Source organism: Protopterus annectens, chromosome 1.part0, assembly GCF_019279795.1.
Source record: "Protopterus annectens isolate FY-2018-M chromosome 1.part0, PAN1.0, whole genome shotgun sequence".
Lineage (NCBI taxonomy): Eukaryota > Metazoa > Chordata > Ceratodontiformes > Protopteridae > Protopterus > Protopterus annectens.
This window is the reverse complement of record NC_056725.1, coordinates 821897704-821969792: the sequence shown is the minus strand read 5'-3', so window position 1 is coordinate 821969792 and position 72089 is coordinate 821897704.

The following is a 72089-nucleotide window of genomic DNA, read 5'->3' as shown; positions in this document are numbered from 1 at the left end:
GGGATCTGCGGGAGGGGACACCCAGGAAGTAGATGGGCCCATGCCAAAAGCCTCCAAGAACACGGACTCGTCAGTAGAAGGTTTGGGGGTGGACCAACCTCCCTGTTGGCGAAGGATTTCCATGATGTCTCCAAAGGAGACATCCTCGGGAGGTGACCTGGGGGAACCTTCCCCATCATCCAAATCCGTGTCCTCGGTGAAGGACTCGGGGGAGTCCAAGTGCCTCCTCTTATACATATGCTTGCAAGGCACATCTCCAGTGGGGCTCTCCGGGGGCAACTCGCAAGCCACTTGTTCCTCAGGGGGAACCATCTGGGGCTCCTCGAGCACAGGCTGTCCCTCTGGTAAAATTATGGGATTCGTAGATAGAGCCGAGGGGGTCATGGCGGAGTATGAGGGGATAGTCAAGGGTCTCGATCCAGTGGAGAGAACCCTTCCTACCACATCGAACACAGAGGGAGAATGAACCTCCTGGGGAACCAATAAGGAAGCCAGTCTCCCTGGATCCAACGTGAGAATCGGAGCTGGGCCCGAAGTGGACTGAGCTCCGAGGGAGGGAACTTGGCCTGACAAAGCCAAAGCCGATGAAAAAAGTTCTGCTCCCTTAAATCTGACACCCAAGCTCCGGCTCTGAGAGACACTCAGATCTGAACTGGTCAGATCCAACATGCTCTAGGCAGCTGTCAGCATTGAGTAAGCAGGTAGCATCTGCGCTGACCCCCTGACTAAGGCCATACTCAGATCAGAGTACTCCAAACCCGGTGGACAGATCGGAGAAGGAGAAACTGGTGTAAAAAAAGGAAGCGAGCTCCCCCCAAAAGAGGGAGAGGGGGCTGGCAAGACTCCCCCCCACCTGGATCTGAGTACAAATGAATCTCCTCATCATTTTATCCATGTCAACTTCCGATAAGCTCCACATGGGCCTCAATGAGGCCAAGGACTCCGACCTTGTGGGAACGTGTCTCCTCCAGCTCCAGGGAGAATCTTGGAGATCGGAGCCGAGGGGAGTCACAGATCCTATGCTGATTTTTGGTGGGAGAAGGGAGGTCTGGGGACCTCTTACGTTTGTCAGGTCTGTGAGATTTTGGCTCTCTCCTTCCCTCTGCCCCCCTATTCTCAGAGCAAACTTGGTCTATCACCGAAAAGGTGAACTCATGACTGGGGTTATCCTTGATGTGCTTTGCCAAGGCGTTTTCCATCTTCTCCTTCTTCATTGCGTACAGGTGCTCATACAGCCATTCCTGTAACTTCCTGTCCGTCTTGCCTATATAAAATACAGGACAAGACAAGCATTGGGCCAAATAGACTACCTGATTGCTTGCATAATTGTATCTCCCTTTGATCAAAAACTTCTTGTCCCTTATCAAGAAAAATGTGCCTGCTTTAACAAATCTGCAATATTTGCACGTTACATTTGAACATCCCAGATCTTGAAGGCATGTTCTTAACTTTCATTTCCACGATGTCCTTGATATTTGGACCTCTCCTGAAGGTGACTTTAGGCTGAGGATTCAACCCAGGGGTCCCCAGGGGATCTGCCAATAACAAACACCAGATCTTCTTGATGATTGACACAATGTCCTTAGCATCCAAATTGTAGGAGATGATAAGATTACAGTGGTACATAGCACTACTATGATCGACCCATGGATGTATGACAGACTCTGACTTGGGATACCCCAAAATGGGTTGGAAATGACTATAAGACCTCTTTGATTTGACTTCCATACATAGGTCAACAATGAGCTCCTCTGGATACCCTCTACACAAAAAGAGATTTGATATGAACCTACACTCGTCATGAAAATCACTTTCTTTAGAAACCATTCTGGCCGCCCTGACCAGTTGTCCCTTGACTATGGATCTCTACTGGTGAGCAGGACGGTCACTGTTAAAATGTAAATAAGAGATGGAAAAAGTAGAAGAGAAGATGAAAAGTAAAAGTTGAAGAGAAGATGAAATTGAACACATCCAAGTCAATCACCCCACTAATGAACATATCCTCGTAGTAAGAACGGACCCAGGTCATGCTTCCATTGAATTAATTTTTCGATACTTCTCGATATGTATCAGAGGAAAGAATGGCTAATATCCTCTCATTGTAGTCCTCTACATCCATGGCGACCAATTTCATCTTCTCTTCAACACCAAGAATCCCGGTGTTGTTTGGGAATCCCAAGATCCATATGAATATCCAGGATCCACCAATGCACCAATTAGTGAGTGCTAAAGGGAGTATTACTTATGCAGCGGCCAAAGTGGTGGATTCAATCCTTAAAAAATATGTGACTAGTGAACTTCATATTTCAAGAGATTCTTGGTCATTTTTGACGAAGGCTGGTTCCCTATAGTGGAGATAGTCATTTCTTAACCATCGATGTTATTTATTTATATTCATCTATTCCTCATGGTGTGGCAGTTGAATGGATTCAATTAGAAATTACTTCCAAACAAGCACCTACAGATGAGATCTCGATGGTTAGTGAGCTTCTGGATATCATCCTAACATGTAACTTTTTTTCATTCAACAACCGATGGTTTCACCAATTGGTGGGAGTCCCGATGGGGTCGCCTTGTGGGGTCAGTGTGGCCAACTTGGTGATGGCCCATTGGGAGAAGGAATTTGTTTTTTCTAACACCATCATCCAAGAAAAGGTGACATTATATACACGCTTTCTGGATGACATTTGTATTATCCTCAAGGGTGACCAAGAGGCGGCATATTGTTTGGTTGACAGTTTCAACAGGTCAACTGAATTTTTAAAATTTACCTCATCTTTTGAAACAGAAAGGATAGCCTACTTGGATGTGGAACATTTCAAGGATAAAGGTAGGTGCTGTTTCCTAGGCAGAATTCATCGAAAGCCTACATTTTCCAGCTCTTATTTACATTTTGACAGTGACCATCCTGCCCACCAAAAGAGATCCATAGTCAAGGGCCAACTGGTCAGGGCGGCCAGAATGGTTTCTAAAGAAAGTGATTTTCATGACGAGTGTAGGTTCATATCAAATCTCTTTTTGCGTAGAGGGTATCCAGAGAAGCTCATTGTTGACCTATGTATGGAAGTCTAATCAAAGAGGTCTAATGGTCATTTCCAACCCATTTTGGGGTATCCCAAGTCAGAGTCTGTCAAACATCCACGGGTCGATCATAGTAGTGCTATGTACCACTGTAATCTTATCATCTCCTACAATTTGGATGCTAAGGACATTGTGTCAATCATCAAGAAGAACTGGTGTTTGTTATTGGCAGATCCTCTGGGGACCCCTGGGTTGAATCCTCAGCCTAAAGTCACCTTCAGGAGAGGTCCAAATATCAAGGACATCGTGGAAAAGAAAGTTAAGAACATACCTCCAGGATCTGGGATGTTCAAATGTAACATGTGCAAATATTGCAGATCCGTTAAAGCAGGCACATTTTTCTTGATAAGGGACAAGAAGTTTTTGATCAAAGGGCGATACAATTGTGCAAGCAATCAGGTAGTCTATTTGGTCCAATGCTCGTCTTGTCCTGTATTTTATATAGGCAAGATGAACAGGAAGTTACAGGAACGGCTGTATGAATACCTGTACGCAATGAAGAAGGAGAAGATGGAAAACGTCTTGGCAAAGCACATCAAGGATAACCCTGGTCATGAGTTCACCTTTTCGGTGATAGACCAAGTTTGCTCTGAGAATGGGGGGGCCCGGAATCTCTGAGATCAAAATTCAGAGAATTAATGTGGCAGTTAAAACTGGAGGCTTATCACTACCCTGGCCTCAATTACATGCTATCAATTAGTAGTGTTCTCAAACTGAGAAGTTTAGAGAGGTGGGCATATCCTATTATTGTAGTACTGGACATTATCCTTCATGGTAGCGTATGTTCCCTTGAGGCTCTGGCAGCTAAATAAGCTTGTTATAACAAGTGATAATAAGTTAAAGTAATTCAGTTGCATTTTTATTGTATTTTTAAGCCTTTGATAGAGTGTGCATTCAAATGTTTGTATTTTGTAATAATGTAGTTTAAAATATTTTTTGTGATTTTTTAATATATCAATTTATAATGCATACACATGTATATAATACGTTTTTCCATATTTTCCATATATATGGTTGGTAGAGGTAATCTATCATAAATTGTAATTTCAGATTCTAGGCAGTGATCATTGTCATTTTAAAGTTATGTTTGGTGAGAGCAGTACCTTTAAATTAGATGGAAGGGGCAGAGGGGCGTGTTGATCACATGTTCAGTTTTAATGTATTTATGTAAGGCATTGTAATGGAGTGAGTTTTCTGTTTTAAATTCTGAAGAAGTTGATGCAGAGCGCCGACGAAAAGCTACACTGAGTTGTTTGGCTTAATAAATTATTTTTCGTTTACTGGCGTTCAGCGTGACTATTTTGGTACATTTGTTACAGTGTATTTGGATTTTTAGAGCTGTTATTTACCACTGAATCGGAGGTGTGAGCGTTGGCAAGTTTTGCTCAGTTTGTCGTTTTTGTCTTGGTGGTGCAACAGTATTTTGGACAGGGAACACAGAAATGTTCTACTTCTTTTATTACACCTGCCCAATCAATATGTTTAACCCTAATGTCTTAGTTTTCTCCATCTCCAGGTAACCCCCTAATACATAACTACGAGCTGCTTCATTACTAGAATCCTATAAAGTTTTGGCACGAAAAATGGTGTAGAATTTTCTCTTTATCTTTATTTATTCTATATAAAAGATAATCTTTTAACTGAAAATAGTATAACTGGTTCCTGATGTCTGAACCACCAGCAGGCACATGCAGCGTATATGGAGGGCCTGCAGTAGCGCATCATTTTCTTGGCTTGTGAACATCTCTGATGCCATACCTGTACTTGTAGAAATGTAGACAAACATGTCATTAACTAGGTGTATATGTTCAGCTGCACCATCCATTTGTTACTGCCCATTGCCTTCTTCCATCCCCCATTTTATCCCTCTAGATATCACCAGCAGTTACCATAATTCACTGCCCATACACCATATTTGGTACTGTAGCTCTGCAGGTATGTAGGGCCATGGCAATCCCCCATCCTGTATGCCACAGTATTTTAAGCAATATCCTAAGGCCACTGAATCCCCTCACAAGTATTTGCCACTGGCCCTGCATGTGACATGTGTGGGTGTCTGGATTTTTCTGCAACTACATTCCACTGCATGTGTTGGTGTGTGCGTATGTGTGTTTTGTGTTATTGTCATTGTATATGCTATATCTGAGGTGGAATACCAGTATGTGGCTATCACTTATTATATATGTCAGTTACACAAACAACTACACACTGACCTTCTCTCTCTCTCTATCTCCCTAACAAACACAACAGACATTGTAGGAGTGCATCAGCTACATCACCGACCACTTATCTTTCTTGTTTCTCTCTCTCTAATGTTCCACAACAATGCACTTTTACAATAGTTCCAATATGTACCATTTACATGTTAAAAGGCAGTCTTGTGCAAGGCAGCAATAGTGCTTTATATAGTAAAACAGACCACTTGGCATGGTTGGAATGCTAAAGTGGCCAGACAACACCAAGATCTGTAAATCATTTGCTCTGCACACTGTGCTAGCCATACATACAAGACATCCATGTACTGTTTAACATGAGGCATGTTTATTTATTTATTTATTTATTTTTCTTTTGTTGACCAGGAGAGTCTCACTAGGCTAGTAGCCTCTTTTCAGGGGAAACCCAAGGTAGTATTTATACTTCTAGAGGAAATTTGGCCAGGGCATCAGAGAACTTCCCCTACTCATTAGGAGAATGCTTGTTCCTAACTTAATGCAGTGTCAGCTGGAACAGCAGCACTCAAGGAGATCCAAGACAGTAGATAGCAGAGATGCAAACACCAGTGAAGTGTCAGAGGCTCTACAGAATTCTAAGGAGCTGCTTCAGCAAAACATGTTTGTTTCATCAGAATCAAATGTTCAAAACAATAATGGATGTTTTATTACAACCCTCCATTCAGAATGGTTGTGGAATGATATTTTGAGTGAGCTGTTGCTGCAGAGTGAGCCACAGAGTGGAAAAGATGTTTCATGGGGTGAAATTATGGACAAAATCAAATCAGAGGAATCAGAAGCCATTTTAAAAGAAAATTGCCAGAAAAAGAAATCATGTGCCAAGACTGTAAAGGAATCTGCAGGGAAAGTATGAACAGATGAACAAAGGAAGGGAAATGTCAACAATCAAAGGAAATTAATGGTAAGAATTCAGAACAATGAAGAAAAAGAAATGGGCAGGTATGATATTTGGGGTAATTTAATGGTCCCACTGGAAGTGAGGGCTAATGGGGTAAGAGCTTTTTATTCTTATTCATAAAGAGGACATTATGTGACATTTTTGTTGAGACTGGTTCTATTCTGGGAAGTTTTTCTGGGAAGGAGTATATAAAGAAAAAGAACTGTAATTCATGGAACTCTTGTGTGGTTAAAGCATTTCACAGAGAAACAAAAAAGAAAATACATGTTCAATTTCAAACTGAAGTTGAAAAAGAGACGTTAAACATTTAAGCAAACTTTGTAAAGAAGTTAAATACATTAGCAAAGTGTATGATAAACAAAATATTATGGACTGGTGGATGGCAATGTCGTATTATACTGAAAAAAATGTTCAAATCTCTAATAAGAGAGGTTGGCATAATGGTTAAGGTGTTTACCTTACAAACACAAGGTCTAGGGTTTGATTCTCAGATGGGGTAAATGGCTAGGCTTAAAATGGCCCAAAAAGGCAGTTAGCCTAATACTAACCTATGAACCTATGATTGTCTGATTGGGACATGCAGGTATGCCTCTTTTGGTAGGGTGACCTAATGGTTAAGGTGTTTGCCTTCCAAACACAAGGTGCAGGGTTTGAGTCTTACAAGGGGTAATTGGCTAGGCTTACAATGGCTCACAAGGGCAGTTAGCCTAGTACTAACCTATGAACAAATAGGGGTATTGTAAAATATTGGGGGCAACCTGTTTTTTTTTTCTGTAGGAAAGATGATCATTTGATAAGTAACCATGACAAGAGGAAATGTTATATTTGTGGGGACACAGGTCACAATTCAGAAAAGTGTGACCTGGAATGTTACAAATGTTACCAAATTGAGCATTCATAGATGGATTGTAATCTAGAGAAAAACAATGAAGAAGAAAAAAACAATTGTATGGATAGTGTATGGAGAAAAGAAACAGTCCCGATAAAAGATAAAGAAGTAGAGAAGCAAGATCAAGGTAAAAATAAAGAGAAGGATAAAGAGAAAAATGAAAGAGTAGATATTATAGAAGAAGATTCTGAAAAAGGTGATGAGGAAAACATAAATTGGAAAGCACTGAAATGTAAAAAATATATATTGGCAAAAGAGTAAGATACAGAAAAAAGTTTAAAGGGATAACTAATAAAAGAAAAAAAGAAAGGAAATGGAAGATAGAAATGAGATAAATACTTCACATTTACATAATTTCTGGTAAGTTACAACATAGATATAATGTCAATTTTAGAGATCTTTCAGTAAATGCAAATAGTATTCAAAATACAAGTAGAATAATAAGCATCCTAAATTAGTGTAGTAAGTGCGATGTCAATTTAATGATAGTGGAAGATGTAAGACTTTTGACACAAGAAGAGAGATTACAAACAAAGAAACTTTAGGGAGGAGATATAATATAGAACCTAGGAAAAGAACTATGTGGTATAGTTATACTTTGTTGGAGTCAGTAAAAATATTCAATATAACATTAATAATGATGGAAAGATTAACTATTCTAGATCACAGACAGCATAATCAGGTATATAGAATTATAGCATTGTATGCCTATGTTACAAGTAAAGAAAGGGAAATTTTATTACATGAAATTCTGGATTATGTGGTAATTGATATGAATATAATATTAACAAAAGATTTCTATTGTGATTTGAGACAAAAAGAAGAAGAGAGGAATGATGTTAAGATCACTTTTGAAATTATAAAATGTAGCATTTTAAGAACTGGAATAATAATTTGTGGACATAATATAGTTGAGGTGTATATAAGACTGAAATAGATTACTTTATTATATAACAAGGCTTGAATATAGCTAAGGGAGAGACATGCGTAACAGGCTTTTCAGATCAGTCCGCCATATGGACAAAGATTCAGGAAAATAAGGAGCATATCAGATTGGGAAAAGGAATAAAAAGAATAAATGAGAAATTATAGGATAAAAATGGAAAGAAAATAAGTATGCATTTATGGAAGGATCACATTTCTGTTAGAGTGTGATATAAAAACTGGTCTGAGTGGTGGCTAGTTTTTAAAGAAAATTATAAAAAAAAATTTTTCAGAATGGCAGTCAGATATAAGAAAAGCAGAAAAAATTATAAGGCAATATATATAGCTGCTTTAAAGGATTTAGAAAGGAATGATAAATAATATTATGTGAGAGAATGGAGAATTTATAAAAAGAATCAAGAAAAAAATTAAAGAATTATTATTTAAGCAAATATTGCTTATAGCATAAAAGAGAAGCGATACCAGCTTGTTTCAGTGGCAAAGGCAAAGAGAATACTAGTATAATGTGAGAAATGAAAGATGATAGAGGAGAGGTAAGAAGATCATCTCAGGAACAAATTATGAATATCACAATATATTATGTAAGGAAAATGTTTTAAAATAGCAAGAAAGCACAAAAAGTGACATGTTAAAATTAACAGAACAAGAAAATAAAGAATATGAAAGCAAGATTTCCTTATATGAATTAAATACTTGGACAAATTAATTTACAGTCAGTTTCAGGACCAGATGTAATAGGTTAACAATTTTATAAGAGCTTTATGGATTGGCAGTAAAAAAAACACTTCTTAAAAGTTAGAGATGAATGGTTAAATGAAGATTTTATGTATAAAGATTTATGCAGTTGTATACTTACTGTATATTTGTAAGGAAAAAGGAAGATAAAAATAAAACTGAAAATTGGAGACCTATAGTATTGAATAATGCAGATTATAAGAGTTTAATGAAAATAATTCAGAACAGAAAGGAAAGAAAAATGAAACACATTATGAAAGCTAGTATATATAGTTTAAAGGGAAAAGAATGTCATGCATTATTATTAATAGTAATGTAAATTGTGGATGATACTATAAACTTGACTGATGAAACCAAACTCATAACAGAGATTTAAATAAAGCATTTAATATTGTACAACATGAACTGCTGTGGACAACTGTGGAAGAGTATAACATTAGTGAGAAAATTAAGAATGTATTTTTTTCTGCATATAATACAAATAAAGTAAGAATTTCAGTTAATGGATAATTAAGCAAAGAAATAGATATAAAGAATGGCATACATCAGGGTTGTCCTATAAGTAGCATATTATTTGCATTAGTTATGAATGTATTAGAAATGTAAATATGCATATGAAAGGAGCTAATTATTTTATTATTGGAGGGATAAAAATTCCAGTTATGTTTACTTATACAGATGATATTATATTGATTTTGAAACGCAAAGTCTGGATGGAAGAATTTCTATGTTATGTACATCAATGTTTACGCATAATAGGCATGATTGTAAATAAAGAAAAAAAGTAAAGGACTGGGTGATATAGTAAAGATAGGAGGAGTATCTTTTTTGGTGAAACAAATCTCTGTGTTAGGAATAAGATTTGGGGGATAAAAAAATGTAAGTGAGGAAAAATGGATTAGGATAATAGATGAAATAAGGGAATTTTGTTGTTTTTGGAAATTATACAAGTAATCATTTAACAAAAAGGTTTATTTGCTTAAATGATTTATTCAGTGATCTAGTATGGTTTGGCGTTCTACAGCCCCTTGGCATGGCTTGGCAGCATTTTTTTTTACTTTTCCTTAATTCATTTATAATGGGAAAGACTGCATATTTGGCTATTGTCTATATGTTGCCAATAATCTATGAAAAAGAAATACCACAAGTATTTTTTTTCTTTTATATGGGGTTCAATATTGAATCCAGTGAAGAGAGGAGTCTTATATATGCATAAGGAAGATGGAGGTTTAGGATTAGTGAATCAAATTGCTTATGCTGCTTCTTTGAATTTGTATAAAGTTTTGCTTTGGATAACTGATAAAAATTAAAAGTTAGTAGCAAATTTGCTAAAGTATGAATATAAGTAGCATTGAGATATGCTAAAAATTTCAAAAGAGGAAAATAATGCTTAAAAGAAATGAGATGTTACCAAGAAAAAAAATCTTTTGCAGAAAATAAAAAATTGCTGAACTAGAAAATGAGAGGAAAGTGTGGTATATTATGATGGGATTCGTACTAATCCCCAAATAAACTTTTCACCGAATTACTGATGACTGGGCATACTTACACGAAAATGCTTTTCACCGAAGCAGCATTTTTGCATAAGTATGCCTGTTGCAGAGGTCGTACTATGGTGCAGATAAGGGAAAATTCCCTTTTCCCTACTGTAGTATGATCTAGGAGTGAGAATATTAAAGTAGGGGGGTGTGGGGGGCACAGGGGGGGCTTGGCCCCCAGCATAAACGTTAATGTAATGTTTTTTTTTTTTATTTAACACAGTTTAGCGAAAGCGCTTTCACTAAATTGTGTTCGGTGATATTGGATTCGCTAGATCCATTATGATACAATATTATTATGTTAATCCTTGGGCTGAGCTAAAGAATGAAAACGTTAAAGTACAAAAAGTATGTATAATCAGCAAATAGAATGTCAAGATTTTTTATGGAGATTGGTGATTAATAAATTACCAGCAAAAAGAAATATGCCCTATAAAAAATCTGTGAAATAGTCTGTATATATTGTGGTAATGAAGAAACTACAAAACATGTTTTCTTACAATGTATAAGAGTTGAAAGATTGTGGAACAATTATGTGAAGAAAAGTGATAGTATGGTTTGGGTGAAGTGTATGTTGAATGAGGTAGCAATATTTTCTGAGGAGTGAGGGATGTTAGGAGGAGGGGTAATGACTTTACCTGGGTGGAGGATGGAGTTTATGGAGGACCAGAATTGTTTGGGGCTGTGTTGTGAGGAGTCTAGGGCAGACTGGTAGTATTGGAATTTGTCCCATTTTATTAGCTTTTTGTAGAGTTATAGAGTATATAGTAGAGTGTATAGCTTTTTATAGAGTTCATCTGCCTTCTTAGGGGCTGCAGGTTGGCTTTCAGGCATGTTGCAGGTTGTAGTAAAAATATCCAATAAAGCTGATACAACAGCAGGAACAGCAGTAGGCAGAGGAAAATTCCAGTTGTAATAAATCATAATGTTTTTTCAAAGAAACTTGAACGTCATTTTATTCCCGCTGAAAACACAGATACATTCCAGAAATGGTTTCAGAATATGAAAATTCTCCATAGTAAAAATCAGAAGAAATACTCTCCTAAGAATCAGAATCTGTTGCCCAAGGAGAAATAACTAAATTTGTTACCTCCAATTCTATTCTGTGGTCACCACACTGGAAATCTTCAGAAACAGAAGAGTTTATTTTTCTCTTACCAGTAAAACTAGAATGTGAAAACTTAAGAAGGTAAACTAAGCCCTGAGTTAAAACTGATACATTTTCTCAATATAGGGTAAGAGAGACAGGAGAAGATACATTTTTAACTTTCTGCTTCTTTCTATAAGGAAGATCTGTAGAAGCAGCCCTCCTCATCTTAGGGACATCACCCCCAGAAACAGGTATCTTAGTCCAGACAGACAGAGAAGCATTCTCTGCTCATTCCTCCAAAACAGACAACAGTATTTCTCCCTTGTCCACAGAGAACACTCCAAAAGATGCAGAGGACATCTCTAATCACTGGTCCATGATGGCTGAAGGGACTACACCAGACAAAACCAGGGTAAAAAGATGAATGGTCTGAGAAACCTGAAATGGCCACTGCAAGGTCACCCATCTGTGGCTGAGGCAAAGAAGCAACCTGCTGAAGTGCCCTAGAGTGTATAGAGTGTAATTTTCTTTTTTGTGTCCAGAGGAAATAAGAACCAAGGAACCAGTATGTTTTTTCAATTGTTAAATAGAGAAGGAAGCCTGAAACATGGTTGGCAATGTCAGTAATAGTCAGTAAAAGGCAAGAACCAAAAAGTAGTGCTTTCACAAAAAATACACACTGGCAAGCACAAAACACAGTTTCCCCGTTCACAAAAACAATTTCTAAAATTGTTATTAATAAAAGTGAATAATAAACTTGTTAAAAACAAAATTTTACACTTAAAATTTAAAACACGCTAGTTTAACTGACAAGAATGTCTTTTAACAGTCCCAAAAATAAAAGCAATACAATCTTAAGCAATAATTAAACAGTTCTTTCACAAAAGTAGTTTTTCTCAGAAAAAAGAAATGTGCCAAGTTTTTCCCTGAAGGAAACTTATCTGCCAATGGAGGAACACTAGCTAATCATCAATCCTCAAAAGCTTGCAAGAGGAGTGCTCTCCAGTGGCAGGAAAGTTCTGAAAGGCTTGGCACCCAGACTGCTGATTTTCTCTTTCTTGTCTATTAGAGTGATCAATGATCTGGACAAGTGTCCCTAAATCTTTGGAAGCTAACTTGCCATTGTATCCTGCGCAGATTACAACCAATCTAGCTTCGGCTAATGCAGCATTGATCTAATAATGAATATCTACCACTATTCAGACAGTCTATAACAAAGCCTATTTTTCTATGGTTTGGGAAACATTGCACCCAAATTGCTAACAAGGACCCACCTGCCCCACATGACATCCAGTACATCAACAAGAAGGGCTTCTACTCCATCGACTGCCAGGTGGTGTGTAGTACACAGTGTACTTGCACCATTCAGGCAGTTTGCATGATTTCTGCATCTAGTACACGTGACCTGAAAAGAGATTTCATGTCATGTGCCATTCCACAGGGTCATGCACTTGGTAGGTCCATATATTGCCACCTAGGGAGTCCTCGATATGCTGATTCTATGAACATGCATAGCAGGCTGCTCATAATTGTGTCCATTGTTTGGCATTTTAGGTGATGCTGAATATGCCTTGGAACCTTGACTGATGACCATGGTGGAGACTGCATGTAACACCACACTGTTACAGAAACAGAACATGACTGAATATATATTCAGTGCAGTGTGCCGCAAATACCTGCAGCAAGATATCTGTGGTCTTTCCTTCTGATATAATACAGTGGTATGAAAGAAAGTGTAACATAAGGACACTATAGCACCACCAGATATACCTGTGGCAGCAGTGGCAGAGTCATTCAGGGAATCAGCTGCAGTGGTACTCCATGTGAGGCAGAGTTGGATGCAATATGTCATTGCACTGGCAAAGAGATAGTATCTGGTCCACAGCTATGGGCTGTGACACAAACAACAAAGAATACAACTAATGCATGTAATAATATACTCAGGCTATGCATTATAGTGCATTAACGCATCAGGCATTATCATACTCACACAAGTCAGAAGGGTAAACAGAGCACAGTCAGCAATGCTAACAAAGGTGGATGGATCATGAGTGGCAGAAGAGGTAGCCACACACACACACACACACACACACACACACACACACACACACACACACACACACACACACAGCTAGAAGGTTGGGGGAGTCAGGAATCTCATCCAACCACAATGGAGTGGAGCTTCAATGAAAGCAATGTGTCCCTGCAATATCAAGACAGGGGGCATCCTGTCCAAGGGATGGCACATCACTTTCAAAGCATGTATAGGAACACCTCTGTAGACTTCATGTAACATTCTAGTATTGCATTGGTGTCCACAGCCCCATGAATGGGAACAGGTATGTGTTGCTTATGCTACTGCTACCATGCAGTGTGGTGATATTAAACTGCACTGCAAGACCTGAGAGGCTTGCCTGCTGGGACATGCAATTGTTGGCTCCAGAAGAGTGATGGCCACCACCATGGGAGTGTCCACACCCAAGGTCAGAGGCATCCATGGGCAGTGCAGACAATGAGGCTGCCTATGAAATGGCTTTTTACATTTATTTAAGCCTGGAAAAGTACATCTGTCCCTTAGCATGGCCATGGGGCCATGATGGCCAGTTGTCTGCATTCTCACGGCTGCACCAATGACTGTACTTGGATATAATATATCATAATTGGCATATATTGGGGTCTGATGATAGGGTAAGTGCAATAGTAGTAGAGAAACCTTGTTTTATTTATAAAAATCGAAAAACATTGAAGCAGATACTCTGCTATACAGATGGATTAGAACATAGATCCATTATGAACTATGGGACTAGGAGATGTAATACATGCTCGTTTTGTCAGTATATAGAAACTAACACCAGGTTTGTCCATCCATTGAGTGGGAAATCCTTCAAGTTTAAGGTCTCAGGTGACTGTGAGAGTAGGAATGTGATATATTTAGCCCACTGTGCCTGCTGCAGTGTGTTTTATGTTGGTAAGACCAACAGACAGTTAAGGGAAATAATTTGTGACCACCTTTACTGTTTTAGGAGAAAACAGGAACATAGTGCACTGGCTAAACACGTTACAACAAGGGGAGAATCACTATTTTTACTTTTCTGTTATTGACACTGTCATTGAAACCATTAGGATGGGAGATTTAAATAACAGAACTGAACAAAAGGAGTTGAGATGGATTTTTATGTTAGCAGCCCATAAGCTACCTGGGCTGAATGATTACGTATCTCTGAAATCCGTGTTGAAGGGCAGGAAGATTAGGAAGAACGCTATTTAATTTTGTGATTTATAGATAGGGTTATACCAGCATTTTTATAGTTAGACAATGTTTAGACAACATATAATATAATATAGTATCCATTATATGTTTTTTCTTTATTTATACATAACAGTATTTTTGAATATTAGGAAGAAAGCTGTTTCATTAGTGATTTACAGATAGGGTAGTATTAGTATGTTAGATAGTATAGCAGGTTATTTATTTTTATTTTTATATATATATATATATATATAGTATTTTTATGTATGTTCTTTGTATGTTTCTTTTACATTATATTATATGCTCTTTTTTTATATATTGCCTTGAATGAAATGTTGTGCTTTTTGAGTGTATTTGCATTTTGAATGTACTTGTTCTTTTAACTCATTTAATTAATTAATTGGTCATAGTCATGTGACACCGGATTCAAGGCTTTAAAAGTTTGGGATGACTTTTTTTGTAATATTAGGTCTGAGGAAGCAACCAGGGCTGGTTGCGAAAGCGTTTACCTACAATAAAGAGCATTGGGTTTATACTGGATTTTACAGTGTTTTTTTGCACCTTTAGTGTGGTTTTAGCAGTATTAGGAGTTTACATTTATTTCTAAATATATATTCGGTGCAGTGTGCCACAAATACTTGAGCTACCAATGCTCTTAAAAGATGTATCTGCCCCAACTCCCTATATGCCATGTCACTCTGCATGTGATGCATGATGCTGCAAAGTCCCCGAAGAGGCTCCACATCTTCATTTAGATGATGCAGCATATTAAGCATCTTTGAAATGGTGTGAGTAGTGACAATCTGTGCCTGGATCACTGCTTTGCACATCCTCTAATTTGGTGCCAATGGTGACACCAAAGTCTGGAACTAAGTGGAGGCATAGTGGTGATGGCCATATGATACTTGTCTCCTGTACTAGGAAAACTTACCTGAGAGACACTGCAATCCTCTGATACCATCTGTAATAGTTTCACCTGTGTAGCTCAGGTGGGGCTATCATGAAAAGTATGTCCTGCACTGAAAATAGGGAATGTTTGAAGTTCATCTTGCAACTTCACCATTATCTCAGCTGTGAATAATGTCAGTGTACCTACAACTGTTAGTATATTTGACAGTGCCATATGCCATGTGTATGCTGCCATCGTTGTCAGCCACCAGTGACCCACTCAAATCAGGCATGTTCCAACCTGTCAATACCTACAGACAATATACCTGTGGCAATGCTAAATTACAGGTGTGACTTCCACCAATAAGTGGCACACAGAATGCAACATACCAATCACATACACAGCCTATGACCACATAAATACGCAACTTTTGGTGTAGCTTGCCATTGTTACAGCTCATAAGTCCTTGGGTGATGGATATGAATATTTGTTTGTCAGAGTAAACCATTCACAGCTACAAGTCAATGTCCTACAGTATGATGCAGCTGCAGTCATTCCAGCAGTCATCACCAGCACTCTTCCCAAATCCAAGCCACCGCAAGGTATGAGGGTTCCCTCACCTTCCCTAGTGAGGGATAACAGGAATTTTTCTACCTACCCTTCATGTACATGCTATGTGTAGACAGGGCCTGTAATAGCACTTCTGTATAGTGACCTTTTCCAGATATTCACATTCCTTTGATCCCATAACAAAATGTATACACCTGCAGGTTACACATGTAAGTCAGTGTGTGTTCGTATGACTTCCTATGTCAGTTGACCACAATACTGCTCCTTTCTCCCTTTTAGTGGCCACAACCCTGTATGCTACTATGGTGTCACCATTTAAACAAATTGTCATAGTGTGACTGCAGTGGGCATGTTAGCCATGCTTGCTATCCATTGGACTTGTGCAGATAGCACAGTCTGTGACCAGAGTACTGGAGGCCACATATTCTCCTATAGCATGTCATGCAGTCCTTGTGAACCCTACACAGTAGGACAGGCACTAACCTGACTGTTCTTCCTGTGCCCTGTCTGGTTAAGCACCCCCTAGCAAGATTACAACATATTCTGCCATGTCCCCTATACCTCATCAGGTTGAGTCTCCCAAGCAGGGTTACAACCTATCCTGTTCTGCTCCCTCTGCCTTGGCAGTTTGATCTTCCCTAACATGTCAGTCCCCTGTCATGCCCAGTGTTGTGTTACCCCACACACCTCAATGTTCATTTAGTCCTTGTTGCCTTCATGCACCCTTGTGTAGTCATTCTAATCCCAGTAGTTGTGTACTCTGTTAGTTTGACTATAAGGCAGTATACTCTGTTAGCCACTATATTCTGACTTCCTAAGATGCTTGCCATAACATAGTCTTCAAAAATATGCATTCATGTTTTTTTTTTTACTATGCAAAAACAGGTCTTGCAATACGGTAATTATTTCAATGAGGTGATTTAGCATATTCATCTGTGAACCATGGCTATAGAAATGATGTATTATCAGCCATAGTTGGCAGTATGATGCTTGTGTCTGCCCATTACTGCTCTGGGATGCCACGTGTAGTGTGTGTTTGTATATGCACATGCATCACTGAAATGCAGGCATTGCTACCTGTCTAGGCTGGTGTTAATTAGCAGACTGCCACCATGTTGCCAAATGATGTGCATTATATAGTGTCCAGTATTTGCAGTTGTGCACACCAGGCTACGATTTTTCTTTTTTATTGGTTTAGCCCTGTAGAGTACACATAACTTCCTCAGGCACTGAGTTCAACAGGGCTCCCACATGGTGCAGCTATGAGTGTAAGATCTTCCTACAGCTGCTGCACAGGAACTATAAGGGGCACCTAATAGGGGAGTATTAGGGTTCTTTTTATAAATCTGAATGCCAGGCACTAGCTTGTCAGGGCATTGAGTGATGCTACTGGTATCCTCTACTCTGATGAGCAGTACAGGCACAACTATATTTATTTTTTTTTTTATTTTATTTTGGAAACAGGGATATTTTTACAAATATTGCTCTTACAAACTTAGAAAGGTGATAGAACAACAGATTTTGCATTACCATGAATTTTCTGAAGAGTATGACGCCTGAACCTCAAATGTCTGTCATTATTTTCTGACTTCAGCACTTAATGATTTGCCAGAAAAAAAACACACAACTGCATGAGAAACAGACCCAAAACATGAGGCAAAAATCTGGACATTCTGCAAAAATCTTGACAGTTGAGAGGTATGATTAGGCCATCACCTAATTGGTTGTAATTGCTTTCTGCTGTCAGGATTATGCTAGGATGATTACTGTTTGTTTTATGTTTTTCCAGCAGCAGAAGAGATGCAGGCAAACAGAACAGCCTCCCCAAGAAGGTGCAACAAGCTATCTAGGGGGGATTTTAAGTACATTCCATTCATGTTCACATCATACTCTTTTAATGTAGTGTTAATACACATGCACTAATCTCTTGAATTTGTTTCTTTCTCTCTTCCTCTCTCTTTTTTGTCTCTTCTTTATATTTGGGTTGTTAACTTTTTCCTTTTATTTTCTTTTTAAACAGGATCAACTGTGGAGCAGGCTGTAATAAGACAGCAGCCCTCACACTCTGCACTGGCTACCACACCTACCACTGGGACCATAGCAAACCCAGGCCTGCCTCTGTGGGAGGTGACCCGGAGGGTTCACAAGTGGTCTCTATGGTGAAGGCTCATCTGTGACTGGAGGGGATGGGCCCTCCTAAATTACCAGTAGGGAGTTCAGCAGCTGGGGAGAACCAATGTAGATTGTCAGCTTACTACTCACATTGGTACCCTAGAGCATCTCCTTGTGTGGTTGATTGATTCACATGGACATCCCCTTTCACTCTGCACTAGTGACTGCTCCAGCCCATAATGTCAGCTAGGAGGGTGACTGACACTGGGGAGGGATATCCTCTGTGTTGATAAGGCATGCTCTCATTGCCCCACTATCCACTTTCACTGTGTTCCACATTCATTGCTTATAATGCAATCCTCTCCACCACCAGTTGCCCACCCTCTGTCATTCTGCATCTATCCAGTCTTGCCCCCCCCCCTTGAATGTCACAAAGTCTCCTATCAGTCTTTGTCTGTGTTGTATATTTCTCTGTCTGTCTGTCTCTGCTTCCTTCCCTATACCCTCAGTTCTTCACAAACATTTCCTTTGTTATCTTACCCTCTACCCTTATTCCTAAAATTAACAGTGGTCACCTGTACCCCAAAAGGTATACCCTTCTTCCCCAGCACATACCTATCTTCTTTTCCTGCTGTCTTTCTATCTGTTCCTCTGCTTGCTGTTCCCCATTTCTGCCTGCACTATTGTTCTATCTCCTCCTCATGTATATAATGAAATGACTCAGGACTTCGCTATGGTGCCCTCTTATGGGCTGCCTTTAGTGCTGATACAGCTATGCAGTATTTCCGTGCACATATGAACATGCATAGCATTGGGAAACCACCTTTCTGATGCTTTGCCGCAGGTCACATGATCAAACAGTATGGTCGTTGTCAGGCTAGGATATTGCCTTCATTGCAGCTACAAATTTTCATTATACATCCCTGTCATGAGCATAAAGGCACTATGCCACCAGTCATGCATATTTCATCAGCCAAGGGCCATATCACACTAACTTCACTATGCTACTTATCACTGTATTGTGGTGTTCTGCTTTTTTTTTTTCTGCATACCCCCATGACTGTAAAGAGGCATAGCCATTTGCCAAGTAGCTAAAATTGGTAAATTAGTCACTTGTAAGGTTTCAGAATGCATCCAGGGAATCTGCCAGACCTGACAATGGGTTTAGAAAGTGTCAGTTATACTTTTGGGCCATTTTAGAGTATTTCAGCAGGCCTTCTATGAACTGAGACATGAACAGTGCCCCTACAATGTCATGGACATATCTGTTCTTAGAGGTCATAGTTTTTGTAGGACAGAGAGTAGTACAAATAAAAATATAGGAAATAACTGTATCAAGATTTAAATAAGGCACAGGTTTCAGAATGGGGAAAACAGAAAATGTTCACAACAGGAATGCAATATACATTTAGCAAAAATAAATAAATAAATAATACCATATAAATGAAATATATAAAGCATTAAAGAAATAAATTTACACTATGAAAAAGTAGAAATACTTACATCTTTACAAAAGCATACATGCTTATGGGGCATACAGGGGCAGGCAAAAATGTAGTCCTGAAATCAAATAAAAGGAAGAAAATTAAAAAAAAGTAGAAATCACTAAACGCCTTATAATAACTTGTCACAAAGAGACTTCAGCATATCAGGAACATTCTTGTAATAGTTTATAACATTAAAATGAGTATACTTTAATATGGGCATTCCTGTAGCAACAAGGAACTACTGTAACCTCTAGGAATAGTATAAAAAAACAGACCTGGAGGGGTACTGGTGAACATGGGGAATAAGACAGAAGGAAGCAAGAAGAACATTTGAATGGTGAAAAAATATGGATATATTATTGGACATTATTGTTATTGGTTGATGGTTTCCTTTCGTAAATGAATTACGGATATGTAGCTTTAACGGTACAAAATATATTTGTTCTTACTGGCACCTTTTCCAATGAGAAATAGCAATGGAAGACTTGGGGTTTAATATACAAAATATTACAACTACATTATGTAGAAGCATTGACGTGACCCTGCTGCACTGTTTATTTTAACAGTTAATAACTATATTTAAACCATGAACAGTTGTGGAAGCTGATGATCTTGAAGTTCTAAACCACCAAATGGACACTTACCAGTGAAACAGTGATGCAGACTTAAACTGCCAGTCATCATTTTTCCTGATTAGTATTCATGTTGGGCAGCTGTAAGCCTGGATCCTGCCATGACTGCCAGTCTACATTATACTAGCACAGATCCAAATTAGGCTACAAGAACTGTGATCAGAAGTCAGGTTAATGTAATGGCCATTAGATTTAAAATGTGGCCCATAATTTTACAGACCAAACATTGAGGCAAACTAGAAGTCCAAGAGAGGAGCTACATATCAACACCCTGAGGAAAGGACCAATGTTCACTTACTGCTTGAGTGGGGAGGCAGACATCTGTGAGATATTAGTCACAGACCAATTGATCTTCTCAAGCAATTTGAACAGTATTTTGACTATAAGACTCATGGTATTAAGAGAGGATGAAAGCCTTGGACTCCTAGTTCTTATCATCTTTGCTCAAGAATCCGGGACAAAGAGAAAAATAATGGGGGATAAGGCACTGATTCAGGGGCAATTTTTAAATACTACTCTAATTGAGATAAAAAAGTTAATGCAACAAAAGGTATTGCATAAATATGCATTTTATGAATGGTAAGAAAAATAAAACTCTAATGTCTGGTATTACTGAATGACCATAATCCTCAAAGATTTGCCAGAAAATCAAAAATTTTACATGGGACAGGGAAAAACTATGAAGCAAAGTGAAGGATATTCTGCAAAATTAGAGACAGATGAACGGTATGCTAATTACCAATGGTCACCAACAGTCTGAGACAGTCAGCTCCTGGATAAACGGTGGATCTAAAACATAAATAAATAAATGAATTAATTAATTTATCAGAAGTGTTGAGACCGAAGTTTTCCTAGTCAAGTCTGTGTATGCTGACAAGATGCAAACTGAATGCACCACCTGTTCCCTATAATGACACTTTTTGTTACTGTTGATCAGGTAAACCCACTGGACAAACTTCCCCTTTAAAGGGATGAACCAGAAGTACTGCCTTAAAAGTCTGTGACATCTCATCAGTATGAGGCCTTGTGAAATATAAAGCAGTAATAACATTATTCTCAGTTATTATACTGTTGTATAAAACAGCTGCTAGTAATTATAACAAATGAGTTATCAGCGTGGGTTAACCTCAGGAGAAACTATTACTCAAATGGTTAAGGAATCTCAAAAGTTGATTAATTCTTTAGGAAAGAATATATTTGAGTTTATGGATCTATTTTTTATTCAGCAATAAATAAAAAATCTGTCTTCTCATATCCAAGATGTCTTAAACAACCCATAATGGTTTCATGTGAAACATCAGTATGCTAATACAAGACTGCCTTATTGTATATCCAGCATTTCCGACAGTGGTTTAGAGAACATTGACAGTTCCTTCTCTCCTACCTCCTCAAAACTCAGGCAGCCCTAAAAACATATACAGATCATGACCGTTATTAACACCTGCCAGATGCTTTGAGCGTGATGTAGAAGGGCATATACAGTCAGACGGTGTTCTAAACCATTGCTTCAGTTATCTGTTTTTACCATAGTGGAAGAAACTACAGCTCTATAATTAAAATTACCATAACAGTAGATGTTAAAATGATAACTGCTGCAATAGCCTTAGCTATGCGGGTTATATCCTGTCAAGGATATAATAGCCATAGAGCTTCTAAAGCCAAAGGGCACCTTACATGCACCCAAACCCTGATCAGGCAGCTAAAGTTCGGCTGATTAAAAGACAGGTTTGGGTGAAAGGCCCTTCAGAGCTTTCATTCCAACAGAAAGAGGGAAACTGAGCCCTGAAAGAACAATACTAGAATAGCAGAAAATAAGTATTCACACCCTGGCATAAACAACACACCATAAACAAGGGGAATGGAGGAAGGGAGAGTGGCTACTGCAGCAGTGATCATTTGAACATCTACCCTTAAATTTACTTACACAACTGTACTATCCTCATCATATTAGCTATATTGTTATATTACCATATGTCGCTTTCGTGTTAAGACACGAATAAACAAGTCTTCGTGGGTTCTGTTCAAGCAGCTTTCATACAAACACATTACTGCTGTTGACTATTGACTGTAACTTAAGTGACTTATATACAATTAATGACTATTATCATGCATGCTCACTCCCTAGCTGCTCCTACAAAATGGCACTAAGGTTGTGCACGTGTGCGGGTTATATGCGTGCACGTACAGCCACACATGCTTCTTAAAGATACAAGTACACACACTTTACACTCTGATCTGCATCCTCCCTCTTTAAGAAATAGACCATGCAATTGTTATGAGACTGTTTGGCATGGAGAAATCACAGGTGATCCATAAACATATAGGTATGTACAATCAACTCCACTTTGCTACAAATTTCACACTTGGTTTAGACACTCCTCCATATTGTGTGACATAAAACTGGGAATTAGATTTAATAACTGAGACAGTTTCTGCAAAATGGTTGACCTGTGGAATGTTCGAATCACTTTCTGGAACAGAATCAGATTTTTTAACACATTCTGGTCTGGAAACAGTGTCTGACCCATTCTTTGATTTAGAGCTTGCATCACAGAAACAATGTTGTGATTGCAACACTTATGATGATTCTGATACAGGAAGAAGATGTCTGCAATTCCTCCTAAACTCCACACCCTCGGAATCTAGCAAGTAAGATCTCGGCTCGGCATAGATGCCTGTAATCTGTCCTGTTTGATCAAATCCTTTTGTTGTCTGGATTCGTATCATCTCTCCTTCCCTCAATGGGTGAAGTAATCTGTTCAATCTGTCATAACGAGATTTCTGGTTATTACGCTTCTTAAACAATTAACCCAGCCACTGGCGATGCACAAGCCAGTGCATTTCTTTGTGCTAGTCCCAAACCCGGATAAATGGGGAGGGTTGCGTCAGGAAGGGCATCCGGTGTAAAACTTTGCCAAATCATTTCATGCAGTCACCAGTAAATATTTCCATACCGGATCCGTCGAGGCCCGGGTTAACATTGACCGCCACCAGTACTGTTAGCCAACAGGGTGCTGGCGGAAATTGGGCTACTGTTAGCCGAAGGAGAAGAGGCAGAGGGCATGGCCGAAGGCAGGAAGAGAGGAGAAATGCTAGGACTGTGGTAGTGAGGGTCGAAACTTTGAATGTTGGCAGTATGATTGGTATAGGGAGAGAGCTAGCTGATATGATGGACAGAAGGAAGGTTGGTATATTGTGTGTGCAAGAGACTAGATGGAAGGGGAATAAGGCTAGGTGTATTGGAGGTGGGTTCAAATTGTTTTATCATGGTGTGGATGGGAGGAAAAATGGCGTAGGAGTTATTCTGAAGGAACAGTATGCTAAGAGTGTTTTGGAGGTGAAAAGAGTGTTGGACAGAGTGATGTTTATGAAGCTAGAAATTGATGGTGTAATGATGAATGTTGTTAGTGCCTATGCTCCACAAGTTGGGTGTGCAATGGATGAGAAAGAAAAAATTTGGAGTGAATTGGATGAATTGGTGATGACTGTACCCAAGGGTGAGAGAGTGGTGATTGAAGCAGATTTCAATGGGCATGTTGGTGAAGGGAACAGAGGGGATGAAGAAGTGATGGGTAGGTATGGTGTTAAACAAAGGAATGCAGAAGGTCAGATGGTAGGGGATTTTGCGAAAAGGATGGACATGGCTGCGGTGAATATGTATTTTAACAAGAGGGAGGAGCATAGGGTGACATACAAGAGTGGAGGAAGATGCACACAGGTTGATTATATCTTATGTAGGAGGGCCAGTCTGAAGGAGATTGGGGACTGTAAAGTGGTGACCGGAGAAAGTGTAGTTAGGCAGCATAGGATGGTGGTTTGTAGGATGACGTTGGTGATCAAGAAGAGGAGGAGTGTGAGGGCAGCACCAAGGATCAAATGGTGGAAATTGAAAAAGGGTAATTGTGAGGTGGAGTTCAGGGACGAGTTAAGACAGGAACTGGGTGGCAGTGGAGAGTTACCAAATAGCTGGGTAACTACAGCAGAGCTAGTAAGGAAGACTGCTAGAAAGGTGCTTGGTATCACATCGGGACAGAGGAAGGACAACAAGGAGACATGGTGGTGGAATGAGGAAGTACAGGAGAGTATACAGGCAAAGTGGTTGGCAAAGAAGAAGTGGGATTGTCAGAGAGATGAAGAAAGTAGACAGGAGTATAAGGAGATGAGGTGCATGGCAAAGAGAGAGGTGGCGAAGGCTAATGATAAGGCATATGAAGAGTTGTATGAAAGGTTGGACACTAAGGAGGGGGAAAAGGACCTGTACCGATTGGCTAGACAGAGGGACCGAGCTAGGAAAGATGTGCAGCAGGTAAAGGTGATAAAGGATAATGAGGGAAACATACTCACAAGCGAGGAGAGTGTGTTGAGGAGATGGAAAGAGTACTTTGCGGGGTTGATGAATGAAGAGAATGAGAGGGAGAGAAGGTTGGATGATGTGGGGATAGTGAATCATAAAGTACAATGGATTAGCAATGAGGAAGTTAGGATAGCTATGAAGAGAATGAAGAATGAAAAGGCTGTTCGCCCAGATGACATACCTGTGGAACCATGGAGGTGCTTAGGTGAAATGGCAGTGAAGTTTTTAACCAGATTGTTTAATGAAATAAGGGTGATGTGCAGAGCTGTAGTAACTACAGAGGGATTAAACTGATCAGTCACAGCATGAAGTTATGGAAAAGAGTAGTGGAAGCTAGGTTAAGAAGGGACGTGATGATTAGTGATCAGCAGTATGGTTTCGTGCCAGGAAAGAGTGCTACAGATGCGATGTTTGCTCTGAGAGTGTTGATGGAGAAGTACAGAGAATGTCAGAAGGAGTTGCATTGTGTTTTTGTAGACTTAGAGAAAACATATGGCAGGGTGCCTAGAGAGGAGTTGTGGTATTGTATGAGGAAGTCAGGAGTGTCAGAGAAGTATGTAAGAGTGGTACAGGATATGTACGAGGGTAGTGTGACAGCAGTGAGGTCTGCAGTGGGAGTGACGGATGCATTTAAGGTGGAGGTGAGGTTACATCAAGGATCAGCTCTGAGCCCTTTCTTATTTGCAATGGTGATGGACAGGTTGGCAAACGAGATCAGACAGGAGTCCCCGTGGACTATGATGTTTGCAGATGACATTGTGATCTGTAGAGAGAGTAGGGAACAGGTGGAGGAGACCCTGGAGAGATGGAGATATGCTCTAGAGAGAAGAGGAATGAAGGTCAGCAGGACTAAGACAGAATATATGTGTGTGAATGAGAGGGAGGATAGAAGAATGGTGAGGATGCAAGGAGTAGAGGTGGCGAAGGTGGATGAGTTTAAATACTTGGGGTCAGTAGTTCAGAGTAACGGTGAGTGTGAAAGAGAGGTAAAGAAGAGAGTACAGGCAGGATGGAGTGGGTGGAGAAGAGTGTCAGGAGTGATGTGTGACAGACGAGTACCTGTAAGAATGAAATGGAACGTCTACAAGAGGGTAGTGAGACCAGCTATGTTATATGGGTTGGAGACAGTGGCACTGACAAAAAGGCAGGAGTTTGAGCTGGATGTGGCAGAGTTAAAGATGTTAAGATTTGCTCTGGGTGTGACGAGGTTGGACAGGATTAGGAATAAGTATATTAGAGGGTCAGCCCAGGTTGGAAGGTTTGGAGACAAAGCCAGAGAAGCAAGATTACGTTGGTTTGGACATGTGATGAGGAGGGATGCTGAGTATATTGGGAAAAAGATGCTAAGGATGAAGCTATCAGGTAACAGGAAAAGAGGAAGGCCTAAGATAAGGTTTATGGATGTGGTAAGAGAGGACATGCAGGTGGTTGGTGTGACAGAGCAAGATGCAGAGAACAGGAAGAAATGGAAACAGGTGACCCACCGTGGCAACCCCTAACGGGAACAGCCGAAAGAAGATGATGATGATGCTTCTTAAACAATTGAGCCTTGATGGTTTTAGTGTTTTTTGACTTAGGCTGCAACAAACTTGAAGAAATACTGTAGGTAGCATAGTCCTAGTTTGTCTGGAAAGTAGTCTTTGAGCAGGTGAGCCAAGAATATCATCAAGGGGTATGTTTCTGAGATTAAGCAAATTCAAGAACACATCTGTATTGTCACACTTTGATTTTTCATGTAATTGCTTTGCACTCTGCACTGCTCTTTCAGCTAGACCATTGGACTGAGAATATTCAGGACTACTAGTGACATGTACAAAGTCCCATTCTTTTGCAAATTTCTGAAATACCTGGCTAGTGAATTGAGTACCGTTGTCAGAAAAAAGTTTGTGTGGGCTCCCATGAACTGAGAAATGATGTTTCAACTTAGTAATAACAGTAGTTGAGTTTAAGTTTGGTAGTAGATCAATATCAAAGCAATTTGAATAAGAGTCTACCAAAACTAAGTGTTGATTATTCCACTCAAAGATATCAGTTGCTACAGTAGACTGAGGTAGTTAAGGAATTGGACTTAGCTGAAGCGGTTCTCTTTGCAAATGCAATCTGGTACTATTGCATAATGAACAAGAAGAAATAACTCTATCAATGTCTTTCAATAATGAAGGCCAAAATACTAATTCTTGTGCTCTTCTCTTAGTGGATGAGGATCCCGGGTGACCACGATGCAAAATCTGGATGTATTCTTGTTGTACGGAAGAGGAGCAACCATTTTAAGACCTTTAAAAATAATGCCATCTTCATCAGCAATTCATCTCTGTAAGGAAAATACGTTTGCACATCAGGTGATACACTAAATTGCTTTGATGGCCGTCCGATATTAATACAGTGATTGAGCTTCTGTGAAACTGGATCAGTCTGAATGAGATCTCTTAACTCATCAAGTCTAGTGGTGGAAAAATTACACACTGCCATCACATCAAAGTCAAACGTTTATGCATCAAGCTGTTCTGTTGCATTTCTAGGAGATTTGGATAAAGTATCAGCCAGATAGAGCATTTTGCCTTTGGTGTAGACCAACTTTAAGATTGTACTTTTGCAATTTGAGCATCATTCTTTGTAATCTCTCTGGAGTGGAAAGCATAGGCTTCTTTAGAATAGTAACTAAAGGTTGATGATCACTTCCAATCTGAATAGCTCGCCCATAAATATAATCGTGAAACTTGGACCACACAAATACTATAGCCAAAAGCTCTTTTTCAATTTGAGCATACTGCATCTCAGTTTGCATCAGTGTTCTAGATGCATAGGCTACTAGTCCGCTCTCTTAAAGTATAACTGCACCTAGACAATATTTTGAAGTATCACAGGAAAGAATAAATGGTTTGTTCACATCACAGTATCTTAAAAGAGGTGGGGGTGGCAATTTTCTGCTTAAGGTATTCAAATGCCTTCTGATGATGTTCCAACCATGACCATGCAACATTTTGCATGTTAGCTTGCTTAAAGATGCTGTTAACTCACTGAAGTCTGGTATAAATTTGTCTAAATAGTTGACCATTCACAGAAAAATGCTGTAAACTTTGTGCATTGTCTAGCGCTGACATTTCTAGAAGAGTTTCTTATTTGGTCAGGTCTGGTCTCAAGCCTGTACTTGTAAACAAATAACCAATGTAGGTCACTTCTGGAAGTCTGAATTTGCACTTTAGAGGATTGAGCTTCAACTTTACTTCACATGCTCTGTCCAGAACTTTCTTGAGGTTTCTGTCATGCTCTGCTTCACCATTGCCTCCAACCAATAGACTGTCTACTATTATGGCAGAAGGATAACCCTAAAAAATGTGTTCCATTGCACATTGAACACTTCAATTGCAGAATTTATTCCAAATGGCATTCCTAGGAATCTGTAGCTGCCAAACCAAGTACCAAAAGTAGTTAGAAATGAAGATCTGCGATCCAGCATCACTTGCCAAAATGAACTGTTTGCATACAAAACAGAAAATACAATGGCGTTCGGTATTAGAGCTGCAATTTCTTAAGCTGTGCACATTGGATGATACAGTCTTTTTAATGCTTTGGTCCAATCTCTTGAGTCAATGCATATTCTGATTTCATCAAAGCCTTTTTTGTGAGCGGCTACCATGGACAACACCCATTCCATTGGCTCTGTGACTGGACAAATCACACCTTGCTGCACCATTTTATCCAACTGAACTTTAACTTTATCTTGCATCTCTACTGGAACTTTTCTTGCTGGTCTGACTACTGGAGTGACCTCTGGGTCTAACTTCATGGAATACACGAGTGGAAGTTTGCCCAATTTGTCATTGAAAACATCAGCAAGAGAAAATGGTTTTGGAGAAATTGGAACTCGGAAATGCACTTATGTGATAAACTTCTTTGGCAAAAGAAAAAAGATTCATTCTTAAACTATCTTTGAGACCCAATAAAGATTGCACTGGTGTTCGGACTACATAGAATAACAAGTTGTAACAGTTCTCAGCCAAATAACATGAAAGTATCACTGAACCTTCGGTTTGAATTTCTTCGCCTCCATAAGCAACAAGTTTCGCACTGTTGGTTACATTGAGTTGTTTGTTAGTTCTCACTCTTGCAAATGTATCTGCTGATATAACATTACACTTTGACCCAGTGTCTACTTTGAGCTCTGTGGATTTTCCATTGATCCGGACAGTACAAAACACTTCACTTCTTGTTAATAAGTTTACTGCATCAACTCTCTTACCAAGCACTGACACACCATCTACATAGAAAGCCGACTGCTTCGGCTCTACTTGATCAACTTGCTTTTTTGTGCGACCTTTCTTTACAACTGTGTAAGGCTTACTTGATTTGCAAAACTTTTGGAAATTATTCCATTTTTTACACTTGTGACATTGCTGACCATATGCTAAGCACTCCTCTCTTTTAGATTCAAGATTCGCATCACAACTGCAACAATTAAAAATAAAGCTAGATTTGGGTTTTGCTGATTCATGCTTGTGTTGCACTGAGCTGGCATAAGCTCCTTTCTTAGAACTTTCTGGAAAGCTGCATCCCTTCTTTGGAAACCCTGTAGCTGCCATATCATAGGTCTGCTCTTGTTTGCCACGTGTTGCAGACTATCCACATATGCTCTGGAACCAACTGAGCCCATACTCTTGTCACTCGTAAGCATACTTGTGTGTTTTTCTATCACCTCATGGATTTGACAAACCTCTATTGCTTTGATCAACCTTAAATCACTGACATGAAGTAAAATCTTTCTCACAGCAGCACTGTTAATACCACATACAAGCCTGTCCTTTATCAGCTCATCTTTTAAATCACCAAACCAACATGTCTTGGCTCTGTTTCTCAAGTCAGTTATATAATCTGCAAATGTTTCCCCTGGTTTCTGAGCTCTTGTGTAAAACAAATGCCTCTCTAATGTAATATTCATCTGGGGTTTACACATTTCTCTGAACTTGTGCTTCAAACACTCGGGATCTTCCCTTGACTCAGTTTGTACAACAATATGGCGGTCTGCACTTTCTCCTTCCTATACTGCTGGTGCATACACAAATGAACACTCTCTTTCTATGGTCTCTGACCCAGCTAGGTTTAGCAAAATTAATTCCCTTCTGCATGCATCTCTAGCTGCATAAGCTGCTTGTATGAAAATATCGTACTCTTGCTCAAATATTCTCTAGTTCTCTGCAATACTCTGATCAAATACAAGTGGTAGGGGGTTTCAAAATCCGTTTGCCAAATTAGCACATACCAGCGAAGGGTTTTGCAAATAAGCATAAACATACACACAGGCACATATGCTAGAATTAATGCCAGTAATTGTTCAATGCCTTTGGCTCTGAAATTATACCTTTCATTGTGCTTATCAGAATTATGTGAATAAACAAACTCATAGTACTTTCGAATAACTGGACTTTGCGAAATAAACTTCTCGGGCTTTTCAATACTTTACTGGACTTTGTGAAATGCCTTCTCGGGCATTTCAATGCTTTTGGAATTTTATCAGTAAAGGCAAAAATGCTACAATCATTTACCATCGTTTGCTAAAGTCATCATTTTAAGAAACATTTGAGAACTTTTACAATGTGACTGAGTAATTCACGAACATTGTAATACTCTTGTAATATCGTCTTTTGTAAGAAAACACCTCTTATCAACGTAAGAAACATGTCAAGCAACTACACAATGCAAATAAATCGAACATCTGTTGCCCAAAACTCAATAATTCTTCGAAGTAATTGTACTTTGAGAATAACTGCATAAAGCACATTGAAAAGTCCCCAAAATGGCGATACCTTGCTAGGCAACTCTTTACATTACATGAAGCACTCTGTAATGGTGGCACTTTGTGAACAGACACACCCAGCACAAGAAACTTTTCGAAAGAGCTATACTTTGGATTACACAAAACAGTTGCACTTTGCACACAATAAACTCTATGAAATACATGCACAGTAATAAGCACACACTGTAAATATCGGGCAAGCAATACTTTGAGATACTTCAAACAACTCTAGTTACACCCTTAATACAATACAACGTCATTGTTATGCCCAAATACAGCACTTTGCCAAAACATACCTTTCTCAATGTGCTCTTTATTTTCTTTATTGTAAATGATTTTGCTTGTTTAAGACCTTTTAATGCTCAACATACTTTCCTTGCGCTCATTTTACTCTAAGCATGCCCAACTGTGCGTTGAACACATTCGTTTTGCTTTAAACATGCTCGTTTTTTTCTTTAAACATACTCATTTTGCTTTACAGTCAATCGTTCTATCAAATTTATTTATTTATTGCAGTCTGTTTTACCAGGATGGTCCATTGGGCCATGAGGAGTCCATTTTCAATGGAGTCCTGTGAAGAAAAGCTCCATTAATACAAAGGAATCAATTACAAAAATTACAAACATAACAGTAGTTACAGAGTTTACAAAATACTTGATAAGGCATTAGACAAAAAACATAGTATCAATTATAGCAATTAGCTAGTGTTAGATGGAGAAAGTACCTGAAAAATTCTCATTGCAATCAAGTTAATAGTATAACGATAACTAGTTCCATCAGAAAATTCTAGGCTAAGGACGCTGTAAAAAGATAAAGAGGAATGGTAATAATGGATATTATGTTGGATGGGAGCAAGAGCATTCCCATTGTGAGATTAGGTGTGAGTGAAGTAAAGTTTTAAAGATAGACAGACTGTTAGTGGTACAGAGAAGGGGTGGGAGAGAATTCCAATGGCGTGCTAGACAAAAGGAAAGAAGATGTTTGCTTGGAGGGCGGGCAGGTTTATGTAGTTTGATTACATTTTGGAAGTTAGAACATAGGCATCTGTTAGGAAGGTGCATTTGGAAGGTAGAGGCAAGGGAGGGGCAGAGGGAGGGGCTGAAGATAAGCTTGTGTGCTTGGATGAGTTGAACATAGGTAAGATAATTGGGCAAAATACTTTTATCTTACACATTTTCTTTAGTTAACAAACTTTTCATGTTTTCTGCTTGCCCAATATTGCAGTTTGTGCCCTTGTAATGCCCCTTTATTGTATTTCGTATCAAGTATATAGTTTCTGTTATTTCTCATTACCTTTGATTCTTTCTTGCTGTGGTTGTGCACTTTTCTCTTGGTTCTAGCTTCACTGTCATCTTTACATCTCATGGTTCTGAATATTCTTCTCTCTTCCATCCTGCTTCTGACACCATGTCGCATTCGTGTTAGGACACAAATAAACAAGTCTTTGTGGGTCCTGTTCATACAGCTTTATTATAGACAAATACATTACTATTGCTGACTATAGAGTGTAACTTAAGTAACTCATATACAATCAATGACTATGATCATTCATGCTCACTCTCTAGCTGCTCCTACAAAATGGCACTAAGGTTGTGCACGTGTGCGGGTTATATACATGCACATACAGCCTCACGTGCTTCTTAAAGATATAAGCACACACACTTTACACTCTGATGTACACCAAAGATTACTACACTGGGGAGGTGGAAGGAGAAGAGTCCTGGAGAACGGTCCAAGCAAAGCCTTGTCTAGACCTAGAGAAGGAATCAAGTTTATAGTGCTTTGCTGTAAAAGTATGTACAAAAGGACAAAGCTGCTGCTTCTTGAATACTTCTGGAATCAGCCCTTTCTAAAAAGCCATAGAGGAACCCAAGGTAAAGTGGGCATTAACCCTGTCTGGAATAGTGGTGAGTGTAACAAAAGGTAATAGTTAATAGGTATTATACCATGCGAACATCGCAAACCCGACAAACGTGCATGCTGACTGGCTAATCCAACCAGCGTGCACATAGTAAATCCTACAAGAAACAACGCAAAACGTCCGGTCGCTAAATATCATGCGGCGACAGCAAATAAACAGTAAAGTAAAGTAAATCTAATACCCAAAACACACAACAATTTAACGAAAACACAGAAAACTAACCAATTTCCATACTACACTCCTCATTCCCTCACCTCGAACACTAAAAAAATAAAAAGTCATGCAGTCGCAAATACATCACACACACACTACATAACCACCACTTATAACACAATAAAACCAAGCATTCTCATAAAACCATTCACTTACCTATATTCCCTACAATACCTATACACAGACAACTCCAAAATTGTACATACTAAAACACACCACACATCCCTCGAAAGTCAAAAACACACACCATACCGAACGTCCACATCATCATACATCTAATAAAAGCGCATACAACACCACCATCTAGTGACCAAATAGTAAAAGTACATATTTTAAAAAATTAATACAAATTAAAACTACACCACATTTCAACATACCTATAACTACTAAAACATAACTACACGTTATAAACTTCTACACTGCTTAAACTATATTATACCAAGCACCACCTAGCCTTTCCTAACATTTCCTGAAAACTAAAAAATAACATGTATTTAAATTAAAACAGAAATAAACAATAAACACAAACTGAAAGTGTGGACTATTTTATCTCACAAAAAGTGGAAGAATACAAAAAAAAGCAAGCAAAAACATAAATAACAACAATACAAACATAATACAAAACAAACTAACACCATGGTATAATAGCAATAACCCACTTCTGGTGGGTAATGCTGGATTTACCCACGGTTGTCTTTGTTTGGTCCCTCGGGCTTCGCCCTCGGGACCAAACCACGCCAACCGTGAGTAAATCCAGCATTACCCACACCCAGGCGTGGGTTATTGCTATAATAGCCTTAGACATGAGACTTACAAATAGTCTGTTTTGACAAAGATTATCCCTTATTCTTACCTTCAGAAGAAATGAACAATTGATCCAAATATCTGAAAGATTTAGTTCTGTCAAGATAGTACCTGAGGTGTCTGTAGACATCCAAGGTATGGAGTATCCTTTCTCCTTCATTTTATGGTTCAGGAAAGAAAATGGTGAGATGGATAGTTTGGCTTATAGTAAACTCAGATACCACTTTAGGGATAAAAGAAGTATTAGTTCTCAAATAAACTCTGTATCTGTGGAAAATGTGATGAGGCTGACTCACCATAAGAGCTTGCAACTTAGATTCCCTTCTTGCAGAGGTCAGAGTAATCAGGTTTTTTGGGGGCCTCTTATGCAAAACCTTTTCAAAAACATTGGGACATGAGAATACCTTGAAAGAGGAAGATCTATGTGCAGTCATGCTGAAATAGATGATAACTGAACCTAGATGGAAGAGTAAGAAAAGCCACAGGATAGTAGATGAAAGTTTTCTACTTAACATAATATTAGATCCATGTTGTTTGATTTTCATCCGTTTCAAATTTATGGGTAGTCGAATCCGACTGGATGTTACTTTGGCACCATCTTCAGATCCAGAGGTCTGACTCCTCCCCTACCCATAATTCCTTAGGCTCTGCCTTAGATGTTCAGATCAAGTTTGCCCCCCCATCTTTGTGAAATATGTGCACATTACCTATAGGTCCCATTTTAAGAACCAACCCCTTAATTCAGATAGGTCAAAATTTTTGATGAAAGTGGGTACAGTCTGACATGTCTGTGCACTGACAGAAATAAAAACTACTTAATCATCTTAAAGCCATGGGTGACAATTTGGAAGGTGGCAGGAGAGACAGAATTTGAATGGGATTAAAGTAAGACAGCACTGATCTAACGCTAAAGTAAGTACATAATTTTTGTATCCAATGTTGTCTATTTTCATTTGTTTAAAACCTAAGGGACAGAATCCCAAGTTGTCAGTCTGGGTGGTATTAAAGAAGTACATTCCTGCGTATGGTGGACCCAAAGGAGGAATGTGCTCTGGATTTTACATCCAGTTTATAGTGAGACACATACGTGTGTACCATAGACCAAGTGGCCACAGCACATATGTCATCAATGGACAGAACTCTGTGAAAGGCTGTCAAAGCAGAAACTGCCTTAGCTGAATGAGCATTTTTGGTTTACCTGGTAAGGGTACAGTCTTCTTATTATAGAAAAAAGAGATACAATCTGATAGCAATTTGGATAAAGTAACCTTAATAACAGACTTCCCCAACTTTGGTTTAGAAAATGAAATGAAAAATTGATGGTCTCTTCTGAATTGTTTTGTTCTATGAAATGTAGAATCTGAGCTGCCTGTGGACATCTAACCTATGCAACAAGCATTCTCCTTTCTTTGAATATCTGGGGAAAAACACAGGCAAGTTTATGGATTTGTTTAGATTTACTTCAGATTCCACCTTAGGAATAAAGGACATGTTTGTTCTAAGAAAAACTACATTATCGATATATTTGCAAAATCTTATTAAAAACAGTTTGGCTCCACAAAGGGGATGATAAGTTGTTCTAGTGATATCCAGGTAACCTCAGATACTGGAACCAAAATAGATTATATTGAATAAGAACTATGCAAACTGAAGCCAAACAAAGCACTGGGAGAAGAAGGAATAAATAATAACGACTTGAGAGCACTTCAGCAAGAAATTATAGTACCATTATATCTGTTATTTACTAGGTCATATAAATATGGGGAGATTCCTCAAGACTGGAGACATACGCTTATTAAATCTGTTTTTAAGGAAAGAGAAGAGTAGGAGAAACCCACAGTCATACAGACCATTAAGTGTACTTTCATGTTGTGAAAAATAGTGGAGAAGGTAATATTGGGTATGTTATTCTCAGAACTGGATAGGTTGGGACTTGAAACCGTATATCAACATGCATATGTTGAAAATAGCTCTATTACCACCTGTAACATGATGTTCTATAACAATATAATAATAGCTATGAATGAAAAATTATGCCGTGATGTAATTTACATAGATTTAACTTCAGCATTTTACAGGGTCATACACAAAACACTGATCAGTAAATTAGAACAACTAGGTACTGATTTACTCTTCTCAGTAATCAAGTTCCTTTTCTTAATAGCAACTTACCTTGTCCTTCCATACTATTACTTACATCTTCAGGATCTCATTAAGGAGACTATTACTAATATATTGTACAATTTCAGCTCCTACTTTTTCTTTATGACTACTTGTATACTAATATATTGTAGAATTCAGCTGCCATCTTTTTCTTTATGATATATTGCAACTACATTTTGTATTGTACTAATTGTATCTGTATATTTTGCACTATGTTATGAACAAATGACCTATTTGATTATTCTCTGTACTACACCTGCAATGTTCATTGTATACATTCATTTTTGTATATGTGATTTTGTTTGTTTTCTCGGAGCTTATCTCCCTGGGCCTCTACTGAAAATGGAAATATATCCAGTTAGACTAGCCCGGTCAACAACTATAAAATAAAAAAATAAAAATAAATAAATAAGATGGATAGCTTCATGGCTTACTAATAGGATATGGCAAGTATCATACAGAAATTGGACAGGTGAAATCATTGGTTACAGTGAGGGTGTCCCACAGGGCTCTGTCCTAGGCCCTTACTTTTTTAAGACTGTATCTTTCAGATCTATCTTTTTCATCTGAGGGGTTCTACAGTCTGTATGCAGATGACCTGAAATTGGGTAAACTGATTACATGTGTTACAGATAAGGCATGTCTGCAAAAGAACTTGAATAAATTAATCATTAGGCATAGGAGAATAATATGCCAATAAATACATCAAAAACTAAACACATGAGATTAGGAAGACATAAATTGAAAGGTGAATATTTAATATAGCACACAGTGATAGAAACTAGATTCATTTAAGGACCTGGGTATATAAGTAGATCTAGCTTTGAGTTTTTCTAATCATATCAACCAATTGGTTAATGATAGATACAAAATTATAGATTCTATAAAAAGATTTATAAAGTCTAGAAAATCAGAAATGATGAAGTCATTGTTTGTTAGTTACATTAGGCCCAAACTTGAATATGAAATAACAACATGGAAACCTTATAAAAAAACAAGCATGCAGAAACTGAAAAGAGTACAGTGGAAATATACCAAGGGCATCCATGGATGTGAAAATTTAAGTTATTATGAAAGACTAAAATATCTGAACTTGTACAGTGTCTCTTACAGATATCTAAGAGGAGATCGTATTCAGGTATATAGGACATTTAGAAACAATTACGTCTGGGAATATTTGGGGTTATCAAACAGTAGAAGAGAATCATCAGAGAACTCATGTAGAAGATTCTATAGGAATGAGAAGTGTATAATTGTTTCTCTGAGAGAGCAGCTGATGCATGGAACAGATTTCCAAACTACATTAAAGCAAGCACTAGTTTAGATGTTTTTAAGAAGCGCCTGGGAAAAACTGTTATGGTATATTGGCAGGCTAGAAGGGCATTAATGCCTATGCTTAAAATATTTGTATGTATGTATGTTGTGACGTCCCTACACTGGCCCAGTAATCAAGGAGCCTCAATCCTCACCAGTGGCAACAGTGAGGGACATACACATTGGGAGGATTACAAGTATACAAATAGTAAAGTACAATTTCCCTTAAGAGCACACAGATCACAATCAGCCAGGGGCTGTTTCTCCCTCTTTCTCCAGATCCCCAATAAGACTCCCCACTAGCACAGCTATAGGGTTGAAATCTCAGTTGAGTGGCCAAGCCAAAACCTCCAGCACCCTCTCTGTCCAAAGAGTGCTTTGGGTCCCTGCCCAAGTAGCTAATACACACACACACACACACACACACACACACACACACACACACACACACACACACACACACTTTGAGATTTGATTATACACAAACACAGACCTGGGAAAGGCTGGTACAGGTATACTAGCTATGCCCCATTCTGCCCAGACTATAAGGTAGTACCAGATGCCACCAGCCACTACTTATCAACTACTTTTAAGGCCCTTACCAAAGGGTACCCGATCTTACTGTGTAATGTTACTATTAATCCAAATGGTACGTGTGACCAAGACTTTGAAGGCTATTTGGGAGTGGTCTGTACAGTGTCACCAAATACATATGCAAGTACTCTAAGAGCTTAAATATCTCTAAGCAAACCAGCCACAATTAAAATGTTTAAATATATTTAATAATAAATAATAAAAGAACAAGACAAAATGCAAACAACACAGTAACTACAGAGTTTAGACTCACAGGAAATATTTTAAAACAACACTGCAGGACAGTCTCAAATAAATACAGAGAATATCTAAACTAATCATACTATATTCCTATCTATCTCTAAAAGAGATAATATGCCTAAATGTTACTTACAGAGCAATACTCAGGCAGAAGTACTGAGTGAATGTTTCTAGGTCCAAGACAAGATACAAAATGCACAGACTTTCTCTCTGATAAGTTCTTAAATTAATATTCAACACTGCTGGGTTAGCTCAGATGACATCACTCTTTGTTACCTCCCTTCATAGTATAATTTTTAACATCTCTGTGTGAGAAGTACATATCTCTCAGAAGTTTGCAGTACATTGAAGTTGTAAAATAATTAAACACTTTTACATTTGAAACCAAGTAATTATTTTTGTTTCAAGACAAAAGAAAAACCTCTAGCCCTAGACATTGTGTCTGCTTTACTGAGAGATAACACAATCGTAAAAACACTTTAGTTTCAACTTATTTACTTGAAATTTTGCAAGTTAACTCTGTATGTCCCAGCTTCTACTAGTAAAACATGCATTTGCACAGGTATATAGTTTATATACATTTCTGTTCTTTTCCAGTAGGGTACACTGTGGACACATCTGTGAAGTTCAGTACATAACATACAGTTCTGTATCAGTAGTTTAATATACACATAACATATATTTCTAATATATTTGGTAACCCAAGCAATGGCATCATACTGGTATTCACAAATGACATATAACTATTTACAAAATTCCAGATAGCTGGACTGGCAGTGTTACACATGTATGTATGTATCCTTGTGGAATGCTAGGTATAGAGGCTCACATTTAAGAGCCTGTAACTCTTGAGATTCATCTGGCTGATGTCACTGCCACTAGGAAAATTGTTTTCCAAGTAAGAAATTTTAGATCTGCTGTGGCTGCAGGTTAAAATGGAAACTGTGTCAGAGCTTGTAGCATAATGGTGATGTCTCATGGAGGGGCTGGGTGTCTAATGGGAGGTCTTAGTAAAAAAGGTGACTTTCAGGAAAGCTTTGGAAATTTTCAGTGAAGCTATTGGAATGTCTTTGCAGCCAACATGGAAAATTTGAAATTGCTGCCAAATGGTGGCAAAGCTGAACCTTTTATCTAAGAGATCAGATAAACACTCTAATATGGGTCGAACAGGTACTAAAAAAGGGTCTAGATCTTTAGAGAAAGCCTAAACAGAAACTCTCTTCCATTTACTCTGGTAATTTTTCTAGTGGACTGCTTCTGAGAAGCAGTAAGAATAGTAACTACAGCGGGGAAAATCATGGTGTTTCTGGCTATGCTTAAAATTGGAAGAACCATGCAGTTAACTTCATGGACTTCTGATCTGGAGAAGGCAGTCTAAATGGATGGATCAGTAGGTTTGGATAATGATCCAACATCCAAGGGGAATGTACAAATAGAGGACATAGGTAGAGGATCATCCTGGCCTAGCACTGTCTTATTTTCTCTATGAATTTGTTCATTACGGGCAAAGCAGGGAAAGCATATAGGAGCCCTGGGGGCCAAGTGTAGACCAGTGCGTCCCTTGGTGACTGTCCCTGTGGAGGGATCAGGGCAAAATACCTGCTGCATTTGTTGTTTAGACAGAATGCAAAAAGGTCAGAGCAAAGTTGGCCCCAGTGTTTGAATATTAAACATGTCACTAGAAGATTAAGGGACCACTTGTGAGGTATCAGGACCATTCTGTGCAATTTGTTTGCCAGTACACTGGGTAATCCTGAGATCTGCATTACTATCAGAAAGCACCATGAAGACATTGCCCATTGCCAAACTCTCATGGCTTCTTGACTTAGAGATTAGAATGTGTTCCCCTTTGCTTGTTGATGTACCATACCACCGCCATATTGTCCATGTGTATGGAAATCAAACCCTTGAGGAGACCTAAAATGTCTGTTATGCTAAGAGGACTGCCCTCAAATGCAAGACATTGATGTGAAAATTAATCTCTGTGATGACCACGTATCTTGGACCATTCTCTGTTTGATGTGCTCCCCCCACCCTAGAAGGGAGGCATCCACAGTCATTATTGCAATCAGTGATTCTGACTGGAAAGGGTGACCCTCTGTTACAGTTGGGGACATTGGCCACCAAGTGATGTGTTGTTTGCAGACCTGAGTAATTCAGATCTTTGAATGTAAATGGTGAATGGACTGATTTCACTGTATTGCTAAAGTCCATTGCAGTACTCTAACATAGAATCTGGCTAGAGGGACCATTAGAATTGTGGACACAATGAGGCCTAAAAGATGCAGAACTAAACTCTCTGGTGGTGACGGGTGATGTAGTACTTGTAAGGCTGTGAGGTGAAGTGACAGAACTCTGGGCTGCAGGCTGGCATGAAGATGACATCCTGTAAAGTTTATGTTCTATGTTGGAGTAAGTCGACATTTTGGTAAATTTACAGTCACTCTTAAGTCCATTAACAATGGAGTACCTGGCCCAGGTGTCAAAGCAGTTAGGAGCCAATTGTTGAGGTCTGGGAAAGCATGGATCCCCAGTAGATGCAGGTGTGCTACTACCACTGCTATGATAATGATGAAAACCTTGGGGCTGTAGTCCCTGGAATTAGTAATGCTTGGCTCCCAGCTGGAAGTGGAGAAATCTGCTAGAGTGTTTTGCTATTTTGACATGATAGTAGGTGTCCTGGAGATCTGTGGAGCACATTTAATTGTACTTCCTCAGAAGAGGTAAAATGGACTGAACTGTGACCATCAGGAAATTTGCCTGTTTCACAAACTGGTTTAGGTGACTGAGATCCTAAATGGGTCTGAAGTCCTCCATTTTTTTGTACTAAAAAGAAGCCTGAATAGACTCTGAAGTCTAACTGATTGTGGGGACCAGCTGGATGACTTTTTTTCTAGCACCTTTGAAATTTATATGGCTGCTAAGTTCCACTGACTTAGAAGAACATCAGGGACTTTATTCTTTTCAGAGGTGGAAGGGAAAAGGAAACTGATTAGCACCTAAGAATCTGAAGTTATTCTGTGCCAGACATGAAACTGCATAGATAGGTGCCCCCAGCATGCAACAGTCAGGTTCCTTCAGAAAAAAGACCAAAAAAGCACTGGTTATGTGGTCTGCCTCTGCCTCTAGAGCATCATCTGTTAGCACTGCTTTTCCCTCTGCCACAGGAAGGTCTATTACCTTGGGAGTTGTAGTAGAAACCCCTGTGATTTATGCAGCTAAGTCCTCTTCCCTGACCTCTGTTTCCTACAGAAAGATCTTTGCAGGCTAGAGAAGTGGACTCCCACTGCAGAGAGAGTCTTACCATCCTGTTGACTCCTGGGAGTGTATCTTTACTCTTAGGTACAAATAATACCATCATAAGGGGCATTTACAAAGGATGACTTAAAGCCTTTTGCAAACTCACAAAGATGCATTCAGGCATGGTGCTGCATGGTAATGCCAGTTCCTGCTGCTCTGACCATGCCATCAGGTGTGTTAGACAGTGAACACATGGTTGTATTTGAGGAGGATTGCAGATTGGAAACCTGAGAGTCCACTGTTTTCTGAACATCCACAGGCAATACCCCCAAGAGGGACTTGGTGATCTCTTTGGTGATGTCTTTCTGGAACCTGATTAAATGTGCCAAATAATTCAGCGATCAAAGGGTGAGAGCCACTGATGCATAGACCTGCTTCCCAAATTTGTCCATCCCCTTAGACTCTCTGTTAGGAAGATAAACAGATGAACTCTCTTCTGATAATTCTTTTCCAGTGGCTGCTGCTGCCACCATAGCATCTACAGGTAGACCCTTACTCCACTGTTTCCTGTCTTTACTCACAGAAAGATGCAATCTGCTTTTTTGGGGACGGGCTCCAACACATCAGGATGCTTCCATGACCACTGAGCCATAAGATCAATAAGGGTGTCAATGGGTGGTACCACCCAGGATATTGCTGGTCTTCCAAGAACACTGACTCATCAGGTGAAGGCCTTGTGATGACCAACCCCCTCTCTGTTTCATCAATTCGAGAATATCACCAAAGGTGATGTCTTCAGACAGGGAGTGAGGGGAACCCTCCCCTTCTTCTAAGTCTGTGTCTTCAGTGAATGCCTTTAAGTTATTCCGTTTGCATGTCCACTTTCTATGAACACCTTCTGGGGGAGGAGCAGAAGGTTCAGAACTGGATGGAGTACTGACAATGCAGATCTTCTCAGAAGTCCTGGGGACTGGCTGTTCCTGTTCGACAAGATGATGAGGAGAGGAAGCAGACCACAGCTAGGGTTTTGGTGGAGCCATACTGGTTGGACAAACCTTCTCTGTGGAACTTGCCAAGACCCTTTCAAAGGCCTCAAATACAGAAGCTGACACTGGCACCGAGGATATCCACTGATGCAAGGAAGGAAGGAAGGAAGGATGGGCGCCCTCGATACCAATGACCCACAGCACTGAAGCTGATCTCGGATCTGAGCTGTCTAGAGTCGAAGCCCCAAGAGAGAGGGATGGCTCCAGGAAACTCAGTGTCAACTCATCCCCTGGAACTCAACACTGATGCTTCTGCTCTGAGTTTTTTCTTGATCTAATTGCATCAGTGTTGAGAGAGATAGGAAAGCAGTCAGCACCAAAGTCATTAGTAGCTCTGATGCCGAGAAAGATACTCTGGTTCCAATCAGATCCAATAACCCCAGATCCAAAGGACAAGTCAGTATAGATTCAAGAAGCTGGGGGGGTGCTATGGCCAAAACTTGGTACCTTTCAAGGGTCGGTACCGGGATAACCCCAAGCTGTATCTGCATCCTCAAAAACTTCACAAACAAAGAAACTACTGAGGCAACACTACAGTAGTGAAAGAGACTTTTAATAACATATAAAAATCAATAAACAAAGTAAAAGCAGTATACCCAGTAAGTGCTTTCATGTTCACATCGAACACTTCATCAAACATATCAAAGGCTGCTGTGGTGCACATTTAAATATGATATAATATTCCTATTAATTCAGTGACTACCAATCATTCTATTACATCAATTAATCAATCAACAATTCTATTAAACAACTAACATCTGTAAAAAATACTTTAAAAACATTTCAGCATAAAAACTTTACATTTCTATGTGTATATAAAAAAGAGAGAATGCATAGGAAATATGTATATAAAAAGATTTTTAAAAAACATATTAAGTTATATATAAAAATATATATATAAAAAAGGAGTCTATATTATATTGTCGAACATTTAATTCTTCTTATCACTAAAGATCGAACTCTAGTGATCGAAGTGTTAAAAGTTCGAATTGCTATAAAAACATTTCTAAAAGAAAAAAAGGAAAACAAAAGGGTGTAAGCAAGGGGGCAAGCCCCCCTGCACCCCCACACCTCCTGCTCTTTAAATATACCAACTCTGAGATCGTGCTACAGTGTAGGAAATGGAAATCTTACATTTCTGCACTGTATAGCACTGAATAGCCTTTAGGTTTTTTTTTTCTTTTCTTTTAGAAATATTTTTTTAGCAATTCGAACTTTTAACACTTCGATCACTAAAGTTTGATCTTTAGTGATTCGAAGTATTAAACGTTCGACAATATGATATAGACCCATAAAATATATATAACCAAATAGGTGACTTTCATTAAGAGAACCACTAGATGGCAGCATACACACATTAAGATACAGCCACATCTATACATAGGTTCATAGGTGTGTACTAGGCTAATGGCCCTGGAGCCTTTACAAGTCTAGCCCATAGGATTACCCTGGCATCGTGCCACCCGACCTTAGTTCATAGTGCCTCTGTCAAGTAGAGCCACTGGAGTGATCCCCAGGGTGAATTTTCTATTTCCCATCCACTCATCAAGATTTCTCTTGAAGAGGGCCAGTAAGATGCTCTGCTTGACATGTATGGGAAGTCTTTTCCATAACATGGGCAGTCTCTGGGTTATGAACCTGTCTCTCCAGCATGTTCTGTTGATTGTGGTAATGAGATTGAGTTCTCTGGAGCATGTGGTGCGGAGGGATTGGGATTTCTTTAGAAGTAGCATTTCTAACAGAGCTGGGTCAGACATGGCTTTGTAAGTCAAGCAGAGATCGCCTCTAAGTAGGCGATATGAGACAGAGAATAATTGGAGTTTTTTGAGTCTGTCCATATAGGACAAGTGTTTAAGGCCTAAGATCCTCTTTGTGAGGTATTTTTGCAGCCTCTCTAGTTGTTGCAGGTGTCTAGTGAGGTACATGCCAAATGGGGCATTGTACTCGATGATTGGCCTAATGAGGGAAGAGTAGAGGGAGACAATGACCTTTTTCTTCCTGGATGCAAAACCCTTAGTAATGAGATGTGCCACATAGAAGGACTTTCTGACCACAGTGGCAACATGGTGGTCAAAAGAGAGGTTGCTGTCAACCTGTCTTCCCAGATCTCTTATAACGCCTTCTGTATTCAGTGGACTACCATCAATGTGGTAATTCAAGGGAACCAGGCTTTTCCCAAGGGGGATGACGACACATTTTTTGGCATTGAGCTTAAGGCCATGGTTCTGTCACCAGTCATTGGTGTCACTGAGGCCTTTCTGTAGGATGTCAGCATCACTTGGGGAGTTAATAATAGCTCCCAACTTGCAATCGTCTGCAAACTTTTGTTAGCCAGAGTCCCTTCATGTTGCCCTGGACTTCAGAGAAGTAAATACCAAACAGGAGAGGACCCAGGACCAAACCCCGTGGGACTCCACTCGTGACTGGTCAGCAGTCTGACTTGGAGTCAGCTATTTTCACACTGTGGGTTCTATCTGTGAGCCAGTTTGCAACCGGCCTAGTGATATAGGGGTTGATGTCTAGCTTAGTGAGTTTTTCTATGATTCCTGAGTGAGGAATGGTATTAAAGGCTTTGGCCAGGTCAAGGTAGGCTGTATAAATCACCTTGTCTTCATCCACAGCTCTGGTGACTGACTCAAAGAAGTCAACCAAGTTAAGCAGGCATGATCTACCCTTCACAAAACCAAACTGTGTAGGATCCAGAGTTTGGAGATTCCCTATATCCTTGTTTATTAGGTCCATGATGATCCATTCCATAGCTTTGCATATCAGACTCATCAGGCTAATTGGGCAATAATTCCTGGGGTCTGTAGTCACTCCTCCTTTGTGGAGAGGGGTGACTGTAGCAGTGCACCATTTGGTAGGGACAAAGCCTGAGGTGAGGCTGTGATTGAACAGGGCAGACAGGTGAGGTGCAAGTTCACTCTGCAGTTAATGTAGAACACAGCCAAGGATACTGTTAGGTCCTATAGAAGCTGTATTCTTGGCCATGGACAGTGCTGTTTTAACCTGTGCAGCAGTAATACTGGGCGCCTGGCAATCTACTGGTATTGTGATTGATTCTTTGGGGGGGAGGGGTAAAGTTAGCACTGAATCTGTTCGCCAGTATATTTGCAATATCTGTTAGCTTAGTATAAGAGATACCATTGTGCAGTAGCTCAGAGCAAATCTGGGTATTGCCATGGAGATTCTTTACATAACTATAGAAGGCCTTGTGGTTGTCTTTACTATCTGCTGCCATTCTGTTTTCATAGCTAGCTTTAGAGGATTTGATGAGGGATCTCAACCTTTTTCTGAGGCTGATAAGGGAGTTTTTCCAGTCTTGGAACTTCAGCTTATTCTGCATCAGTTTCCTTCTTCTGTTGTAGAGTTTGTTTATGGCAGGGGACCACCAGATTGGCTTCCCTTTTTTGAGAAGAAAGTCTTACTTCTATTGGGTATGGCGAGATCCATGCATTTGTGTACATGTTTGTACAGTGCATTGGTGTATGATATGGCGGTCCTGCAATTATTCTTCATTTGCATGGGTGCCGTGAAGTTAGCCACCTCTGTTTTTAGAAGTCCAAAGTTAGCTTTGGAGAAGTTTTTCATGGTGGTTACCTTTGCTGGGGGGTGGGAGCAATGTGGATTTCCAAGGTGATTAGCTTGTGATCGGATCTAACCAGGGAGTAGTTGACTATCGGTGTAAAGCAACAGTCATACAGGTTAGTAATTACTAGGTCAATGATGTTGCTACCTCTAGTGGGGGTAAGAATGAGTTGGTCCAGGGCATTGGAATTAATTAATTCCAGAAAGCGTTGGGCAAGTGTATTGATACATGAGTAGTTTTCCCAGTTAAAGGAGGAGTAGTTGAAGTCGCCCAGTATGAGAGTGTTAGGTTGGACCCTAATATTCTCCAGGGTGCTTAAGAATGTAGAGTGTGAATCTTGGGACATGGTTGGGGACCTATAGCAGGCTACGACCTGAATTGCTGTCTTACCCAATGTTAGCTGCACCTGAAGTATCTCAGATGTGTTATGTTGGTCTACCAGTCTGGAAGTGTGTGCATCCTTTATGAATATGGAAACACCACTACCTTTGGAGCTTTGGTCCAAGTTCTGGGGCCGAAATATGTGGAATGAGTTGTAGCTTGGTAGTGCAGGGGTGCTTTCTGCTGCCTTGAACCAGGTCTCTGTTACAGCACAAATGTCGATGTTCTCCACTTTAAGGAGTACTTCAAGCAAGTGCATTTTAATATTTAGACTTCTAGTGTTGAGCAGCAGACCCTCAAACTGCATTTGTTTGTAGCTGTTATGGTGGTAATTTGGTCTTTGGAACACCACCTAAAAAAGACACTATAGGGGTGGCAAGAGCCTTGGCCAGTATCCGGAAGCCCAGGAGTGACAGATGCAGGACATCTCTGGCAAACCATTGAGGTCTGTCAATCATGTCATCCCAGGCAGACAGACACTGGATCCCATTAGAATGACACCAGAAACTTAGCCAATTGTTGAAATCAATCATTTTCTGCTTGTAATGTGGTATCATTCTGGGTGATGGTAGGATGCTGCTCAGGGCTAGGGTCATCCCCGCCTTGGCTACATAATCCGAGAGCTCCTCCATGTCTCTTCTCAGTTCATTCACACCCACATGTACAATGACAGAGTCATATTTGTACCTGTTGTTGAGGGACCTGAGTGTGTGCGTTATGTGGTGGATCCTGGTGACTGACAGGCAGCAGACTGTTACTTTCTCCTTATTCAACCTAGTGAGAGGGACATCAGTGTGCCTCACTATCGAGTCACTTATGATTAGTGTGTTGGGCAGGCTGTTTTGCCTCAGGGGCTTTGGTTGAGTGGCACACTGTTTAGGAGAGTTATGTGTCTCATGATTAGTGTTGTTTTGTGGTGGTCAAGTGCATTTCTACCTTGGAGAGCTCTGCTGTTAGGTTAGATTTTATTGAGAGCCTCCGCAAAGGTGGGTGTGTGGTTTGTGTTTTTTGTGAAGGCAGTGCTGGTGTGTGTGTTCTGGAGGGCTATGTGTTCCATGTGGTGTGGTGCAAGTGTTGACCTTCTCCTCTTGCCCAGCTATTCTAGTCTTGGCTGGAGAGTGCGTGGCTTCCAATTTGGATATATAAGTGCATCTCTTATAAGTCTGAATGTTGGGGGGGTAAGAGGAGAGGGTTGTCAGTGTACATGAGGCAGTTGCTACATTGCCTCAGGATGCCCAAGTTCATCAGGCTAATAGGGGAAAGCACAGGCAACTGACCTTTAGACATGCCTAGAGGGGTGGGCATTAATAAGTACTGGAGCTGTTTCCTTGTAGAATGTTTAGTGCTGGTAGCACTTTTGTGTACTACAATAATTGCTACAAGAATTCTGATAAAGTGCTAAACTAACAAGCTAGTAAAAGAGTGCAGGAGAGGAGAGTACTAGCAGATCTAAGGGAAAAATTGAAGAACAGACTTTGGCACTACTCAGAAGCTTACAAACAGTCCTGGATACAGCAAATATGTATCTGGACTAGATTACTTACAGGAAAGGTGGTAAACAACCGCAGATGTGGGCTTTTAAACCAGAAAGTTGAAAGAGATGGAGAAACTGCCCAAATGGTCAATAAACTACAATTTCTGGGCCAAACACCACTCCTCTTGTGATGGATAGGCTACCTAGTACTTACCACTCCCACTGATAAGCTAGAAGGCTCCCCTCCAACACAGAAAGGCTTGGGGGGCACAGAAGCTTACAAACAGTCCTGGATACAGCAAATCTGTACCTGGACTAGACTAGTTACAGTTAAGATGGGGAACAAGCGCAAACAAGGGCTTTTAAACCAGAAAGTTGAAAGAGATGGAAAAACTGCCCAAACGGCCAATAAACTACAATTTCTGGGCCAGAAACCATTCCTCTTGTGGTAGATATGCAAACAAATGGTTACCACTCCCACTGATAAGCTAGAAGGCTTCCCTCCAACACAGAAAGGTTTGGGGGGCTCAGAAACTTACCAACAGTCCTGGATACAGCAACTCTGTATCTGGACTAGACTAGTTACAGGAAAGGTGGGAAACAAGTGCAAATGCAGGCTTTTAAACCATTAAGTTAAAAGAAATGGAAAAAACTGCCCAAATGGCCAATAAGCTACAATTTCTGGGCTAGGAACCACTCCTCTTGTGACAGATAGGCTATCTATTACTTACCACTCCCACTTATAAGCTAGAAGGCTTCCCTCCAACACAGAAAGGCTTGGGAGGCTCAGAAGCTTACCAACAGTCCTGGATACAGCAAATCTGTATCTGTATCTGGACTAGACTAGTTAAAGGAAAGGCAGGAAACAAGTGCAAATGCAGGCTTTTAAACCAGAAAGTTGAAAGAGATGGAAAAACTGCCCAAATGGTCAATAAACTACAATTTTTGGGCCAAAACCACTCCTCTTGTGGTATATAGGCTACCTAGTACTTACCACTCCCACTGATAAGATAGAAGGCTTCCTTCTGACACAGAAAGGCTCTGGGGGCTCAGAAGCTTACAAAGAGCCCTGGATAAAGCAAATCTGTACCTGGACTAGACTACTTACAGGAAAGGCGGGGAACAAACGCAAATGCGGGCTTTTAAACCAGAAAGTTGAAAGATATGGAAAAACTGCCCAAACAGCCAATAAACTACAATTTCTGGGCCAAAACCCACTCCTCTTGTGGTAGACAGGCTACCTAGTGCTTACCACTCCCACTGATAAGTTAGAAGGCTTCCCTCCAACACAGAAAGGCTTGGGAGGCTCAGAAGCTTACCAACAGTCCTGAATACAGCAAGTCTGTATCTGGACTAGACTAGTTACAGGAAACAAGCTTAGAATTTATTTATTTATTTTTTTACAGAAAAGCAGCTAACACAGCAGTAAATACAATTCAAATGCAGTGCAGGCTAGCACACGTGTGTAGTAATATTACGGCAAATGCAGTTTAAATAAATACAATTAAATTAAATGTCTAAAAAGTGCAGAAGGCAGTAAATTAGAAGGCTACTAATAAGCAGTAATAAGTGCAGAGTAAGAGCAACTGAACAGATAACAGCATGCAGAACAGCAAATAAGACAGTTACAATAAGAACAGCTGAATAAAAAAAGTATATATATATATATATATATATATATATATTTTTTTTTTTTTTTTGAGGGAGAGAACAGAGCAGGATTAAGAGGCTACAGGGGTTGTCCTTCCCAAATGCTCTCTTTGTACACAGCGGATACAGCTGAAGAGATGGGACTAGTAGGAGTGCCTGAAATCAGAATACGATCTCACTGCACTCAGCTGAGTGAGCAAATGAGATGGGTCCAGAAGGACTATCCAAATACAAATTTACAAGAGGTGTGGGTAATTTCAAAGCCATCAAGATTAACACCAAAACAAGAACATGGAGGCAGGGTGGGGAACTAACTGTAGAGACACAGGGACCACAATTTTCAATCAATTAAAATTCAGTGAAAAAAAATTTAGTACTATATGAAAAAGTGCAGATAAAAGTGTACTTAAATTCGCTTATATGTCTAGTTGACTGCAGGTAGATCTTAGCCAGCCAAAGCTCATATATTTTAGCAGAAATAACACAAGATTATATGGCAAGTCAAACCCTCTAGGCTGGGAGCTAAACACAGAATATCAGTGAAATGAAACTAACCCCTACTGCTACCAATGGCTAACTTCTAACACGCTCTCTGTAGATACACAGAGACCACAGTTTTCAATTCAATTAATATTCAATGAAAAAAAAAATATTAAGTCCACTCGCTTTATCATCTTGTAATCTAGTAATCCATCTGACCTCTAACTTCTCAGTATAATTCTTAAAATTCCCCAGTCTAACACTCTTATTAGCCAATTCTATAACAAGGATCATTATTTATAACATGCTTAGCCAATGCATGTATATACATGTGGATGTATTTTAATATGGATGTATTTTAATGTGTGTATGCTGCCATCTAGTGGTTCTCTGAATGAAAGTCGCCTATTTGATTAAATATTACATTTTTTTTATACATTTTTATATGTAACTTAATATGTTTTTAAAAATGTCTTTATATACACATTTCTTATGCATCTTCTCTTTTTTATATATACATATCAATGTAAAGTTTTTATGCTGAAATGTTTTTAAAGTATTTTTTAGAGATGTTAATTGCTTAATAGAATTGTTGATTGATAAATTGATGTAATAGAATGATTGGTAGTCACTGAATTAATAGGAAGATTATATCATATTTAAATTTGCACCACATCATCTTTGAAATATCTGATGAAGCGTTCAATGTGAACGTGAAAACCCTTACTGGATATACTGCTTTTACATGTTATTAAAAGTCTTCCTCGCGACTGTGGTGTTGCCTCAATAGTTTCTTCGTTTGTGGATTTATTTTCATCATTGAGGCACTTTGTCCTGTGACTGTTTTTAGATACTTAAATTCATGGATTTGCTTGGACAATCTAAGGAACATGGCAGAAGGGACTGTGATTGAGCTCGAATATAATCCTGGCCATTTGGATAATAGAAATGGTAACAGAACTGATGTTTTTAAATGATTACTTAACGCTGAAAGTAATCCGATGCTCACATTTAATATAAGTGAATTGGTGAACAGTGATAATGATAAATATCGAGTGAACATTTAATCAAAGCTTTGCAATTAACCAGAATGCTTGAGAGCAAGTTAACTAAACTTATGTACAGTGGCAACGTAAGCATATGGCGGCTTGTTTATGCTTTAAAGTGGTACTGAGGGGGCTTTGTATTCTCAAAATGCCCACCTACAGTACTACTTACCCTGATTAACCTGTAAAGTGGCAAAAATTGAACCTCGAGATAAGTTTTGGATATATGCAATTACTTATAGAAGAGTATATGAGCATTAGATAGCTGTTGAAGTTACGGCTTTGCAACAACTTGCCTGACTGAATTATTTTATATATTTTCTGACATTGTTTTCTGTTTCCCATCTGTCCTGAAACTGCTTCCCCCCTATTCCTGTGGTGGAGTTTATAAAACTGGTCTAACAGCTTTTGTGTTTTCTGATTGCTTCAAGGCTTGCTGATTTAAAAATAGTTTCTGTTTGTAAATTCTTGCATACACTGTTGGAAACTCCTGGTGTTCTGGCTAAATTGTGATTCTCAAACAATCTGGAAATATATCACTGATTGATAAGTTCTGCATTATTTTAATTTTGCCTGACTGAATTATTTTTTTGCCTGACTGAATTATTTTATATATTTTCTGGCATTGTTTTCTGTTTCTCATCTGTCCTGAAACTGTTTTTTTCCCCTCCCTCCCACCCTATTCTTGTGGTGGTGTTTATTTTATATATTTTCTGGCATTGTTTTCTGTTTCTCATCTGTCCTGAAACTGTTTTTTTCCCCTCCCTCCCACCCTATTCTTGTGGTGGTGTTACAGTTGGTGGCTTTGCAGTTGCCTGCTCCTACTGTAAATTTGATCTGGGACACCCTTGCCAGTCTGGTGTTCACTCTACTTAATACAGAGAGAACATTAGAGAAGTCCAACCCACTTGGGTTCTTTCTTCTGCTCCTCCTTCCTCTCTCCTCGCACTTAACTATGAAAAAAAAGGATTGCTTCTTCCTGAAAGTACTCAGTTATATTTATTTATTCTGCTACATTTATTACTGCTTGTTAGTAGCCTGATAAAATTGCAACTGTTATTCTAAGCCTTTTGGTTTAAGCACTTGGGCTTCAGACCAGTTGTTTTACATTAAGGTTTGTGGTCTGCACTGTTGAGGCAGGACACGTAGCTTACATCCTTCTAAGTTGGGAATTACTGTTTGAAGGCTCAGTGTCTGTTATTCTAAAAGTGCGACAATGGAACAAAAAATTCTAAAAGTGTATTAGTTATGATTTAAGCACTTGGGCTTCAGGCCAGTTATTTTACATTAAGAAGGTTTGTGGTCTGTACTCTTGTGGGAGGAGAGGCCCTTCTGAGCTGGGAATTTCTGGTTAAAGGCTTATTGTGCCTGCTTATTTGAACTGTTTCTTTCTGAAATTGCTGCACCTTGTTTGCTGTATCATAGACTAGATTCAGGCCTGCTGAATCTAGCTTTGTTTGTATAACTTGAGCAATAATCTGGCCATCTTTTTTGGAGAAGGTTCCCCTGCACCCTAGTGGCAAGGGTGTGAAGTTAGAACTTGTCTGATTGAAGACTGCTGAAACAGGGCTCAGTTTTGAGCTTTTTTACTGGCTAATTGGGTAATTTGTTTAAATCAATTTGCTCGTTTTCTATTGTTATATAAAAATTGCACTTTATTAATCTGCTTTTACTGTATTTGTGCTTCTTCCTACTTTATTACTTTATTTGGCGTTTGCTGCCTGTTCTTAAAAGTAGTTAACTGGATTTATTCTGCTGCATTTATTACTGCTTGTTAGTAGCCTGATTAAATTGTAACTGTTATTCTAAGCCTTTGGTTTAAGCACTTGGGCTTCAGAACAGTTGTTTTACATTAAGCAGGTTTGTGGTCTGCACTGTTGTGGCAGGACAGGTAGCTTACATCCTTCTAAGTTGGGAGTTGCTGATTGAAGGCTTTACTGTCTGTTATTCTAAAAGTATATTCGTTCTGGTTTAAGCACTTGGGCTTCAGGCCAGTTATTTTACATTAAGAAGGTATGGTCTGCACTCTTGTGGGAGCAGAGGGTAGATTCTGCTCTTCTGAGCTGGGAGTTTCTGGTTAAAGGCTTGTTGTGCCTGCTTATTTGAATTGTTTCTTTCTGAAATTGGTACACCTTGTTTGCTGTAGCATAGACTAGATTCAGTCCTGCTGAATCTAGCTTTGTTTGTATAACTTGAGCACTAATTCAGGCCATCTTTCTTTGGAGAAGGTTCCCCTGCACCCTAGTGGCAGGAGTGTGCAGTTAGAACTTGTCTGATCGAAGACTGCTGGAACGGAGTTTAGTTTTTAGCTTTTTATTAGTTAATTCGTTAATGTGTTTAAATCAGTTTGCTCATTTGCTACTGTTATATTAAAAAAATACACTTTCTGCATCACCTCTTAGCTAGGATTAAACTATTCCCAGCGCCATAAAGTCTGCTCTTCAAATTTTCCCTTAGAACTAGCCAGTTGTTTAGTTTTCCACTCAAATCTGTTTCTTTGAGCTCAGCACTTGTTCAGAATGCATTGTCAGCACTAAAGCTACAAATTACTATAGCACTCAACTTTCCTCACTTGTCTAGAGGAAAACAGTTTGTAGTACTTAATAAATAAGCACCTATCCAGGCATGTCTAAGGGTCAGCTTGCGGTGTTTTCTCCTGTCTACCTGATGAATCTGGGCATATTGGGGCAATGCAGCAATTGCCTCATGTACACAGACAACCATCTCTTCCTACCACCCAACTCTACAACCTGTGAAAGATGCACTTATATAGCCAAACTGGAAGCAAAGCTCTCTTCACCCAAGACTGGACTAGACAGTCAAGAGAAGGTAAACACTTGCACCACACCACACTCATCATATAGACCCTCAAAACCTACACCATCAAAGCACACACACAGAAATACAAAACACACATCTACATTCGCAGAGGCTCTCAATGAAAATCTGCTCAAGCAACAGAGACCTCCCCAACATAACCCAAATGACACATAGCCCACAAATTTAGTGTACCACTCAACCGCAGCCCATAAGGCATAACAATGTACCCAACACTCTAGTTATAGGTGATTCTATAGTCAGGCACACTGATGTTCCACTCACCAGGCTAAACAAACAGAAAGTTACTGTCAGCTGCCTGTTGTGTGCCAGGATCCGCCACATAATGCATACACAGTTCACTCCACAACAAGTACAAATATAACTCTGTCATTGTCCATGTTGGTGTGAATGACCTGAGACGTACCTCCCTGGACTACATGAAAAGAGACATGGAGGAGCTCTCCAATCTTGTAGCCCAGGCAGGTATGACCCTAGCCCTGAGTAGCATCCTGCCATCACACAGAATGATACTACAGTACAAGGACAAAATGGCTGACTTCAACAATTGGCTAAGCTTCTGGTGTCATTCTAAGGGGATCCAGTATCTGTCTGCCTGGGATGACATGATTGACAGACCACGATGCTTTGCCAGAGATGGCCTGCACCTGTCGCCCTTGGGATTCTGGATACTGGCTAAGGCTATTGCCACCTCTAGAATGCCTTTTTTAGGCAAGGTTCAAATGACAAATTCACCACCATAACAGGTACAAGCAAGCAAAATCTGAGGGTAATGCTACTCAATGCTAGAAGTCTAAACCTCAAAATGCACTCACACGAGGCACTCCTTAAAATGGAGAACATCGACATCTGCGCAGTGACAGAGACCTGGTTCAAGGCTCCAAAGAGCAACCCTGCATTACCAGGCTATAATTTATACCGCACCTTTTGGCCACCTAACCTGGACCGAAACACTAAAGACAGAGGCATGTCCATATTCATTAAGGATATCCACACCTCGAGGGTAGTTGCTCAGCATAATGCATACAAGATTATCCAAGTGCAACTAACTCTGGGCAAGACCGCAATCCAAAATGCAGCTTGATGCCCCACCATGCCCCAGGATTCCCACTCTTCATTTCTTGATACACTGGAAAATATTAGGGTACAACTAAACACCCTAATAATGGGCTATTTCAACTACCCCACCATTAACCGAGAAAACTACTCATGTACCAACTCTTTTGCTCAATGTTTTCTGGAATTCATAAATTCCAATGCCTTGGATCAACTAATCCACACCACCACCAGAGGCAGCAATATCCTAGACATGGTCATTACCAACATGGGCAACCAGTGTTCCACACCAGAGGTCAATTCCTTGGTCCGATCTGACCACAAGCTAATCATCCTAGACATCCACATCCTGCCCCCACCCCCCATTAGGGAAACCACCGTAAAAAAAAATTCTCCAAAGCCAACTTCACGCTTCTTAAGACAGAAGTGGCAAACTTCACGACACCCATGCAGACGAACAATAGAGGTATGACTGTTGAATCCTACACAAATGCACTTTATAAGCACTTACACGAGTGCATGGATTGTGCTATCCCTAACAGAACCAAGAGGCTATCCAACAAAAAAAGAAAGCCAATCTGGTGGTCCCCTGCCATAAACAAACTCTACAACAGAAGAAAGAATCTGTTGCAAAAAAGATTAAAATCCCATGACTGGAGGAACTCCCTGGTCAGTCTCAGTAAGAAGTTGAGATCCTTCATAAAATTGTCCAAAGCTAGTTACGAAAACAAAATCACCACTGATTCTAAAGATAACCACAAAGCATTCTATAGCTATGTCAAGAATCTCAATGGCAACACTCAGATCTGCTCTGAGTTACAGCACAATGGCACTAAATATACAGAATCAACTGATATTGCACAACATCCTGGCAGATAGGTTCAGTGCTAACTTTACCCCCCTCTCACCCCCTAAACAGCCCATCTCTATACTGGAAGAATGCAAAGTTCCTGTAATCATGGCTGCACAGGAAAAAAAACACACTCTCCAAAGCCAAGAACACAAGCATCTATGGGACCTGACTACATCCCAGGCTGCATTCTACATGAACTACAGAATGAAGTGGCACCCCACCTAAGTACCATCTTCAATCATAGCCTCACCTCAGACTTTGTGCCCACTGAATGGCGCACAGCGATGGTTATCCCACTCCGCAAAGGGAGAGCTACCACAGACTCTGGGGGCTACCACCCCATTAGCCTGACGAGCCTGGTCTGCAAGGCCATGGAACGTATCATCATGGAACTTATAAACAAAGACATTGGTAATCTCTAAACTCTGGACCCCACCCAGTTTGAGTTTGTAAAAGGCAGATAGTCTCCTAAACCTGATAGACTTCTTTGAAGCAGTCACCAAAGATGTAGACGAGGGTAAGGTGGTTCACACAGCCTATCTAGAGCTCGCCAAGGTTTTCAACACCAAATCCCTATGTCACAAGATGGGTTGCCAACTGGCTCCCTAACAGAACCCACACTGTGAAAGTAGCAGACTCCAAATCCGACTTCAGACCAGTGACAAGTGGAGTACCACAGGGTTCAGTCCTGGGACCTCTCCTGTTTGGTATCTACTTCTCTGAAGTACAGGCTAACACAGAAGGTCTTTGGCTAATGAAGTTCACAGATGACTGCAAACTAGGAGCCATAATCAAAACTCCTAACAATGTGGGCATCCTACAAAAGGGCCTCACTGAGACAGATGCCTGGTGTCAAAGCCATGGCCTCAAGCTCAATGCCAAAAGTGCATTCTCATCCCCTTTGGCAAAAACTCTGTACCCATGAACTACCGCATAGGCAGTAGTCTACTTAACACCAAAAGTATGATAAGAGACCTTGGGACACAGGTGGACAGTAGCCTCTCCTTTGATAATCACATCGCCACAGTAGTCAGGAAATCCTTCTAAGTGGCACACCTCATCACAAAAGGTTTTTCATCCAGGAAAAAAGAGGTCATTGTTCCCCTCTTCTTGTCACTCATTAGACCCATTATAGAGTACAATGCCCCTTTTGATATGTACCTCACAAGACATCTACAACAACTGGAAAGGCCACAGAAATACCACACAAAGAGGATTACCGGCCTCAAACAGATGCTCTACGCAGACCGTCTCAAAAAACTCCAGCTTTACTCTGCTGCATATTGCCTACTCATAGGCGATCTCTGCCTAACATACAAAGCTATGTCAAACCCAGGGCTGTTGGACATGCTCCACTTAAAGAAATCCTAATTCCTCCGAGCTACACTCTCTAGGGAGCTAAACCTTATCACCCCAATAAACAGAACATGCTGGAGGGATAGATTCCTGTCCCAGAGACTTCCCATACTCTGGAACAAACTACCTATCTATATCAAACAAAGCTCCTCATTAGCATTCTTCAAGAAAAATCTTGATGATTGGATGAGAAATAGGAAATTTACCCCGGGGATCACTTCTGTGGCTCTGCTCGAGAGGGGCACAGGAAAAGAATTTTCTTGGGTGGCGAAAGCCAGGGTACTTTTTGGCTAGGCTTATGCAGGCCCTAGGGCCAATAGCCTAATACCTACCTATGAACTTGCCTCATTTCTGTCCACAGAGGAATACAATGATATTATAAGAGAATTTTATGTTAATTTGTCTTTGTTAGACTGTAAACTATTACAAGATAAGAAGAAAGTTGTAGCGTGATTGCCAAGACTTCCACAGAGGAAACGTCTTCTCTTGGCTGAGAGAACCAATCCGAATGAGGAATCAGGATCCGCCTTTTCCTGTTACCCAATCAGATGATACACAACATGTAACGGTTCCTTCTGTTGCGAGTGAGGCAGTCAAGGAAGTGACTATTCCAGTGGGGAATGTGCTAATGAATAAACATGAAAAATGGATTGTCAGCACTGCTAGAAATGACATTAAGAAGAAAGTAAAGGAGACTGTTGTCTATACCTACCAAAACATCGTTTTTTTGCTCACTTTCATTACAGATATGGGAACGCCAGAGGCAACACTGGACTCCGAATCATGGCACGAAGAGACTCAAGTCTTAGGGGGAAACCTTCGATCACCAGAGAAAAGCTTGAAGAGTAGTGAGTCAGACTTGATTGTAAACATTTCTAAATATGATCTTAATGAAGTTTAAAGGTCTTTATTAGGTAAAGGTCTTTCTTTCATACCGTGTAAAAAGGCTGATGTGATTGATTTTATTCTGGATGTTAAACTTTTTACTAGGAATGTCGCTTTGAAGTTGCTATATGGTGAAAGCAGTGCTAATAGAATCAATGAGTTTAACAAACCTTCCACATTTATACCTCTCTGGCATCCTCTCTTTGAAGCTTTTGAGAGAGCTTGTGAGAGAGATTTTTTAAAATTGCTTGAACTGAGTGAAAAAATAACAGACATCATTTTTATAATTTAAATAATGATGAGTATAGAGCACTGATTGATTTACAAAAAAATACAGATATTATCATCAGACCAGCCAACAAAGGTAGTGATGTGGTGATTTTAGACAGTGAATTCTACAGCAATAAAATGATAAATATGTTAAGAGAGGCTGATACATATAAATGTCTGAACAATGAACAGTTGAATAATGTTATTAAGAATATGCATAGTGATTTATATGATTTTTTTAATGAGTAATGTTATAAACTGTGACCTTTATAAGTATTTTTTGGTTGAAATACCATGCATTCCCATGCTCAGAGGCCTTCCCAAGATTCATAAAGGCCTGCATGATCCCCCACTGAGACCGATAGTTTCCAGTAATGGTAGGTTGACTGAACCCCTATCTATGTAGAAAAACAGCTGAGGAAAGGGGTTAAAGAGACTGATACCATGATTAGAGACACACATTTTTTAGAAAGTTTTTCACAGTATGTTTTTTTCTGATGACTATAGATCAACAGTATTACTAATAACACTTGATGTAACATCATTATTTACAGTAATCCCTAATGATGCAGGTCTAGATTATGTTAGATTGCTTCCAACTATGAAAGGGGTCCCCAATGAAACAATAATGAGGTGCACAATGCTGTTAGATGCAATTCTTAGTAATAATGTGTTTTCATATGGTAACTCTTATTATCTACACACCAAAGGGGTGGCAATGGGCACCCCTTTGCAAACTCATATGCCAACCTAGTGATGGCATACTGGGAAACGATTTACATCATGGATAATACAGAATATATACATTTTATAAAATACTACAAAAGGTTTCTGGATGACATCTTTCTTGTGTGGGAAGGATGAGTGGATGGTTTAGAAGCATTTATTACATATATAAATGACACAACCAGATTTTAGAAGTTTGTAAGTAATTGGTCCACTAATAGGATATAATTCCTTGATGTACTGATACAGACGGAAGAAGATGAAATACACACACATTTGTTTAGGAAAAGCTTTAGGAAGAATAACTTATTACATCGGAACAGTATGCACCCCCTCATATATACAGAAGTGTAATTAACAGTCGGGGACATAGGGCCTCTCGGTTAATTAGTCAGCATACCACCTTCCAGAAGACACTTATGGATGTTGAGTCATAATTCCTCACTAAAGGATACACTAAGGAAGAATGTGAGAAGTTATGTGATGATCAGGTCATAGATAGGAGAGGAAAAGGGAAACCATTTTTTAAAAAGGAATAGTACCTTCAATATGACTTTAAATAAGGAGACCATAGATACAGTACATGGTGGTAGGGTAGTCATTCCATTCTCTAATAATAACAAGAAGATACATGAGATTATTCAGAAGAATTGGATGATTTTAACAACTGATGAGAAAATTATTAATATAGTAGGTGACAGACTGAAGTATTCCTATAAGAATACTAAGTCATTAAAAACACTGCTTTGCTATGAGAAAAATAATAACAAAAGAGTGCAATCTGCCAGGGAAGGTACTTTTCCCTGTAGGAATTGCAATTGCAATCAATGTTCATTTTTGGTCGAAGACCAATACACTTGTACATCCAGATACAGGAAGAATATAGACATTTCAGCATTATGCAGATTGTAAATCTCGTGACCTGATATATCTGGCCAAGTGCACGAAACGTGCAGCCTTCTATCTAGCAAAACTGGAGATAAAGCTCTCTCCAACCAAGACTGAACTTGACAGTCAAGAGGAGAAGGTAAACACTTGCACCACACCATACTCATCACATAGTCCCACTAAACCTACACCACCAAAATCCACACATAGAAACACAAAAACTTTCTCAGAGGCTCTCAATAATAATCTGCTCAAGCAACAGAGACCTCCAAAGCAGAAACACAAGCAACCTCCATCCCTCACACAACCCAAATGACACATAGCCCACAGACTAATAAGGCAAAAAACTTACCGAACACACTAGTCATAGGTGGCTCTATAGTCAGGCACACTGATGTCCCATTCACCAGGCTAAACAAGGAGAAGGTTACTGTCAGCTGCCTGTCAGCTGTCAGGATCTGCCACATAACCCACACACTCAGGTCAGTCCACAACAAGTACAAATATGACTCTGTCATTGTCCATGTTGGTGTGAACGACCTGAGATGTACCTCCCTGGACTACATGAAAAGAGACATGGAAGAGCTCTCCAATCTTGTAGCCCAGGCAGGTATGACCCTAGCCCTGAGTAGCATCCTATCATCGCCCAGAATGATACCGCAGTACAAGGACAAAATGATTGACTTCAACAACTGGCTAAGCTTCTGGTGTCATTCTAAGGGGATCCAGTATTTGTCTGCCTGGGATGACATGGTCAACAGACCACGATGCTTTGCCAGAGATGGCCTGTACCTGTCACCCCTGGGATTCCGGATACTAAGGGTCTTGCCACCCCTATAGTGCCTTTTTTAGGCAAGGTTCAAATGACAAATTCACCACTGTAACAGGAACAGGCAAGCAAAAACTGAGGGTAATGCTACTCAATGCTAGAAGTCTAAATCTCAAAATACACTCACAAGGCACTCCTTAAAATGGAGAACATCGATATCTGTGCAGTGACTGAGACCTGGTTCAAGGCTCTAGAGAGCACCCCTGCATTACCAGGCTATAACTCATACCACACTTTTCGGCCATCTAACCTGGACCAGCACACCAAAGGCAGAGGTGTGTCCATATTCATTAAGGATATCCACACTTCCAGGTTAGTTGCACAGCATAATGCATACAAGGTTATCCAAGTGCAACTAACTCTGGGCAAAACTGCAATCCAAATTGTAGCTTGCTACAGATCTCCCACCATGCCCGAAGATTCCCACTCCTCTTTTGTTGATATGCTAGAAAATATTAGGGTTCAACCAAACACCATAATAATGGGCAATTTCAACTAACCCACCATTAACTGGGAAAACTACTCATGTACTAACTCCTTCGTTCAACGCTTTCTGGAAATCATAAATGCCAGTGCCCTAGATCAACTTATCCACACCCCTACCAGGGGCAATGATATCCTAGACCTAGTTACTGCCAACATGACTGACCGGTGTTCCACATCTGAAGTCAACTCCTCTTTGGTCAGATCCGATCATAAGCTAATTACCCTAGATATCAGCATCTCGCCCCCACCCACCATTAAGGAAACCACAGTAAAAAATTTCTCCAAAGCCAACTTCATGTTTCTTAAGACAGAAGTGGTGAACTTCATGACACCCATGTAGATGGACAATACAGTTATGACTGCTGAATCCTACACAAATGCACTCTATAAGCACTTACACGACTGCATGGATCGTGCTATCCCAAACAGAACCAAGACGCTATCCTCCAAAAAAAGGAAGCCAATCTGGCGGTCCCCTGCCATAAACAAACTGTACAACAGAAGAAAGAAGCTGTTGCAAAAGAGAGTAAAATCCCATGAGTGGAGGAGCTCCCTGGTTAGCCTCAGTAAGAAGCTGAGATCCCTTATAAGATCCTCCAAAGCTAGCTACGAAAACAAAATCGCCACTGATTCTAAGGGCAGCCACAAAGCATTCTATAGATATGTCAAGAATCTCAATGGCAACACCCAGATCTGCTCTAAGTTATAGCACAATGGCATGAAAATTACAGAACCAACTGATATTGCCAACACCCTGGCAAAAAGGTTGAGTGCTAACTTTACCCCCCCTCTCACCTCCTAAGAGGCCCATATCTATACAGGTAGAATGCAGAGTCCCTGTAATCACATCCATGCAGGTAAAAGCTGCACTCTCTTAAACCAAAAACACAGCATCCATGGGACCGGACAACATCCCAGGCTGCGTCTTACATGACCTTCAGAACAAACTGGCTTCCCACCTAAGCACCATGTTCAATCATAGTCTAAAGTCAGGCTTTGTGCCCACTGAATGGTGCACAGCAGCAGTTATCCCACTCCACAAAGGGGGAGCCACCACTGATCCTGGGAACTATCGCCCTATTAGCCTGATGAGCCTGGTCTGCAAGGCCATGGAATGTATCATCATGGACCTCATAAACAAAGACATTGGTAACCTCCAAACTCTGGACCCCACCCAGTTCGGGTTTGTGAAAGGTAGCTCATGCCTTCTGAACCTGATCGACTTCTTTGAGGCAGTCACCAAAGCCATAGACGAGGGTAAGGTGGTTCACACAGCCTATCTTGACCTCGCCAAGACTTTCGACACCATCCCCCATTCTGGAATTATAGCTAAACTCACTAAACTAGGTATAAATCCCTACGTCACAAGATCGGTTGCCAACTGGCTCACTGACAGAACCCACACTGTAAAAGTTGCAGACTCCAAATATGACTTCAAACCAGTGACAAGTGGAGTACCACAGGGTTCAGTCCTGGGACCTCTCCTGTTTGGTATCTAAAGTACAGGCTAACACAGAAGGCCTCTGGCTAATGAAGTTCGCAGATGACTGCAAACTAGGAGCCACAGTCAAGTCCACAAATGATGTGAACATCCTACAGAACGGCTTCGCTGAGACAGATGCCTGGGGTCAGAGGCATGGCCTCAAGCTCAATGCCAAAAAGTGCATTGTCAGCCCCTTTGGTAAAAACTCTGTACCCATGAACTACAACATAAACGGCAGTCTACTTAACACTGAATGTGTGATAAGATACCTTGGGAACCAGGTGGACAGTAGTCTCTCCTTTGATAATCACATCGCCACAGTAGTCAGGAAATCCTTCTCTTCTCTTCTATGTGGCACACCTCATCACAAAACGGTTCTCATCCAGGAAAAAAAGAGGTCATTGTTCCCCTCTACTCAGCACTCATTAGACCCATTATAGAGTACAACGCCCCTTTTGGAATGTACCTCACAAGACATTTGCAGCAACTGGAAAGGCCACAGAAGTACCTCACAAAGAGGATTACTGGCCTCAAACAGATGCCCTACACTGACCATCTCAAAAACCTCCAGCTTTACTCTGTAGCATATCGCCTGCTCCAAGGAGATCTCTGCCTAACATACAAAGCTATGTTAAACCCAGAGCTGTTGGTCATGCTACACCTAAAGAAATCCCAATCCCTCCGAGCTACACACTCTAGGGACCGAAACCTTGTCACCACAATAAACAGGACATGCTGGAGGGATAGATTCCTGTCCCAGAGACTTCCTACACTCTGGAACAAGCTACCCATCTATGTCAAGCAAAGTTCCTCATTTGCACTCTTCAAGAAAAATCTTGATGAGTGGATGGGAAACAGAAAATACACCCCAGGGATCACTTTTGTAGCTCTGCTCAATAGGAGCACAGGAAATTAACTTTCCTGGGTGGCGTAAGCCAGGGAACCTTGTTGGCTAGGCTTACTTAGGCCCTCGGGCTGATAGCCTAGTACCTACTTATGAACCTATATTGGGAAAATGAAGAGAACGCTAAGAGAATGAGTTAGAGAGCATTTGTACACAATAAATAGAGAAGATGAAAGTAATGCATTGGCTAAGCATGGTATAAATGATGATCTCTCACATAGGTTCACATACCTTGTTATAGAATTGGCTAATATGAGTGTTAGGCTGGGGAATTCTAAGAATTATACTGAGAAGTTAGAGGTCATATGGATTATTAGATTACAAGCTGATAAAGCGAGTGGACTTAATGATAGGATTTCCTTAAAGGCTTTCCTCATAGATGGACCTCTACAGCATTAGATATTTGTTATATATATATATATATATATATATATATATATATATATATATATATATATGTGTGTGTGTGTGTATACATATATTTTATGGTGTTTATATATATATATATATATATATATATATATATATATATATATATGTATATATATACATATCTTGTATAGTTTTTATATATTATAGATATTCCTTATGGTTTATGTGAAAGAAAGGAATTCACCAAGGACTTTAGTGAATACGTGTTTAGTTTATGAAAGAGTTGTATTGGTATGTGGAATATTTCTTATTAAAAAGTGAATAATATTTTTACTGAATGTGTATAGATGTGGATGTACTTTAATGTGTGTATGCTGCCATCTAGTGGTTCTCTGAATGAAAGTTGCCTATTTGGTTATATATTACATACTTTTTTATATATTTTTGATATATAACTTAATATGTTTTTTAAAAATCTTTTTATATTCATAGTCCCTATGCATCGTCTTTTTTATATATACATAGAAATGTAAAGTTTTTATGCTGAAATGTTTTTGAAGTATTTTTTAGAGTATGTTAGTTGCTTAATAGAATTGTTGATTGATTAATTGATGTAATAGAATGATTGGTAGTCACTGAATTAATAGGAAGATTATATCATATTTAAATATGCACCACAGCAGTCTTTGATATGTCTGATGAAGCATTCAATGTGAACATGAAAGCCATTACTGGGTATACTGCTTTTACTTTGTTTGTTGATTTTATATGTTATTAAAAGTCTCCTTCGCTACTGTGGTGTTGCCTCAATAGTTTCTTTGTTTGTGGATTTATTTTCATCATTGAGGCACTTTGTCCTGTGACTGTTTTTAGATACTTCAATCCTCAAAAACTTCCTCATCATCCTATTAACATTCATTTCCATAAGACTTTCAGATGAACTGGTGGACAATGCCACCAGTAGTGGTTGGGAGTATTTCATTTCCTGGGGAATAGGGGGTAGAATGTAGGACTCACCAGCCACAGTGAATATCAGGATCATGGTGAAGATCAGACCTGAGGAGTTGTTGGATCTGATCTTCAAGAGGTTTTCAGGTTGGGCTGAACAAAGCTGTCAGCTCCAGGAAGCTCTTTTTGGCAGACTTAGTAGGGGATTTGCTCTTATCTTTCTCCCTCTTATCCTTGTCCGACTCTTTATCTTTTTCTTGCCCCTTATCTTTAGGTTTGGGGTGATCTTTCTAGGAGGGAGATGCAGAAGAGATCAAAGGAGTAGCTCCTGTCTCTTCTGGAAGGAGCCCATTCAAAACAAGCATGTCCTTTCTCATTTGCAGGGGCTCTGGCACTAAAGGCAGCACAGACTTGACAGTCCACATCCAAATGTGTGGCACCAAAGCAATAAACACATTTGGAGTGTGGGTCCTGGGTGGGAGTTTATGTTCACACTCCGAACACTTTTTTGAATCTGGATTATTTAGTCATGGTGAGGAGACGCTACAGAAAAGTGAAGGTTACACCCAAGATACCAGTCCTGCTCTAAACAGACAAAAATACTCCAACTAACATCTGTCCCTCTACATACACATATAGATATATAAATACATATACTGTGGATATAAAAAGTGTACACACCCCTGTTAAAATGCCAGGTTTTTGTGATATAAAAAATGAGACCACAATAAATCATTTCAAAACTTTTCCCACCTTTAATGTGACCTATAACCTGTACAATTCAATTGAAAAACAAACAAATCTGTTTGGGGAAAAATATAAAAAATGTACAATAAGCTGGTTGCATAAGTGTGAACACCCTTAAACTAATACTTTGTTGAAGCACCTTTTGATTTAATTACAGCATTCAGTTTTCTTGGGAACACACCTGCCATCAATTAAAGAGAGTCTGATTATTATTCTTCTTTTGGCTTTTCCCAGTTAGGGGTTGCCACAGCAGATCACCTGTCTGCTCATGACTGGCAGTGGAGTTTTACAGTGTCGAGTTGCCAACCTGGCGCCCAACCTACCACAAAAGGCACACACATGCACACACTCACGCCTAGGACCAATTTAGAGTGTTCAATCCACCTACAGCATGTCTTTGGGATGTGGGAGGAAACTGGAGCACCCAGAGGAAACCCACATGGCCACAGGGAGGACATGCAGACTCCGCACAGAAGACACCCAGCCGAGGATCGACCGGAGAACCTCTTGCTGCGAGTCAGCAATGCTAACCGCTGCACCACTGCAGAAAGAGAGTCTGATTAATCCCAAATAAAGTTCCACTGTCCTAATAGGATTTTCCTGACATTTACTCAGTTGCCTGCTACAGCAAAAGCCATGGTTCACAGAGAGCTTACAAAGCATCAAAGGGATCTCATTGTTGAAAGGTATCAGTCAGGAGAAGGTTACAAACAAATTTCCATAGCATTGGATATGCCATGGAATACAGTGAAGATAGTTATCAAAAAGAGGAGAAAATATGGGACAACAGTGACATTGCAAAGAATTGGACATCCCTCCAAAACTGATGAAAAGACAAGATGAAAAATGATCAGGGAGACTGCCAAAAGACCTATAGCAACACTGAAGGAGCTGCAGGACTTTCTGGCAAGTACTGTGACAACAATTTCCCATATTCTCCACATGTCTGGATTATGGGGTAGGGAAGCCTTTTCTTACACAGAAATACATCAAGGGCTGGTTAAAATTTGCAAAACAATACATTAAGTCTCCCAAAAGTATGAGCTATGGTCTGATGAAACCAAGGTTGAACTATCTGGCCACAATTCCAAAAGGTACATTTGGCACAAAAACAACACTTCACATCACCAAAAGAACACCAACACCACTGTGAAGCATGGTGGTGGCAGTATCATGCTTTGGGGCTGCTTTTCCTTTAGCTGGAACTGTGGCTTTAGTCAAGGTGGAGGGAATTATAAATAGTTTCAAATACCAGTCACTTTTGGCCCAAAACCTTCAGGCGTCTGCTAGAAAGCTGAAGATGAAGTGGAATTTCACCTTTCAACATGACAATGACCCCAAGCATACATCCAAATCAACAAAAGAGTGGCTTCACCAGAAGAAAATTAAAGTTTTGGAATAACCCAGTCAGAGCCCAGACCTAAATCCAATAGAAAATCTGTTGGGTGACCTGAAGAGGGCTGTGCACAAGAGATGCCCTCGCAATCTGACAGATTTGGAGCATTTTTGTAAGGAAGAGTGGTCAAATATTGCCAAGTCAAGATATGCTATGCTGATAGACTCCTACCCAAGAAGACCGAATGCTGTAATTAAATCAAAAGGTGCTTCAACAAAGTATTAGTTTAAGGGTGTGCACAATTATGCAACTAGCTTATTGTACATTTTTTATTTTTTATATATTTTTCCCCTAATGGATTTGTTTGTTTTTCAATTGAATTGTACAGGTTATAGGTCACATTAAAGGTGGGAAAATTTTTGAAATGATTTATTGTGGTCTCGTTTTTTTATATAACAAAACCTGGCATTTTAGCAAGGGTGTGTACACTTTTTATATCCACTGTAAATATATATATGTATGCAAACACACACACACACAAAACCTTTTTTTTGTTTCTTAAACAATAAACAACTAGTTAGGAAAAGGACAGAGAAACCTTAATTACCTAAGCCAACAACTAACTAACAGCTAATACTACACTTCATCTTAAACGAAAGGTCAAAAGGATGAGAAATACAAAAAAGAGAGAGAAGACTCTGCCACAGTAAGAGGAGTAGCATTAATCCAAAAGGATACAGTAAGCTAAATTGAGAGTTCTTTCACACGTCCGTTGTCCTGGGGCAACTGAGATCTGACCAACTATGGTGGAGTCCAGGGAATTTTGGGTAGGAGGAGTCAGAACTCTGGATCTGAAGAAGCTTTGAAATCAGTGCTGAGGTCAAATACGGTCAGATCTGACAATCCATACATTTGAAACAAATGAAAATAGACAACACTGGATCTTACCATAACCATAGATGTTCAAATGATCACTGCTGCAGTAGCCTTAGCTATGCGGGTTATATCCTGCCAAGGATGTAACATCCGGCCAGCTTCCAAAGCTTCAAGGCACCTTCCATGCACCTGACCTGTCAGGCAGTTTGAACTGAGCTGACTAAACGATAAGTTTGGGCACAAAGCCCTTCACAGCTTTCCTGCCAACAAAGAGGGGGAGGCTGAGACCTGAAAGGAAAATGTTGGAACAACAAAAAAAGTCCACACCCTGGCATAAAAAGCACACCAAAAAACAAGGGGTATTGAGGAAGGGAACGGCTACTGCAGCAGTGATCATTCAAAGATCTACTGTTTTGGTAAATTTACTTGCACAACTGTAGTTCATGTAATTGATCAGTGTGGCAGTATCCTTAGCTATGTGGGTAGACATCCTTAGCTAACTACATCTGGGAGGTGAAAGAAGAAGAAGAAAAGCCCACTAGTTCCTGGAGAATGGTCCTAGAAAAACATGACTTGAACATAGAGAAGTAATCAAGCTTATAGTGCTCTGTAAAAGTATGTACAGAGGACCAAACAGCAGCTTCTAGTATCCATTCCTTTCAAAAAGACGGTAATGAGGCCAAGGCCCTGGTAGGGACCTTAACCCTGCCTGGAATAGTTTTGTTATGGTGAGATAACAAAAGGTAATAGCCTTAGGCAACCATTTGGAAATATTCTGTTTTGACACAGGATGTCCCTTCATCTTATTTTCACAAAAAAATTAACTGATCTGAATATCTGAAAGATTTAGTTCCGTCAATATAGTATCTGAGTTGTATGTGAACATTCAATGTATGGATTATCCTTTATCTCTCATTTTTAGGTTCAGGAAAGAAAATGGGGAGATGGGTAGTTTGGCTTAAAGTAAATTTGGATACCACTTTAGGCATAAAAGAAGGACTAGTTTTAAAAGAAATCCTGCTTCTCTGGAAAACGAGATAGAGCTGACTCACCACAAGGGCTTGCAACTCAGATACCTATCTTGCAGAGGTCAGAGCAATCAGTAAAACAGCTTCATGTCATCCAGATTAGCTGGTTCAAAATGCAGCAAGTGTTAGCTTCTCTAACACAAATTTAAGATCCCAAGGAGGGGCCACCAGTTTTCTTGGAGGTGTCTTATGCAAAACCTCTTTCAAGAGCATTTTGTTAGAAGACTGCATTGAAAGAGAAGGCTCCATGGGCAGACATGCAGAAATGGCCACTAAATTAACCTTGGTAGATTAATAAGGAATGCCATAGGATAGTAATGCACACAAATATTATAAAACCATAGACCAGCTAGTCCAAACTGGGTACTGGTTAGGGTCTATATTAGATGATCGAACTTTCAAAAGTTCGGCTGTCATATGGTCAATACCATATGATCGAACTTTTGAAAGTTTGAATGTTTTAACGGAGATCTCTGTACAGTACGGAATGGGAAGATTTCCCTTTTCTGCACTGTAGTACGATCTCGGAGTTGGTATATTTAAAGAGTGGGGGTGTGGCATAGCTGCTCCACATGGGGGGGTGCAGGGGGGCTTGCCCCCCTGCTTAAAATGTTCAGGTAGGTTGTGTATATATATATTTTTTTTTTGTATTAGATGTTCAGACTTTTAAAAGTTTGATCATATGGTGTCAACCATATGACAGTTGAACTTTTGAAAGTTCGATTATCTAATATAGACCCTACTGGTTATGTTTATGGCACCAATTGGAAAAACTTTTCCATCTGCTAATACATGATTTTCTAGTAACAGACTTTCCTGCCTCCATTAGTACCTGCTGCATGCTCTCAGTAAACAGGTTCTTAAAAGGAATTAAGACCCTATCATCCAGGCAGACAACTGAAGTTGATTAATGTTGGGGTGTATAAAACAAACCTGTTCTTGTGTGAGTAGATCTAGTCTGTGAGGAAGCTTATGGTAATTACCTCTTGCCATTTCCAAAAGAGAAGAACCACAATTGCCTGGGCTAGAATTGAGTCACTACAATGATGTTAGAGGATTTCTTCTGAATCTTCAGAAGTGCACTGGATTTTAGTGGAAAGGGTGGAAAAGCATACAGGAAAATTCCTGTCCAAAAAAAAGGCATCTGTCTTCCAGGACTTCTTGCATGGAGTCCTGGGGCAGAATGTTGCCAGTTGATTGCTCAGAGAGGAGGTAAACAAGTCTACGTGAGGAACTCCCCACAGATGGATCAACTCTTGGAAGACCCCCTGATCTAGTTTCCATTTGTGAGGGTCTATGCTGGTCCTTCTCAGCTTTTCTGCCATACAGTTTGCTCTGACAGAACTTAGGATGCCTGTAGATGGAGAATGAGCTGTGACGCTATATCCCAAGATAATATGACTAGTCTGCAAAGGAAATTACTTAGTTTCCCTTGCTTGTTGATGTACCACATGACTGAGGCATTGTCCGTAACTAGTTGAATACATCCTGGGTCTAAAGATGGTTCAGAGAGTTGAGTGCCTTGATTATGGCAAGTATCTCCATGATATTTATGTGATTGCATCCGTCCTTGGTGTCCCACACCCCCTGCACTTCTATCCCTCCTGAAACTGCACTCCAAGCAAATTCCAAGTCATCTATGGTGATGGATTGCTTCTGAGTAGGGAGAGAGAAGGGGGAGACCTGATTTAAGGATATCTGTTGTCTCCACCAAATTAATTGTCTTCTGACAGACCAAAGCATTGAGATTTGAAAAAATAAAGGGTGTTACTGCTGGGATCAAAGGCATTTCAGACACCACTGTATCTTCCTTATGTGGAGCCTTGCCAGGGGTATGAACAGAATCATAGATGCCATGATGCCCAAAATCCATAGGTATTCCCTCGCAGTGACTGAAATCTGAGTGGAAAACCTTAGAAATAGATAAAGATATAGATATACTATTTCCTGTGGAAGAAAAGCTATTTGAAATGAGGTGCCTAGCTGACACCCCAGGAACACAATCCTGTGTGAAGGAGTCAAGAAAAACTTTTGAATGTTCCCTTGGAAACCCAGGTTGTGTACGAGATCTCTCACCCAAGAAAGTGAAATTCATAATACTTTGAAGAATCTGCAAAGATATGCAAGTTGTCGAAATATGGGAAAATGTGGCTACCCTGTAGCCTGCAAGAAGCTATAACTGGAGTCAGAAACTTAGAGAATGCTCTTGGTGCAGTGGATAGTCCAACGGGTAAGGCAGTGAACTGATAAGGATTTGTGTGTCTGGATCTCAATATGATACGGCTGAAGTCTGGATGAATAATGATGTAACGATAATCATCTATTAAGTCTAGTGTTACCAGGTAACCTGAAAGAGGAAGAAGAAGTAACAGGTTGTGAAGTGACATAATTTTGAATTTGGGCACTATCACAAACAGGTTTAGGAAGGAAAGATTCTGATCTGATCTCTAAGCATTTTGTTTATTTGGTACTAGGAGCATCCTTGAACAAAAAAAAAACCTTCTTCAACTGGGAAAGAGGAACTGGTTCTATTACTCCCTGGAAGAGCATGTGATCTAAAACTAAAAGAAAGAAAAGAGTCTGACCTGGAGGATGAGGAGTGATCCCCTGAAAAGGAGGAATTTCCTCTCACTTCCATCTGTAAACTTGAATGATTTTCAGAGCCTATTTTCTGAAACCATCTGTTGCCAAAAAGAAAAATGAAGATTCAGACTTTTTCAAATAAATAAGGGGCCACTGTGGGAAGGTGTCACAAGATCTCTTGAATAGTAGTATAGACTTGTTGGACTGTCCTCCGTTCTGGGAGATATGAGACTTCTTTTTGGAACCCCCTTGCCATTTTTTCTTAAACATCTGTTTACCTGTATTTTGTTGAGACTGTTTATTTTGCTTTTTTGACAAAATTGAATAAGGAGATAAAAAATACATTAGAAAATGTGGGAAAGGAGGGCTGAAAAATCTTAGCAATTCCCTGGATTAGCTTGCATCTTTCATCACCCTTTTTAATCAACTCTACAGCAGAGGGGACAAACACTAAATCTCTATCCATAGGAGAATTTAAGATCTCATTTTTAACATCATCTGGAATGTTCTGAAAATGCAGGCATGCAAACCTCCTCAAAACAGTACCAGTGGCCATAGCCCTAGAAGAAGTATCAATAGAGTCATGCACACACTGTAACAACGAGTAGTGATATGTGCAACAGTTATTTAAAGTAGATTTTTCCTCACAAAAAAAGAGTGCAGAATAAACATTCCTCATATTTTCACAATTAGTCAGAAAACCTTTAACATCTGAGCCTGATCAAAGTTGAAGAGCCATACACTTTTTTCCCATACTTATCAATAATCTTCCCATCCTTATCAGAAATACAGGGATTGAAATTTACTAAATGTTTAGCAGCAGTAGGATTACCTAAAATTGTACCTGATGGGTCAGGTTTGGGTAAAATGTATGAAAACTTACAAGACTTAAGGAACTTGCCATTTTAGGTTCAGCAGACTGACTATCAGGAAAAAATGTAGTGACACAGATATCCTCCAGAGCTAACAGAACTGGAG